Genomic DNA, 72,089 nt, shown 5'->3' with positions numbered 1-72,089 from the left:
GTGGAGGCCATTTGTGTCCAGTGACCTCATTGTCATGTTCAAGAAACCAGTCTGAGATGATTCCAGCTTTATGACATGGCGCATTATCCTGCTGAAAGTAGCCATCAGATGTTACAGGGTACATTGTGGTCATAAAGGGATGGACATGGGCAGCAACAATACTCAGGTAGGCTGTGGCGTTGTACCAAGGGGCCCAAAGAGTGCCAAGAAAATATTCCCCACACCATGACACCACCACCACCAGCCTGAGCCGCTGATACAAGGCAGGATGGATCCATGACACCACCACCACCAGCCTGACCCGCTGATACAAGGCAGGATGGATCCATGCTTTCATGTTGTTGACGCCAAATTCTGACCCTACCATCCGAAAGTCGCAGCAGAAATCGAGACTCATCAGACCAGGCAACGTTTTTCCAATCTTCTACTGTCCAATTTCGATGAGCTTGTGCAAATTGTAGCCTCAGTTTCCTGTTCTTAGCTGAAAGGAGTGGCACCCGGTGTGGTCTTCTGCTGCTGTAGCCCATTTGCCTCAAAGTTGGACGTACTGTGCGTTCAGAGATGCTCTTCTGCCTACCTTGGTTGTAACGGGTGGCGATTTGAGTCACTGTTGCCTTTCTATCAGCTCGAACCAGTCTGCCCATTCTCCTCTGACCTCTGGCATCAACAAGGCATTTCCGCCCACAGAACTGCCGCTCACTGGATGTTTTTTCTTTTTCGGACCATTCTCTGTAAACCCTAGAGATGGTTGTGCGTGAAAATCCCAGTATATCAGCAGTTTCTGAAATACTCAGACCAGCCCTTCTGGCACCAACAACCATGCCACGTTCAAAGGCCACAAATCACCTTTCTTCCCCATACTGATGCTCGGGAGAACTGCAGGAGATTGTCTTGACCATGTCTACATGCCTAAATGCACTGCCGCCATGTGATTGGCTGATTAGAAATTAAGTGTTAACGAGCAGTTGGACAGGTGCACCTAATAAAGTGGCCGGTGAGTGTATGTATAATAGTATGATATCCATTGTTGTTGGGATTATACATCATAGATGAAAAATAAGCCCGGGGACCTACTAGTAAGATTGTAGTAATATTACTTCAATGAAATAGACCCTAGTGGAGGCCAAAACTCAGTTGAGTTCTTCTGGACCTGTGGGCTTAGAGCCTGGGTCCACTTACACTAGGTGGTCCATTGTAAGGATTTCCTATGTATCCCTCTAATGGAGGGCTCGGATGTACCCCACTGTGTGCTCATATAGTCTTTGGCGGTGACCTACCAGCTGGCGGCTGTACAATGGAGAAGCCTGTGGGGCATGAGAACTTAATATCATCACTGGTCCTTCAACTAGCAGGATATGCAGATGTATTTCTGTATAGAAATAGATATACTATATCCTCCCAAGCAGCAGGACCTGGAATGATGTCATTCCAGGTCCCGCAGCACAATACTTTGTTCTTACTGCTCCCATGTGTTATCACCTTTATGGCAGATGCAGCCCTGGGTGTACAATGAAAATATCTAAAAATGTTGTGTGAATGTATCACAACATCTACCACCACGATGAAGGACTGTATGCAAATGAGCCTAAGGGGCTCCAGGCTCCATAGGTGTTAATGTAACCTGGAGCTACTTAGGCTCAGTTGCATACAGTTCTTCATCCTGGTGGTAGATGTCCTTTAACTACTCCTCAAAATGTTTCTTAAAAGCAAATACTGTATGTAACAGAACAGTACAAGGGACCTCATAATCATGATAGGCGGGGGTCCTGGAGGTCAGACACTGATCACTTTCACTGAATGAATTAGCGATGTTAGTGAGTAATATCTCCTTGATTGACCTAGATTCACTGTAATGGAGGTATAGTGTCAAAAGAATAAAACGTAGCTTTTATTTCTTCAAATTATAAAAGATAAAGAGACAGAGCTCTGAGTGCACATTAGTTTGTATGTCTAATCCACTGCTGAACCAATTGGATGCTGTGTGTGTATACTGTACTCCAAAAATGGTTAACAGCAGGGGAAAGGTGACATAACTAAAAGTGGGGTGTGATAATGGATTGGCTCACACCCCTGTTACTTTATAGTGAGGAGGTGTAGTCACTATCATTTAAGTGGTAGAGAAATGATAGTTTGTCAGGTAACTGCAGGTTCGTATCCTGCCTGTTCCAATCTGGCTTTATTTCTGTATAGATTGGATTTAGATACACTGACTTTAACTCAAGACTAATAGCAGCCAAAGTCAGTGTATCTAAATCCAATCTATACAGAAATAAAGCCAGATTGGAACAGGCAGGATACGAACCTGCAGTTACCTGACAAACTATCATTTCTCTACCACTTAAATGATAGTGACTACACCTCCTCACTATAAAGTAACAGGGGTGTGAGCCAATCCATTATCACACCCCACTTTTAGTTATGTCACCTTTCCCCTGCTGTTAACCATTTTTGGAGTACAGTATACACACACAGCATCCAATTGGTTCAGCAGTGGATTAGACATACAAACTAATGTGCACTCAGAGCTCTGTCTCTTTATCTTTTATAATTTGAAGAAATAAAAGCTACGTTTTATTCTTTTGACACTATACATCCATTACAGTGAATCCAGACACTGATCACCTAGGATGTAGGCAGGGGAACTGGGGGTCCAGGAGGTCAGACACTGATCACCTAGGATGTAGGCAGGGATGTAACGAAGAGGAGCGTGTCCAGGACTCACAGGCGTCTCCGCTGACACATGTAATGAGGAGGAGCGTGTCCAGGACTCACAGGCATCTCCGCTGACACACGTGCGCTCTGGAGAGAGCTCCGCATGTCTGACATGTTACTCAGATGTGACATTAAAAACACAACTAAAACACAAAGCGAGACAGCGGCTTAAAAAGGATTGAAAAATGGAAAAATGCTTCAGCTTAGAAAAACACCACCAGGCTAAAAGCTCTGCCCTGACCCATAGAAACAAGCCTTCAGCTGTGTGAGCAGGGCTAGACCCGGGGGAGGGGAGGATATTACAAATAGCCCACACAGTCTGAGCGCCTCTGTGTACATGTATATAGTCACCCGCTGTCACAGAACAGGATTTTACTGCTATTCTTTGTTTTTCCCTGATATTTACTGCAAAACGTTGTAACTACCGTACAAGAAAGGAAAGAGAAGAAATCAGATAAGAAAGCGATGAAATGGGACCGAAGTCGCCTGCAGGGCAAAGTCACATAAGCAGCATCAATCATTGACCACGTGCAGTACCGGCTGTCACCACAAGGCGCTCACTGAGGCAGACACATTTATTATTGTATAATGGGAAGTTTCTGGGATGAGGGGGGGGGGGGCACCGATATTGAGAAGTCCCTTGTCGGACTCTCGCTCCATTCACACAATCAAGTGGAACCTTGTACATTACAAAAAGTGTAACTTGGTTAACTAGCAAAATTTCGTAATGTCACGTGTGCCCTCCCCACCCGGTGCTGTACCCCGCTCACTCAGTGCTGTACCCCACTCACTCATGAAACCGTCCAACACTTTGGGGCTCATTTACTAAGGGTCCGAATTGCGCATTTTCGTTGGGTTTTCCCAAATATTTCCGATTTGCCCCAGGGTTTTGGCGCATGCTATCTGATTTTAGCGCATCGGTGCCGGCTTTCACGCGACAGAAATCGAGGGGCGTGGCCGTCGGATAACCCTACGGATTAGGAAAAGCCACGGAATTTAAAAAATAATTTGTGTCGCAAGATCAGCACTTACATGCACCGGCAAGAAGCAGGTGAACTCCGGCGGACCTCAGCGCAGCAGCGACACCTGGTGGACATCAGGCGCACGATCTTAGTGAATTGCACCGGACACAAATCCTTGTAGTAAATGTGCCCCATTATTGAAGAAGCAGAAGATGCAAGAAGAAGGCAAGATGCTCTGCAAAACATGACAAAATATTTTCAGGTTATGGATTTCATTATACTTGCTGTGATGTACAGGGGGTACGGAAAGTATTCAGAGCCCTTTAAAGTTTTCACTCTTTGTTTTATTGCAGCCAATTAGTAAGATCAAAAAAGTTATTTTTTTGCACTCTGGCCCCCAGTAATGTGGTCTCTGCCCCCCCCCCAGTAATGTGCCCTCTGCTCCCCCAGTAATATGCCCTCTGCTCCCCGAGTAATGTGCACTCTGCCCCCCCAGTAATGGGCACAGTGGGCACATTACTGGGGGGGCATAGGGCACATTACTGGGGGCACAGAGGGCACATTACTGGGGGAAGCAGAGGGCACATTACTGAGGGGCAGAGGGCACATTACTGGGGGAGCAGATGGCACATTACTGGGTGGGGGGGGGCAGAGAGCACATTACAGGGGGGCAGAGAGCACATTACAGGGGGGCAGAGGGCACATTACTGGGGGGGGGGCACATTGCTGGTGGGGTAGAGGGCACATTACTGGGGGGCATAGGGCATATTACTGAGGAGCTGAGGGCATATTACTGAGGAGCTGAGGGCACATAACTGAGGGGCAGAGGGCACATTACTTGGGGGGGCAGAGTGCACATTACTGTAGGCGGGCAGAGGGCACATTACTGAGGAGCTGAGGGTACATTACTGAGGGGCTGAGGGCACATTACTGGGAGGCAGAGGGCACATTACTGGGGGGGCAGAGGGCACATTACTGTAGGCAGGCAGAGGGCACATTACTGAGGAGCTGAGGGCACATAACTGAGGGGCAGAGGGCACATTACTTGGGGGGGCAGAGGGCACATTACTGTAGGCGGGCAGAGGGTACATTACTGAGGGGCAGAGGGCACATTACTGAGGGGCTGAGGGCACATTACTGGGAGGCAGAGGGCACATTACTGGGAGGCAGAGGGCACATTACTGGGGGTGCAGAGGGCACATTACTGAAGGGCAGAGGGCACATTACTGAGGGGCAGAGGGCTCATTATTGGGGGGAGGGCACATTACTGGGGGGCAGAGGGCACATTACTGGGGGGGAGAGGGCACATTACTGGGGGGGAGAGGGCACATTACTGGGGGGCAGAGGGCCCAATACTGAGGTGCTGAGGGCACATTATTGGGGGGCAGGCGGACATTACTGGGTGGGGGCAAAGGGCACATTACTGTGGAGGGGGCAGAGGGCACATTACTGGGGGCTGAGGGCACATTACTGGGGAAGCAGAGGGCACATTACTGGGGGGTTGAGGGCACATTACTGGGGGGTTGAGGGCACATTACTGGGGGGTTGAGGGCACATTACTTTGGGCAGAGGGCACATTACTGGGGGGACAGAATGCACATTGCTGGGGGGAAGATTGTACGTTACTGAGGGGGAAGAGTGCATATTACTGGGGGGCAAAGGGCACATTACTGGGGGGCAGAGGGCACACCACGGGGGGGAGCAGAGGGCACATTACGAGGAAAGAATCACTTTATTGATCTTACCAATTGGCTGCACGGAAACAAAGAGTGAAAATATAAAGGGATCTGATTGCTTTTTTTACCCACTGTACAAGCTATTTGGATCAAGAGCACAAGGTTGAATAGAATCAGAAGTATCCGGTCACGGTGGAACAAATCGCCTGGGCTTCAATCATTTGAGAAACGCACGGTTTGTAACGACTTCTCCTCGTAATCCAAGGTTCCTCTGTCTATGATTATTGAAGCAGCAGACGTAACAGTTTTCTGATTGTTTTATGTTTTTCTTATTGTAGTCATAGACCTTCTGCTGCCTTTATACTGGAGACTTTTTATTGATTTATAACATTTTCCGCAGGCTGTGACATGAGCACTAGATGGCGCTAGGCAACTAGAAGCCGAAACTGGACGCGGCTCCTGCGCTCTGTTACACCGTCAGAAGAGAAGATCAGTAAATAACCATGAAAATAATGTAGGCGATTATACAGGAAGAAAGAGCCAGAACCAGCCGGATGAGGTCAATGTCCTTAAAGGGAACCTGTCACCTAAACTACTACGTCCTCAGGTAGAGTCTGACATGAAGAAGGGTCCTACCTGCACTCACCTGTTTACATACAAAAAAATCTCCCTCTCTCCCAACTCTCAACTCTCCCTTTACTAATCCATCCTATGTACTATCCTATCTGTTATCGGGCAAACAGCAGATATATACCAAGCTCCAGGCTTCTCTGCAGTCTTTTTCACCTAGGACCCTGTAAATAAGATGGCGGCTGATGGCTGGTTCAAGCAGCAACATCGTTGTTTAGTAAATTATTTATTAAATTATTTTATATTGTTCCCTTATAAAGAATGGCTGGACCATTATACAACCTCTTGTGTCACCCCCTCATCCTCATAGTCTGTAAGCTCTTGTGAGCAGGGCCCTCACTCCTATTGTTCCATATGACTGTTTGTTCTTTGTAGTGTAATATAGTTGTATATGTCCCCTATGATTTGTAAAGCGCTACGTAATTTGATGGCGCTATATAAATAAAGATTATTATTATTATTATTATTATTATTATCTCCAAAGTCATGTGAAAAGGAGCAGAAAACAGTCATCTTTTAGAAGAGTCAGGCTCTTATGCTTGAAGTATGCGGCTCTGTAGATGCCAATATCTTGGTGATTATGGGCAGATTTACTTACCCCATAATAACTCGGGTCTTCCAGCGATTCACTAATGTCGTGCATCCGATGTCCACCAGGTGTCGCTGCGGCACCGAGGTCCGCCGGAGTTCACCATCCAATTCCTGGTGCATATAAGTGTGAGTCAAACAATACTTTTTTTTTTCTTTTTTTAATTTTTCCGAATCGTCGGGTTTTCCGACGGCCACGCCCACCGCTTTTCGTCGCATGCAAAACCCGGAATTCGGCGCAAAACAGTAAAATTTGGAGAACCCGGCGGAAAAATGCGATTCGGACCCTTAGTAAATGTGCCCCTATATCTGACATCAGATTAAAAGGTGAGAATTTTCTCTTTCAAACCACATCAGGCTTGTGGTTCTGTAAGCTACAGAACCAGAGATGTGGGCAATTGAATACACGGATCTTTATCTGGAGCCGGCATTCTCTGCGCCGCCGTGATTTCATTTATTCCCTCCTTCAGCCCCGCCTACAGTATTTGCAGGGAGCCAATGACGTTATTTGCAAACACTGTAGGCGGGACAAAACAAATCGCCGTGGTGTGGAGAGACGCCAAAGACTAATTTGAATACCAAATAAAATAGTTTTTCTGAAAAATGCATATCCTCTCCATCGCGGCGCATCTATGCCAGTCCGTGCCGTAGCCACGCGGCCATACGTCAGTGTGCATGGGGCCTAACTGTGGGGTCACTGTAATCAGGTTTTCAGGTATACACAGATACAATTGGATAGAATGGAGATACATTTGCTATGGGCCGTTACAGTTAATAATGTGAGTGTATACACGACGTGACCACAGTCAAACTTTGGAGAGGTCAAGTAGCAAAGGTCATGCAAATATTCTGAAGAGTATTCAGGGAAATCAGGTCACAGCAAGTGCAGAGGAGGATTTATACCTAACACTGCTACAGCGGGCAATAGCTCTAAGTTCTACTTATTCAGAAGTTCTTGCATCATATTTGATATAAAAGCAGGACTTCTGTCCTCTGCACAGTATGCAGTCCGTAGGACCCAGTCCACTTATTTCACACTATGAAGACAACTCCTATAATACAGGGGCCTGTAGGTGGTGACCACTGACCGTTCTCTGTTCTTATCCTTTTTCAGTTGTTGTTTTGGAAACTTTAACATTTTGTCATTGGCAGATAATAGGAGACATGACGGAGGAGGAGATACGAGGAGATAGGCCAGCACACCAGGAGACATGGAGGAGGAGATACCAGGAGACATGGAGGAGAAGATACCAGGAGACATGGAGGAGAAGATACCAGGAGATAGGCCAGTACACCAGGAGACATGGAGGAGAAGATACCAGGAGATAGGCCAGTACACCAGGAGACATGTGGAGGAGATACCAGGAGACAGGCCAGTGCACTAGGAGACATGGAGGAGGTGATACCAGGAGACAGGCCAGTACACCAGGAGACATGGAGGAGGAGATACCAGGTGACAGGCCACTACACCAGGAGACATGGAGGAGGTGATACCAGGAGACAGGCCAGTACACCAGGAGACATGGAGAAGATACCAGGAGATAGGCCAGTACACCAGGAGACATGGAGGAGAAGATACCAGGAGACAGGCCAGTACACCAGGAGACATGGAGGAGAAGATACCAGGAGATAGGCCAGTACACCAGGAGACATGTGGAGGAGATACCAGGAGACAGGCCAGTGCACTAGGAGACATGGAGGAGGTGATACCAGGAGACACGCCAGTACACCAGGAGACATGGAGGAGGTGATACCAGGTGACAGGCCACTACACCAGGAGACATGGAGGAGGTGATACCAGGAGACAGGCCAGTACACCAGGAGACATGGAGGAGGAGATACCAGGAGACAGGCCAGTACACCAGGAGACATGGAGGAGAAGATACCAGGAGACAGGCCAGTACACCAGGAGACATGGAGGAGAAGATACCAGGAGATAGGCCAGTACACCAGGAGACATGTGGAGGAGATACCAGGAGACAGGCCAGTGCACTAGGAGACATGGAGGAGGTGATACCAGGAGACACGCCAGTACACCAGGAGACATGGAGGAGGTGATACCAGGTGACAGGCCACTACACCAGGAGACATGGAGGAGGTGATACCAGGAGACAGGCCAGTACACCAGGAGACATGTGGAGGAGATACCAGGAGACAGGCCAGTGCACTAGGAGACATGGAGGAGGTGATACCAGGAGACACGCCAGTACACCAGGAGACATGGAGGAGGTGATACCAGGTGACAGGCCACTACACCAGGAGACATGGAGGAGGTGATACCAGGAGACAGGCCAGTACACCAGGAGACATGGAGGAGGAGATACCAGGAGACAGGCCAGTACACCAGGAGACATGGATGAGAAGATACCAGGAGACAGGCCAGTACACCAGGAGACATGGAGGAGGAGATACCAGGTGACAGGCCAGTACACCAGGAGACATGGAGGAGGAGATACCAGGAGACAGGCCAGTACACCAGGAGACATGGAGAAGATACCAGGAGACAGGCCAGTACACCAAGAGACATGAAGGAGGAGATACCAGGTGACAGGCCACTACACCAGGAGACATGGAGGAGGTGATACCAGGAGACAGGCCAGTACACCAGGAGACATGGAGGAGGTGATACCAGGAGACAGGCCAGTACACCAGGAGACATGGAGGAGGTGATACCAGGAGACAGGCCAGTACACCAGGAGACATGGAGGAGGAGATACCAGGAGACAGGCCAGTACACCAGGAGACATGGATGAGAAGATACCAGGAGACAGGCCAGTACACCAGGAGACATGGAGGAGGAGATACCAGGTGACAGGCCAGTACACCAGGAGACATGGAGGAGGAGATACCAGGAGACAGGCCAGTACACCAGGAGACATGGAGAAGATACCAGGAGACAGGCCAGTACACCAGGAGACATGAAGGAGGAGATACCAGGTGACAGGCCACTACACCAGGAGACATGGAGGAGGTGATACCAGGAGACAGGCCAGTACACCAGGAGACATGGAGGAGGTGATACCAGGAGACAGGCCAGTACACCAGGAGACATGGAGGAGGAGATACCAGGAGACAGGCCAGTACACCAGGAGACATGGGGAAGGAGCAGATACCAGGAGACAGTGTAGAGAGAAGTTTCCAGGACGTTCTCTATTTGATGGAGAAGCATTGGTAACAATAAGGAGACTACAGGTTGGACAGGACGACTGCAGACATAGAAGGAGACAGCGGCAGCCTAACAATACCTGATGCCTGTGCCTGAGTGCAGCCCAGATGTGCTGTACATGTAGTGCTGGTATATATTTATCTGTGGTTATTTACTGCTGATATATATATCTATGCTGCAGTACCGTATATAATATAAGCTGAAGTAACTAATTTTAACACAAATAACTAGGAAAACCTATTGAATTATTATTATGAATAGATGATTTTATGAGACAGATATACGATTGTTATGAGATAAGAGACATATAGAAGAGAGATAGGTGATGGACAGAGCCACAGACAGATGTGACCCTTCTTTTACCTCCATCTGACATTAGTCACGTTCAATACTTTCACATCACAAAAGGTTTCATTTTCCCTCCAAGCTTTTTCCTATTTACTTTGTAGAGGAGGATATAAAACCTGGCAAAAAAATCCCAAACACAACTCCCAATAGTCACGTAGAGGGATCAGAGCGCTATGTGCTGTTACACTGGCCTGGAATCCCCATGCGGTCTCGCAGGATGCAGATAATGATAGAGTATTCAGTGTAACCCGGAGAAGCACATGGAGCCTGGTGCACGGAAATCACATTCTCACTATGCTGTATGACCGTGTACACACACCATTACGGAACCAAGACATTGGGGGAAATCGCCGGCAGACCCGAATCAGCATCGGAGAAAGCGGCGCTGGATCGCGACAGGACCGGGTAAGTAAATCTGCCCTATTGTATCAGGCAGAACAGGAGAGAACATACTGAAGCTTTATACACAGTCTGTAATGATTAGGGCTGTGGATTTCGTCAGCCAAACTTCTGACTTCTCTAATTCTGACTCTAACTCCATGAAAATGGTCACCGGCTCCACGGACTTGTTTTTCCGATCACTCTAGTAGTTCTAACATGAGAGCAGGGTTTCCTTCCCACTGCAAGGAAAGGGGAGGATTTATTTATCTTTTTTGTCTGCTCTGGAGTCTCCAGTATTATTGTCTACTCTGGTGTCTCCAATATTACTGTCTGCTCTGAATGCAGTATTTGGCATCTGAAGTAATATTTACTGCTGTACTGTGGTATTTATAATCTCTTTGGGTGGTATTTTGTGCTGTACTGTGGTGCATCTAAGTTCCTGGCTACTGGTGTGGCTCCTGGAGCAGTATGACAACGTGGTCCTTGGACCAATAAATGTTGCTCACACTGACCCAAATCCTTTGATCAGGGTAGAACAGACATGTAAAATGGCATTTCACAATTTTTAGAATTTATTATCTATTTGTGGATTAGGAGCATTTTATCATAACTTTGAAATCCCCAAATTGGTCACCTACTCTGACTCCAGAGCCCCAGCAGCTACGAAGAACGGGACTGTTAAGGTGACGGCACTAAGTTATATTTTGGGTCAACAGGGTCAGATAGATTTTGAACATGTTGTTATTGTCACGGTTGCTCCTGTGTACCGGTGTGCCTCTGTGATGTAGTGCCTCGGCGCAGTGGTTGCAGTCTGACTCACGCGTCCATGCTCCAGCGATGCCGCCTATTGCCAGTGCTCGCGTCCCTGCACCCTAGGGTGTGCGTGTGTTGGCTCTGTGAAATTTAAAGATAATTGGCGCTGGCCGGCAGCTGCTCTGCTATATAGCCTGCCTCTTCCTATTGACTCCTGCCGGATCTTTGTGTCCAGCATGTTTTGAGACTATTGTGATCTATCCGTTGTGACCTCTGCTTCCTGACCTTGATTCTCTGCCGCCTGTCTTCTGGCCTTCTGTTACGTTCCCGACTCCGATCCTGTGCCGCCTGTCCTGTCCTGACCATGACTTTAATTCTGCTCACTGATTCTGTATCTCGCCTTGGCTACTACCGGGAGCAAGTTGCTCTTGTGGAGCAACCTGGTTGTATTCTGCCGCAACAAGTCCGTCCCGCTTTGCAGTGGGCCCTGGTGAATACTGTCATCGTTCGCAGTGGTTCAGTGGGTCCAGTGTCCACCACCTCCGATCCTGACAGTAATGAATGCACAGGCCAAGTACAAAAACACAGTCTCATGGTGAGGCATACGCTTGTGGTGAGGCACACTCCTGCGGTGAAGAATGTGCTGTTCTCCTCAGTTATATATATTGTTATGCAGCTGTTTATAATACTGCATTGTGTTCTGCTTCCATTCTTGTTGTATGTGACATATATTGGTGCTATGCTGCCATCTGCTGGTCAGGATGTACATGCCCTCCCTCTGCTTGTTTTGATAAAGTTTTTTCTAAGTGGGTGTGGTTTTGGAGTCTTGTTCCCTGGTTATTTCCTGTGACAGCCATTTTAGGTTGTCTGTAACTAGAAAACACACGTTTTGGGCTACTGAAGCATTAATTTCAGACCAGAAGCAAAAGGGTTCGTAGGCGCACCCGTGGCCCTCTCTGCTGCTCCGGTCTCCCGAAGGCTCACTTACCTTGCTGCGATCCAGCGCTTACTCCGTCAGTGCAGCGCGCAAGTCACCACCTCCTAGGGTGCGCACGCGCTGGCTTCCTGAAATTTAAAGGGCCAGCGCACCAATAATTAGTGCTGACCGGCCGCCTGTTCTATTTAAATTGCAGCCCCTTCCTGTTTCCCTTGCCGGACCTTCGTGCCTAGTGCATCGCAATTAGTTTTGGGTTGGTTTTAGGTGGTATTACTTATTTTAACAAGTGAAAGACATCAAAATAACAGGTGAATGAAATTTGTGTAACAGCTTTCTCCTTCAAAATCACCTGTGAAATTGACAAAACTGCACCTAAAACCACCTCAAAATTAATTGCAATGCAGTTTTAACTGTGACTGTGACTGCACCCCTAGAGTTTTCTTTCTCATCATATGGAACGTTTTAATGACAAATACTTGTTTAGTTGTACCCTGCGTCATTTTCCATTAATCCAAATATCTCTCTGAGGTTGGTCCTGGTCTCTTTCTATGGTTCCATTCACACAATGCAATTCCATTACATATTAAAGTGCATTGGGCAAAACACATGCAAATTTCAACAAAACACACGTTGTGAAAGAAGCAATTGTAACATAAATACCAATGATTAGCAAAGCAAAAACACCTGTTGTTACATTCAGGACCCAATAGTGTTCTGTGATGCATTCGCTCTGCACTTCAAAGCTTGCACCCTATTTTTGGATCTAAATCTGATTTCACAGTACCGCTTCATTTCTTAATTTTTCTCGAGGTAATACAGGCACATGGAGGCCTCACACAATACTGAGCCTTATCAGGAGCATGCCAAGGCATTTTACGGAGGTCATGAGGTCATACAAGCACCTGGAAGCTACATGCAATACTGAGCCTCATCAGAGAGTGCAGAGGCATTGCAGGGAGGACATACAGGCATGTGGAGGCCACACACACTACTGAACCTCATTAGGAGCATGCCGAGGCACTGTAGGGAGGTCATACAGGAATGTGGAGGCCACACACACTGCTGAACCTCATCAGGAGCATGCCTAGGCATTGTAGGGAGAACATACAGGCACATAGAGGCCACACACAATACTGAGCCTCATCAGGAGCATGCCTAGGCATTGTAGGGAGAACATACAGGCACATAGAGGCCACACACAATACTGAGCCTCATCAGGAGCATGCCTAGGCATTGTAGGGAGGACATACAGGCATGCGGAGGCAACACAAACTACTGAGCTTCATCAGGAGTATGTTCAGGCATTGTAGGGAGGTCATACAGGAATGTGGAGGCCACACACACTGAGCTTCATCAGGATAATTTCCCAGGCATCGTAGGGAGGTTCTGCAGGCACATAAAAGCTACACACACTACTGAGCCTCATCAGGATTATGTCCAGTCACTGTAGGGAGATCTCATGGAGGCCACAGCAGAAAGTCCTTTGCACAATCCTATCTGGACCAGAAAAGCTTCTGTGTGCATTTCTGGCACGTGTGAGATTTTGAAGCTTTCAGAGTTTAGCAGCCACTTGTCTCTTGCAGAGAGGGAGGAATGACTGCCAGCTGGACGATCCTTCCATCAACATCATCCTAATAACTTCAACCAAACAAAAACAGAGAGTAACTTCCAATGGCGTGAAAGATTAGTTCTGCATTAAAGGGGTTTTCCCACGAAAAAAGTTAGGCCCTATCCACAGAATATGGCTTAACATGCTGTTTAGTGGGGTTTGACGAGACTCCGACAGATTATGAGAACAGGGTTACAAAGTCCTCCTGTTGAACCCCCTGTAGAGCAATCTCGTCAGCTCCATAGAGGTGAACTGGGCAGCCCGGCCATGCGCAACCGGCTGCTTCACAAGGTATTTTAAAAAATCGTAATTCTGGCAGCAAGGCCCATATGTCAGGGAAAGTATCCCCAGGATTAGAGACACTGCCGAGCATCCACCATGCGTTATTACAGTAGATGCGAGGCTGCACAAAAGTTTGTACTAACTGCAGGCATTGTAACTTCTTGCTACTATATCTCCAGTCACATTTCTGTACGTGGCAGCCCCGAGCAGCGAGCTCACGGCCGCCATAGAGGTGCATTAGGCACAGACACAGTCAGCAAACTGTGTCTCACTGCACCACATCCAAACTGCAAAAGATACGTAAGGTCCAATTCCTGCCTACATTTGCAGTGCGGCTGCTCAGATCCCTATGGAGAGCGGAGGGTTGAGCAGCGCTTCCCCACCTGGCTTGCGGCTCATCTGCTCACACAGACATTTGAGTGAAGCCTGAGCCAATTCCTTCAACCACATAATCTTCAGTTTTGTCTGGGTTTAGCCGTCTGGAATTCATCTGCAACACCCCTGCCAATGCAAGGCAGAGGAGTTGTTGCGAATAAGCCCCTAATATGTGTGTGTTCCTCTAGTAGAGAGTCTGATCAGCTCCTCTGCAGGACACTATACATACACTCAGGTAATAATGCAGCGGTAGATACTGCCTGGATGGGCAAGGGTTAATATTATTTAATGTTATCATCCAATGATATGCCTCAATGGACTTAATTATGAACTGGAGCGTGATTGGGGAGTGAGCCACCACCTGACCAGGGATTAACTAAACCCTTAGTCAGGGGAGGAGTTAGGTCTCTTCAGGCCCGGCTCTTCTAGAGAGCAGACCTCTCTCTTAGGATCCAGCTTCTGACCGAGGAGCATCATCTCTTAGAGCACATGCTCTTACTACAGGCCTCCTAGGCCTCAGCTCTCACTACAGAGCTACAGGGTGTCAGTCCACCTTCAGGGCTGATACTGAACAGTGCCCAGGATTAAAGCTGCAGCTTCCAGCATTGGACACAGCTATATCCCAGCCTGCCCCTGCATCTAGGCTGGTGACACAACTCCTGAGGTTCCTCTCCAAGATCACTCCAGTAATCTGCCTTGTACAGAATCGTTTGGTATGTTGCTGCTGTTGGTTCGAATAAAGAACTGTAAGTTACTTTTATGCACAACATTGCCTCCGTCTGGTCCCTGCTACAGCTGTATCACCACCAAGGGCGCCCCATCCATCTACCAGGGACACACACTACAGACTGTAAGGGTTGCCCCAGGGAGAACCAATACTACAGCCTCTCCCTCTATATCATTTCTTGCACACACCACCTGCTGGAGAGCTGCCAGGCTGTGGGACAGCCCTCCGGTCCCCATACCAAGCACTGTGACACTAGCGTGCCTAGGCCGCAACCGCCAGCCACTCCGGTATTCTGGGCCCCGGCTGCCTCCAGGCCCCAAGAAAAGGCTAGGCCCCGGTGGGGGATGTTGCACATCTAATTCAGTAGGAATTAATTTATAGTATTGACACTATAGAATACGTATAATTTGTTATAATCTGCACAGCAGTGGGATGGTATACACTGAATATTATGAGGCTGTAGGATTTTCACCATAATGGTAGATAGCTACTGCCATATTGGCACGTGGCCTATTCCTGCAGCTACCAGTAGGCGGAGCTCCGTGTATAGAGATGTCTATAGCTTCCAGTGGTTTCAATGATTATGTATACAGGGTGTAACAAAGAGGTCGGGACAGTAGTATATCTGGTACACATACACATTGGATTGAAAAAATAAAATATACCTATAAAATATTTTTAAAAAATCTATCCAATGATACTCGGCCCTCTGAGGGTGGAGCGGGGGGGCAACTTAAAAATCTTTTATGGAAACCAAAATTGGAGATTCAGATTCCCCAGGAAAAATTACATTGATTGGCGCCAAAAATGTGTGCAAAAACGTAGCAAAAGGGAGTACCATATATACTCGAGTATAAGCCTAGTTTTTCAGCATAAAAAAATGTGCTGAAAACCCAAACTCGGCTTATACTTGAGTAAAAAAATATAGGTTTTACCAGGTTTTTGTGGTAAAATTAGGGGCCTCGGCTTATACTTGGGTGGGCTTATACTCGAGTATATATGGTATTTTGATAAATACACATCAGATCCAAAATCAAAAAATAGACAAATGAAATTTTTTACTAAAAGCTCCAATGTTACCAAATTCTAGCACTCAATGTTATTACTATTATTATTAATTTGTAGGCAAAAATCTCTATAATCAGAAGAAACGCCCCCGATGTGTGAGAGGCGGGGACCCACATTACACCAGCCCCTGATGTCTGAGAGGTGGGACTCACATTACACCAGCCCCCGATGTGTGAGAGGCGGGAAGTCACATTACACCAGCACCCGATGTGTGAGAGGCGGGGACTCACATTAAACCAGCCCCTAAAATGTGAGTGAAAGGGACTCACATTACACCAGCCCGTGATGTGCAAGAGGCGGGGACTCACATTACACCAGCCCCCGATGTGTGAGAGGCGGGGACTCACATTACACCAGCCCCCGATGTGTGAGAGGCGGGGACTCACATTACACCAGCCCCCGATGTGTGAGAGGCGGGGACTCACATTACACTAGCCCCCGATGTGTGAGAGGCGGGGACTCACACTACACCAGCCCCCGATGTGTGAGAGGCGGGGACTCACATTACACCAGCCTCTGATGTGTGAGAGGTGGGGACAAACATTTCACCAGCCCCCGATGTGAGAGAGGAGGGGATAAACATTACACCAGCCCCCGATGTTTGAGAGGTGGAGACTCACATTACACCAGTCCCCGATGTGTGAGAGGCAGGTACTCACATTACACCAGCCCCTGATGTGTGAGAGGTGAGGACTCACATTACACCAGCCCCCGATGTGTGAGAGGCGGGGTCTCACATTACACCAGCCCCTGATGTGTGAGAGGTGGGACTCACATTACACCAGCCCCCGATGTGTGAGAGGTGGGACTCACATTACACCAGCCCCCGATGTGTGAGAGGCGGGGTCTCACATTACACCAGCCCCTGATGTGTGAGAGGCGGGGTCTCACATTACACCAGCCCCTGATGTCTGAGAGGTGGGACTCACATTACACTAGCCCCCGATGTGTGAGAGGCGGGAAGTCACATTACACCAGCACCCGATGTGTGAGAGGCGGGGACTCACATTAAACCAGCCCCTAAAATGTGAGAGGAAGGGACTCACATTACACCAGCCCGTGATGTGCAAGAGACGGGACTCACATTACACCAGCCCCTGATGTGTGAGAGGCGGGGACACACATTACACCAGCCCCCGATGTGTGAGAGGCGGGGACTCATATTCACCAGCCCCCAATGTGTGAGAGGAGGAGACTCACATTACACCAGCCCCCGATGTGTGAGAGGCAGGGACTCACATTACACTAGCCCCCGATGTGTGAGAGGCGGGGACTCACACTACACCAGCCCCCGATGTGTGAGAGGAAGGGACTCACATTACACCAGCCGCCGATGTGTGAGAGGCGGGGACTCACATTACACCAGCCCCCAATGTGTGAGAGGAGGAGACTCACATTACACCAGCCCCCGATGTGTGAGAGGCAGGGACTCACATTACACTAGCCCCCGATGTGTGAGAGGCGGGGACTCACACTACACCAGCCCCCGATGTGTGAGAGGAAGGGACTCACATTACACCAGCCTCTGATGTGTGAGAGATGGGGACACACATTTCACCAGCCCCCGATGTGAGAGAGGAGGGGATAAACATTACACCAGCCCCCAATGTTTGAGAGGTGGAGACTCACATTACACCAGTACCCGATGTGTGAGAGGCGGAGACTCACATTACACCAGCCCCCGATGTGTGAGAGGCGGGGACTCACATTACACCAGCCCCCGATGTGTGAGAGGTGGAGACTCACATTACACCAGCCTCTGATGTGTGAGAGGTGGGGACACACATTTCACCAGACCCTGATGTGTGAGAGGCGGGGACTCACATTACACCAGCCCCGATGTGTGAGAGGCAGGTACTCACATTACACTAGCCCCTGATGTGTGAGAGGCAGGGACTCACATTACACCAGGCCCTGATGTGTGAGAGGCAGGGACTCACATTACACCAGCCCCCGATGTGTGAGAGGCGGGGACACACATTTCACCAGCCCCGATGTGTGAGAGGAGGGGACACACATTACACCAGCCCCCGATGTGTGAGAGGTGAGGACTCACATTAAACCAGCCCCTAAAATGTGAGAGGAAGGGACTCACATTACACCAGCCCGTGATGTGCAAGAGACGGGACTCACATTACACCAGCCCCTGATGTGTGAGAGGCGGGGACACACATTACACCAGCCCCCGATGTGTGAGAGGCGGGGACTCATATTCAACAGCCCCCAATGTGTGAGAGGAGGAGACTCACATTACACCAGCCCCCGATGTGTGAGAGGCAGGGACTCACATTACACTAGCCCCCGATGTGTGAGAGGCGGGGACTCACACTACACCAGCCCCCGATGTGTGAGAGGAAGGGACTCACATTACACCAGCCTCTGATGTGTGAGAGGTGGGGACACACATTTCACCAGCCCCCGATGTGAGAGAGGAGGGGATAAACATTACACCAGCCCCCGATGTTTGAGAGGTGGAGACTCACATTACACCAGTACCCGATGTGTGAGAGGCGGAGACTCACATTACACCAGCCCCCGATGTGAGAGAGGCGGGGACTCACATTACACCAGCCCCCGATGTGTGAGAGGTGGAGACTCACATTACACCAGCCTCTGATGTGTGAGAGGTGGGGACACACATTTCACCAGACCCTGATGTGTGAGAGGCGGGGACTCACATTACACCAGCCCCCGATGTGTGAGAGGCAGGTACTCACATTACACCAGCCCCTGATGTGTGAGAGGCAGGGACTCACATTACACCAGCCCCCGATGTGTGAGAGGAAGGGACTCACATTACACCAGCCTCTGATGTGTGAGAGGTGGGGACACACATTTCACCAGCCCCCGATGTGAGAGAGGAGGGGATAAACATTACACCAGCCCCCGATGTTTGAGAGGTGGAGACTCACATTACACCAGTACCCGATGTGTGAGAGGCGGAGACTCACATTACACCAGCCCCCGATGTGAGAGAGGCGGGGACTCACATTACACCAGCCCCCGATGTGTGAGAGGTGGAGACTCACATTACACCAGCCTCTGATGTGTGAGAGGTGGGGACACACATTTCACCAGACCCTGATGTGTGAGAGGCGGGGACTCACATTACACCAGCCCCCGATGTGTGAGAGGCAGGTACTCACATTACACCAGCCCCTGATGTGTGAGAGGCAGGGACTCACATTACACCAGGCCCTGATGTGTGAGAGGCAGGGACTCACATTACACCAGCCCCCGATGTGTGAGAGGAAGGGACTCACATTACACCAGCCTCTGATGTGTGAGAGGTGGGGACACACATTTCACCAGCCCCCGATGTGAGAGAGGAGGGGATAAACATTACACCAGCCCCCGATGTTTGAGAGGTGGAGACTCACATTACACCAGTACCCGATGTGTGAGAGGCGGAGACTCACATTACACCAGCCCCCGATGTGAGAGAGGCGGGGACTCACATTACACCAGCCCCCGATGTGTGAGAGGTGGAGACTCACATTACACCAGCCTCTGATGTGTGAGAGGTGGGGACACACATTTCACCAGACCCTGATGTGTGAGAGGCGGGGACTCACATTACACCAGCCCCCGATGTGTGAGAGGCAGGTACTCACATTACACCAGCCCCTGATGTGTGAGAGGCAGGGACTCACATTACACCAGGCCCTGATGTGTGAGAGGCAGGGACTCACATTACACCAGCCCCCGATGTGTGAGAGGCGGGGACACACATTTCACCAGCCCCGATGTGTGAGAGGAGGGGACACACATTACACCAGCCCCCGATGTGTGAGAGGTGAGGACTCACATTACACCAGCACCCGATGTGTGAGAGGCAGGTACTCACATTACACCAGCCCCCGATGTGTGAGAGGCGGGGACACACATTTCACCAGCCCCGATGTGTGAGAGGAGGGGACACACATTACACCAGCCCCTGATGTGTGAGAGGTGGAGACTCACATTACACCAGCCCCGATGTGTGAGAGGCGGGGTGACGCACATTACACCAGTCCCCGATGTGTGAGAGGTGGAGACTCACATTACACCAGCCCCCGATGTGTGAGAGGCGGGGACTCACATTACACCAGTCCCTGATGTGTGATTGGTGAGTACTCACATTACTCCAGCCCCCGATGTGTGAGAGGAGGGGACACACACTACACCAGCCCCCGATGTGTGAGAGGAAGGGACTCACATTACACCAGCCTCTGATGTGTGAGAGGTGGGGACACACATTTAACCAGCCCCCGATGTGAGAGAGGAGGGGATAAACATTACACCAGCCCCCGATGTTTGAGAGGCGGAGACTCACATTACACTAGCCCCCAATGTGTGAGAGGCGGGGACTCACATTACACCAGTCCCCGATGTGTGAGAGGCGGGGACTCACATTACACCAGCCCCCGATGTGTGAGAGGCGGGGACTCACATTACACCAGCCCCCGATGTGTGAGGCAGGTACTCACATTACACCAGCCCCTGATGTGTGAGAGGCGGGGACTCATATTACACCAGCCCCCGATGTGTGAGAGGCGGGGGCACACATTTCACCAGCCCTTGATGTGTGTTAGGCGGGGACTCACATTACACCAGCCCCCGATGTGTGAGAGGTGAGGACTCACATTACACCAGCCCCCGATGTGTGAGAGGCAGGTACTCACATTACACCAGCCCCCGATGTGTGAGAGGTGGGGACACACATTTCACCAGCCCCGATGTGTGAGAGGAGGGGACACACATTACACCAGCCCCTGATGTGTGAGAGGCGGGGACTCACATTACACCAGTCCCTGATGTGTGAGTGGTGAGTACTCACATTACTCCAGCCCCCGATGTGTGAGAGGAGGGGACACACATTACACCAGCCCCCGATGTGTGAGAGGTGGGGACACACATTACACCAGCCCCCGATGTGTGAGAGGAGGGGACACACATTACACCAGCCCCCGATGTGTGAGTGGTGAGTACTCACATTACACCAGCCAATGATGTGTGAGAGGAGGGGATACACATTACACCAGCCCCCGATGTGTGAGAGGCGGGGACACACATTACACCAGCCAATGATGTGTGAGAGGAGGGGACACACATTACACCATCCCCGGGGTGAAAATACAGGGTAAACTTTAGTATCATTGGATAGATTTTCAAGAAATATCTCTCAAGTATTTTTTTATTCTGATGTGTATTTCTAGAGATATTTTTTTACCCATTTTGATATTCAGCGATTACAGTGCCCTCTGAAAATGAGCTGAACCGTAGGTGGAATCAATGTCATTTTTGCTGAGGAATCTGAATTTGAAATAAAGAAAAATGGTGGCTCCCATATAAGATTTTAAAGTTGACCCCCCCCCCCCGATTGGTATCTTTAGATAAATTTTTGAACAATATTTTTAATTTTCTTTCATTAGATGTGTATTTGGTGAAATTTGCCCATTTCCACTTTCCCATTGAGCACCACATTTGTGAAGCACTTACTGGTAAATTATTAAGTACAGCATTGGGAATGATCCAACCTAAGGACAGAGACTTATCTTCATTTCACGCTTTCTCCTATCTAGACAATATTCACTCTCTAAATTAGTTGGAAAAACTTCAGGATGAATGGGATAACAGGTTATGACTGTAATGTTATTAATTTCTAGGATCCTGTGCAGGGACTTGTGATATTTCTTGATGATAGTCTGATACCACCATCTTCTAGTTTTCTCATAATTTGTCTCCCTCAGTGCTCAATCTGTGACTTTATACCCTTAACCTAGGCATTGGATGGTTGTTAGTATTTGCTTGATGCAGGACAATGAATAAGTTCCAGGTATGTGATGTTTAAATGGTCCGATCTTGTGTTATTCCTGCCGGTTCAGTTATTGGGGCACATATACTTACCAGGTCCTGCAAAGTTCACTTTCTTCTTCCTGGTGCATCTAAGTGGTCACTAAGATCGTGCGATTGATATCCTGCATGTGTCACTTCCCCGCTCAGGTCCCCGGAGTTCACCTTTTTCTTCCTGGTGCATGTAAGTGCATTGTCCGTGTATAATGCGCTGTGCGGGGAGTCACTAAGATCGTGCGATTGATATCTTGCATGTGTCACTTCCCCGCTCAGGTCCCCGGAGTTCACCTTCTTCTTCCCGGTGCATGTAAGTGCATTGTCCGTGTATAATGCGCTGTGCGGGGAGTCACTAAGATCGTGCGTCCGATATCCTGCATGTGTCACTTCCCCGCTCAGGTCCCCGAAGCTCACCTTCTTCTTCCTGGTGCATGTAAGTGCATTGTCCGTGTATAATGCGCTGTGCGGGGAGTCACTAAGATCCTGCACCCGATATCCTGCATGTGTCACTTCCCCGCTCAGGTCCCCGGAGTTCACCTTCTTCTTCCTGGTGCATGTAAGTGCATTGTCCGTGTATAATGCGCTGTGCGGGGAGTCACTAAGATCCTGCACCCGATATCCTGCATGTGTCACTTCCCCGCTCAGGTCCCCGGAGTTCACCTTCTTCTTCTTGGTGCATTGTCGGTGTATAATGCGCTGTGCGGGAAGTCACTAAGATCCTTTGCCCGATGTCCTGCATATGTCGCTTCCCCGTTCAGGTCCCCGGAGTTCACCTTCTTCTTCCTGGTGCATGTAAGTGCATTGTCCATGTATAATGCGCTGTGCGGGGAGTCACCAAGATCGTGCCCCGATATTCTGCATGTGTCACTTCCCCGCTCAGGTTCCCGGAGTTCACCTTCTTCCTGGTGCATGTAAGTGCATCGTCCGTGTATAATGCGCTGTGCGGGGAGTCACTAAGATCGTGCGCCCGATATCCTGCATGTGTCACTTCCCAGCTCAGGTCCCCAGAGTTCACCTTCTTCTTCCTGGTGCATGTAAGTGCATTGTCCGTGTATAATGCGCTGTGCGGGGAGTCACTAAGATCCTGCCCCCGACATCTTGCATGTGTCGCTTCCCCGCTCAGGTCCCCGGAGTTCACCTTCTTCTTCCTGGTGCATGTAAGTGCATTGTCCGTGTATAATGCGCTGTGCGGGGAGTCACTAAGATCCTGCCCCCGATATCTTGCATGTGTCGCTTCCCCGCTCAGGTCCCCAGAGTTCCCCTTCTTCCTCCTGGTGCATGTAAGTGCATTGTCCGTGTATAATGCGCTGTGCTGGGAGTCACTAAGATCCTGCGCCCGATATCCTGCATGTGTCACTTCCCAGCTCAGGTCCCCAGAGTTCACCTTCTTCTTCCTGGTGCATGTAAGTGCATTGTCCGTGTATAATGCGCTGTGCGGGGAGTCACTAAGATCCTGCCCCCGATATCTTGCATGTGTCGCTTCCCCGCTCAGGTCCCCGGAGTTCACCTTCTTCTTCCTGGTGCATGTAAGTGCATTGTCCGTGTATAATGCGCTGTGCGGGGAGTCACTAAGATCCTGCCCCCGATATCTTGCATGTGTCGCTTCCCCGCTCAGGTCCCTGGAGTTCACCTTCTTCTTCCTGGTGCATGTAAGTGCATTGTCCGTGTATAATGCGCTGTGCGGGGAGTCACTAAGATCGTGCGCCCGATATCCTGCATGTGTCGCTTCCCCGCTCAGGTCCCTGGAGTTCACCTTCTTCTTCCTGGTGCATGTAAGTGCATTGTCCGTGTATAATGCGCTGTGCGGGGAGTCACTAAGATCCTGCCCCCGATATCTTGCATGTGTCGCTTCCCCGCTCAGGTCCCCAGAGTTCACCTTCTTCTTCCTGGTGCATGTAAGTGCATTGTCCGTGTATAATGCGCTGTGCTGGGAGTCACTAAGATCCTGCGCCCGATATCCTGCATGTGTCACTTCCCAGCTCAGGTCCCCAGAGTTCACCTTCTTCTTCCTGGTGCATGTAAGTGCATTGTCCGTGTATAATGCGCTGTGCGGGGAGTCACTAAGATCCTGCCCCCGATATCTTGCATGTGTCGCTTCCCCGCTCAGGTCCCCGGAGTTCAACTTCTTCTTCCTGGTGCATGTAAGTGCATTGTCCGTGTATAATGCGCTGTGCGGGGAGTCACTAAGATCCTGCACCCGATATCCTGCATGTGTCACTTCCCAGCTCAGGTCCCCAGAGTTCACCTTCTTCTTCCTGGTGCATGTAAGTGCATTGTCCGTGTATAATGCGCTGTGCGGGGAGTCACTAAGATCCTGCGCCCGATATCCTGCATGTGTCGCTTCCCCGCTCAGGTCCCTGGAGTTCACCTTCTTCTTCCTGGTGCATGTAAGTGCATTGTCCGTGTATAATGCGCTGTGCGGGGAGTCACTAAGATCCTGCCCCCGATATCTTGCATGTGTCGCTTCCCCGCTCAGGTCCCCAGAGTTCACCTTCTTCTTCCTGGTGCATGTAAGTGCATTGTCCGTGTATAATGCGCTGTGCTGGGAGTCACTAAGATCCTGCGCCCGATATCCTGCATGTGTCACTTCCCAGCTCAGGTCCCCAGAGTTCACCTTCTTCTTCCTGGTGCATGTAAGTGCATTGTCCGTGTATAATGCGCTGTGCGGGGAGTCACTAAGATCCTGCCCCCGATATCTTGCATGTGTCGCTTCCCCGCTCAGGTCCCCGGAGTTCAACTTCTTCTTCCTGGTGCATGTAAGTGCATTGTCCGTGTATAATGCGCTGTGCGGGGAGTCACTAAGATCCTGCACCCGATATCCTGCATGTGTCACTTCCCAGCTCAGGTCCCCAGAGTTCACCTTCTTCTTCCTGGTGCATGTAAGTGCATTGTCCGTGTATAATGCGCTGTGCGGGGAGTCACTAAGATCCTGCCCCCGATATCTTGCATGTGTCGCTTCCCCACTCAGGTCCATTGGGTTCTATTCAGATGTCCAGTTTTCTAACCACTAATCATATGCTGTAGTCCAGAGATGTTCTGTAGAGTTTGTGTGATAAGAAGATGTATGTGAGGTCGTCATTATCAGTCGTCTATAAGTGTAGAAGAATACTTTGTACTTGAGTAATGAGGACACTGTGTTTCCTAACAATTCATGAACTGCTCGGTCAAGAAATAAAGGCTCTTCACCTCAATGAGGAAGTCATCACTATGTGAGTTATAAGAGATTCCCGAGAACTTATAAGTTTTTTGTTTTACAGTAAAAATTATGACACATCAAAAAAACTGAAGAAAAAGATAACATGAGAATTCACAATATACGTTGTAAATAATTTTAATGGCTTCAGTCACCATGACCCCACCCAAATATCTTTTTTTATAGGTTCAGAAAAATAGGTTGGAACTGAGTTGATACCTCTAGCTGTACAGGATGCCCCTGTCTATGGTGATGGTAGAACCTCCTCTCCTCTAGGTGTAGAAGATACCCCTGTCTATGGTAATGGTAGAACCTCCTCTCCTCTAGCTGTACAGGATGCCCCTGTCTATGGTGATGGTAGAACCTCCTCTCCTGTAGGTGTAGAGGATGCCCCTGTCTATGGTGATGGTAGAACCCCCTCTCCTCTAGCTGTACAGGATGCCCCTGTCTATGGTGATGGTAGAACCTCCTCTCCTCTAGGTGTAGAGGATGCCCCTGTCTATGGTGATGGTAGAACCTCCTCTCCTCTAGGTGTAGAGGATGCCCCTGTCTATGGTGATGGTAGAACCTCCTCTCCTCTAGGTATAGAGGATGCCCCCTGTCTATGGTGATGGTAGAACCTCCTCTCCTCTAGGTGTAGAGGATGCCCCCTGTCTATGGTGATGGTAGATCCTCCTCTCCTCTAGGTATAGAGGATGCCCCCTGTCTATGGTGATGGTAGAACCTCCTCTCCTCTAGGTGTAGAGGATGCCCCCTGTCTATGGTGATGGTAGAACCTCCTCTCCTCTAGATGTAGAGGATGCCCCTGTCTATGGTGATGGTAGAACCTCCTCTCCTCTAGGTGTAGAGGATGCCCCTGTCTATGGTGATGGTAGAACCTCCTCTCCTCTAGGTGTACAGGATGCCCCCTATCTATGGTGATGGTAGATCCTTCTCTCCTCTAGGTGTACAGGATGCCCCCTGTCTATGGTGATGGTAGAACCTCCTCTCCTCTAGGTGTAGAGGATGCCCCCGGTCTATGGTGATGGTAGAACCGCCTCTCCTCTAGGTGTAGAGGATGTCCCCTGTCTATGGCGATGGTGGAGCCTCCTCTCCTCTAGGTGTAGAGGATGCCCCCTGTCTATGGTGATGATAGAACCTCCTCCCCTCTAGGTGTAGAGGATACCCCATGTCTATGGTGATGGTAGAATCGCCTCTCCTCTAGACGTAGAGGATGCCCCCTGTCTATGGTGATGGTAGAACCTCCTCTCCTCCAGGTGTAGAGGATGCCCCCTTGTCTTGTCAACAAGCCTAGGTTTAAAACTTCCATTTTTAAAAATGCTCATGATGTTTATATGAAAATAGGATAATATTGGATATGTGTTACATCTATTGCTATAAGTACAGTAGGTGTCACCGAGCTAAGAGTCTTATTATGGACAAAACTGAAGTTAGACTCACAGGTCTGTACTTTCTGGTCACTCTTTGATCCTTCTTTGTATATTGGCAGCACATTTGCCAGTCCTGTGGGGCTGAATCATACGTGTTAAACCCACAATCGCCATATTGGCTTAGATCGTCGCTCCCTGTGACATTAGATGGTTGCTTTGACAGCCTTGGGTCATACCAAGACCTGTCTGAGGAGGTCTTGTTTTAACAAATTCATTACAATTTGCGATTTGCACGTTGTAATAAATTATGTGGTAAATCCGCATACACTGCTATATTGTGAGGGTCTGAAAAATAGTTAAAAAAATAAATAAAAAAGTTTAAAAAAATTAAATTTAAAAAAACTATGAATTGAAAGCTAAAAACCTGGAACTGATAGAAATATAACAGTAAAAATCATAAACATGTTAGCTATCGCCACATGCCAAAATAGGCGATCTATCAAAAATATAACAACTGTTATTCCCAATGTTTGACCCCGTAACGGAAAATAGCGCATTTAGTCGGAAATGCCACTTTTTTTCCTTTTTGAAAAATACTAAAAATTCTATAAAAAGTGATCAAAAGGTTGTACAGTCCTAAAAATGATAGCATTGAAAACATCATGAAAAGTTGAAAAAAAATGACACCACCAACAGTATGAAAAGTTATTAGTGCTAGAAGATGGCAAACATTATACAACCTATGTAAATGTGTTATCCCCGTGATCGCACCGACCCAAGGATTATAGAAGACATGTCATTTGGGGAGCACAGTGAAAGCCGTAAAATCCATGCCCACAAGAAAATGGCGCAAATGTGTTTTTTCACTAATTTCACTGCATTTGTAATTTTTTTCCTACTTTCCAGTACACGGCATGGAATATTAACAATATTAGCAGATTCCCTGAAGTATGGGCTAAGAGCATAAAAATGTAGAAACTGTATTCAAAGTAAATCTACACTACAAATCCAGCATAACCTTGTTATCTAATCCAGTGGAGACTTCATTCTGGAGATTGAGCCCATGAAACCATTGTTTTCATACTGCCAAAGTATGAGACTATCAAGATGGAATCTGTTTTTGGCCCTTATATAATGTATTCATCTGTATAAAATCCACAAAACTCGGAGCCAATAAAAGGATCACATAGAAATAGCGCACGTTTGTAAATGTCACATCCCCATGAATCCCGGCCTGCCTGTCTCCAAACGTTTGAGATCAGATCCTCTGCAACCTCTGGTCATTTACTAATTGTTATTACTTCCTGCAGTAAACACATCACTCGGAAGGAGAAGTATTTAGAGTTGGAAGAGAACCACGGGGCACAGACGCCACTATTGTCTGGAGAGGGACAGGAATAAGAAGGAGGACGGAGGATAGACAGAGCAAGACATGGCGGATGACATACAAACATCAAAAAGCAGGGAAAACAGCAATTATATTACTCTGCCTGATTTTCATCCATTGCCTGCACGATTTAATATGTTGAATCCCTATTGTCTGTGTGTTAATATGATTTATTAATTTGATTTGTTAATCCTTTGAATACCAAGTAAAATAAATGTACATTCTACTAGTTCCCTTCCAGTCTATATGTATGATGGTACCTCCTACCCCTGCACTGGTGGATGTGCAGTTAACACCTTAATTTATAAACAAAAGAACACTTGCAACACCCCTGCCAATGCATAGGCAGACTGGTAATTGTGAATAGTGTTGTCTCCAGGTCAGGAGCTGTTAGGGGGAGTCGCAAACCCTCTATGAAGGTTCTAGAACCTGGTCATTGTGTAATAGCAGTTGTAGATTCTCCGGTGGCCTGGCGCACGCTTACCTGCCTCCTAGGACACGCATGTGATGGCTTCCAGAGGTTTAAAGGGTCAGCGTGCCAATAATTGGTGCTGGCTGGTTGCCTTTTCTGTTAAATGTCCTGATCCTGTGATCCTTGACCTTCTGCCTGTCGCCGACCAAACTCCTGCCTCACGACCTTGGCCACCACCACAGACAAAGTCCCGCTTGTGGAGCGACCTGGTGGTACCATGCCAGAGCTAGTCGCGCCTGTGGAGCTACCTGATGGTTTCACGTCGCAGCATGTCCAACCCGCTTTGCGGCAGGCTCTGGTGAAAACCAGGTACCATTTAGACTCCGCTCCCACGTGTCAGCTTGTGTCCACGGTGGTACAGTGGGTCCACTACCCCTGGTTCTTGACAGTAAGATCCGGCCACAGATTCTGCCAAGGTTCCACTACCTGACCTGGCTAATCCTACCACCAACGTGGCTCAACAGTCTCAATATATTGCTGTTAAAGGTCAGCAACTTCAACAAGTCACTGCCATGTTGCAGGAGTTGTTGTCTGCCCAGCACCAGCGTCCAGTAGCTGCGGTACCTCCAGTTACCACGGCTGCTTATTTCCATGCCCACCAAGTATGACATAGAGGCCAAGTTATGCAGGGGCTTCATTACCCACTTCTCCTGGCATATTAAACTAATGCCTTCACAGTTCGCCACAGAACGGGCTAAAGTGCCTTTTGTGATCAGTTTTCTTTCTGGGAAAGCCCTGGCGTGGGTTACCTCCTCTGGGACAGGAATGATCCAGTCACAGCTACTCTCACCACGTTCCTCGCTGAATTCCAGCCCTCCGTCTTTGAGGAACCTGCTCGGGCGTCTTCTGCTTAGACCATACTGCTGAACTTGTGTCAAGAGGACTCATCTGTCGGTGACTATACGGTACAGTTCCATACCCTGGCTTCTGAGCTAGCCTGGAATGATGCCACCATGGTCACATCCTTTAAAAAAGGACTTTCAGGACAGATTAAAGACAAACTGTCTGCACGTAACTTGCCGTCCATGCTGAGTGGTCTAATCTCTCTGGCCATTCAGATTGACATCCTCCATTGTGCCAACCCAGAGCAATTTCTTCAGACTTGTCAAGTCCGTCCACAATGTCCGGGAAGCGCACACACCTATGATTCTTGGGAGAATCAAACCTTCTCTACTCCGGCTCTGTAGGAAACTTCGTGGATGCTGCCCTGGTCTCCCATCATCATCTTCCTATGGTCCGTCTCGAGAAGCCACTGGTCATCTCCTCTGTCAGTGGCCAAATCCTCTCTGATCCGGTACCGCACTAAGCCTCTGTTTCTGCAAGTCGGTGCATTGCACAAGGAAAGACTGTCTTTTTATGTGCTACCCGGGTCCATGTCTTTCATCCTGTTGGGCCTTCCGTGGTTGCAACGCCAACCACCGGTGCTCAACTGGCAGGCGAGCGAGGTTCTTCACTGGGGACCGAAAATGCCAGTCACACTGTTTGCCACTCATCCTGTGTCCATCTTGGTCTCTTGGAGGAGCCATTGGAGGGTCTCCCAGCTTCATAAAAAGTCTTTGCGGATGTCTTTTCAGAAAGACAAGCGGAGACCCTGCCACCACACCGACCCTATGAATGCCCAATAAACTTGATGCCACATCTCCATGGGGTCGAGTTTATCCCCTATCTGTTCCAGAAACCGTGTCTATGTTGAAGCAGAACCTGCAGAAGGGCTTTATATGCAAGTCTTCTTATCCTACCAGTGTGGTATTCTTCTTTGTGGCCAAGGAGAATGGTTCTCTCTGTCCGTCCATCAATTACTGTGGTCTCAATAAAGTCACATTGAAAAACTGCTACTTACTACCCCTGATCACGGAACTGTTTGATCGTCTACGTGGTGCCAAGGTTTTCACCAAGTTGGATCTGCGGGGTGGATATAACAATGAATGAAAGACCACCTTCAATACTCGAGATGGGCGTCAGTACCTTGTTATGCCCTTTGGACTTTGGTTCCAGGAGTTTGTCAAGGACAGTTTCAGAAACTTACTTTATACCTGTGTCGTGGTCTATCTAGACAATATCCTGGTGTTCCTGCTGAGTCCTATCAGGTCCATGTACGGCAAGTTCTCAGGCGCCTAAGGGCAAATTGCCTATATGCCAAGTTTGAGAAGTGCCAATTCCATCAGAAGAGTCTCCCATTCCTAGGATATATTATCTCTAACAAGGCACTTAAGGAGATGGATTTGAGATGGAGTTGGGCTATGTAGAGGTTCCTGGGCTTCACCAATTACTACCGGCAGTTTATTCCGCATTTCTCCTCCTTGGTATCTCCCATTGTGGTGCTGACCAAGAAGAACGCCAATCCTAAACTCTGGCCACCGGTGGCTGGAGGAGCTTTCTCTAAGCTGAAGTCTGCCTTTTCATCTGCTTCCGTTCTCACCCGTCTCAGCCTAATACTGTGAAACCGTCCCTGCTAGAGGTTGACGCCTCAAACGTTGGTGTTAGAGCTATTCTCACTCAGAAGGGGCCCAAAGGCCGAACTCTAACCTGTGGGTTCTTCTCCAAGACCTTTTCAGCTGCAGGAACTACTCTATTGGTGATTGGGAGCTTCTGGCCATTAAACTTGCTTCAGAACAGTGGCGTTAACTTCAAGAGGGAGCTCATCATCCAGTCAGTGTCTATATTGATCACAAAAATCCCCTGTACCTCCAGACTGCCCAGCATCTCAATCCAAGACAGGCTCGTTGGTCTCTCTTCTTATCCTGCTTCAACTTCCTGATACATTTCCAGCTGGCATCTCATGCCCAGCATCTCATGCATCGGATGTTGTTGGGGAAGATCCTGCTCTATCTTTTCCTCGTGTGTGGCACCGTACCGCCGCTGGGTTGCCATAGCTGTCCAAGAGGGAATATATCCGTCCATGATATATGTCCCCACAACAGTCGTATGAATGTGGCCCAAAGAGAAACTCATCTTTCAAATCATGATTGTGTGAGCTAACGAGCAGTAGATACAGGCAGTTAAAGTAAAATGCGGGAATTGGATCTTTATCAGTAGCTCACATTCCCAACAATGAATTTATTTTCCTATATCCACTAGCCTTATGTTTGTAAAGATAAAATGGCCTTCTTTAATCTGATATTAGCTGCTGTAGAGCATGCAGTAATGTCTTAATTGATGCTCACCCTCTGAGCCTGAATATTCTATGACAGAATATGATCATTTTCATGACATACAGGCGGGCTTCCACATAGAACAGGTAATTCTAGAAATCACATTTCATACCCTACCTGGGGGTGCTGATAGCTTGGTATAAATGGAGGTGACGCTTTAATGAGAATTAGCCATTAAAGACCACCTTTGCATGCATAAAAGCCATGCCATCAGCACAGTGTAGGGATGGGAGGTTGGCTAGTTTCCTACACTGTGCTGATGAGATGTAAAACCGTAGAACCAGCGCTTTCCACAGCTGGGAGTCTTTACTGTCTCACTCATGTCACTAGGTTTTTTGAAAGTCAAGTTTGATGATCATGTTTCACGATAGCACCTAGTCATATTTTTCCCAATCTGGAAAACATATTTCCTTTACAATATATTTGTGATGTCTTTAAGCAACCACCTGACATCTAATTCACCTGAAATACATAACATTAAGAAGCTGCCATCTCCATACATATATCTGCCCCAATCTCCAGGTACCACGCATAACCCTTTCATATTTTCTGCTCCTGACATTCTTGCTTCCCCACCAAAATATTTCTTATAATATGAGGTTATCAAATAGACTTAACACTTCGCCTGTGGTGGCTGTAACCTGCTTCGGCCACAGAATCGCTACACTGGATTTGGGATCTTGCTTGCCGGTGCTTTAGAACCTTTCTTGTAACTTAGTACCTTGGAGTTTTGGGTGAATTTTCAGGCACAGACATTCAGAAAAACAGAGTCCCTATCTGGGTTTATAGCATAGAATTGCACTGTTAACTAGTGACGGAACACCTTGAACCATCGAAGGCTATAGTGAGTGCGCAGGTTCAGAACGACTCCCAATGGCCGCGTCCCACCCCAAAAGCTTGGTATGGCGGTGGCATTAGAGGAGTAACAGACACAATTCCTGGGCTAGTGCTCAAGCTTTCAGGTGAACAAGCCCTGATACATGTTCCCATTTGTCTCTCACTACAACTAATACCAACTGCACTACTGTATTTAGCAGACTGATTTCTATATGATTTATTTAACTACAACTCCAATTTCTTTTGAAGGATCTAGGAAACTTTTCAGCTTCAAGTTGTTTCTCAGCCATTATTAATACTTTAGAGTTAAAAGAACAGTGCAAGTAATGCAAACAAGTGCAAAACGCATGAAACAGGAAGCATGTTCAACGTCCAAACAATATTATTTTCCATGGACAAGCGTGCTGGTGGAGACTGCATACAAGCTCCTTTAGTATCATAAATAAGCTATACCGTGTGCTTGACAAGTGCTATATATTGTGATCTGTAATTTTTAGGACAGACCTTTAGCTGAGCTATCTTTGACTAACATTTACTATGATTGACTACTGACATGTGCAGCTGCGGCTTAGAAAAACTCATTTGTATCCTTGATCTCACCTCCTCATTCTGCCTGCACTGTCCTGGCTCATGGGCACATCGATTCATGAAGCAATGTCATCCAATGTTGTATGGGTCTCGCTGAACATGTCACTTGTGCTCTCAGCTCTTACAGACCATCAGAATTTTTTCTGTTGGAGTGGACAGTCCTAGAGAAGAAGAACCACCCAGGACATCAGAACCATAAGGAGAAGCATTGCCGCTGCCTTCTGACTTATCTGGTAAATCTTTGGAACCTTGGGATTGTTCATTTCTTCAAGTTCTTTACTTGGATACAATGCATTTCAATAAATAATTTCATGTCCAGTCTAACTGTCCGGGAAGAACATTAGGGTTTGCTGTGCCTTTCAGAGAACCTCCTGGGTGACCAAGCTCACAGATTCCCACTCTTCCATTGAGTCCTAAGATTGGATGCAGAGTACCCATCTCTAACAGGTCCATAACGGGTTATTCTTATGATGGAGAAGCTCTCCTACACATTCTCTCTGATCTCCAGAACATACTTTCTTCATTTCTCTTGTTCTCGATATTCTAAACTCCCAATTTGTGGAAGTAAAACACACAAAATATTTGTTATACACACAGGCTCTGAAATTAACCTAACACCAACTGTTTATAAAGGGTAAAACTTACCGTAACCTGAGCCATGGATGTGATTCTCCTGCCTCGGTGTATATCGCAAGCTCCTATGGATAAGTGTCTATCCTTCTTTATCTTTATCTGTCCGTCTGTTGTGTATTCTGTGTATAATAATGAGTTCTACACTCTCTCAGAAGTGTGACTAGAGAATTGCTTGTAGGGCACAGAGGGAGATATATCTGTTACTGCATGAACTCCGACATCCTCATAGTCAACGATCGCTGTAGGATGCACAGCTCCTATGTACTTTCTCACAAAGGATGCATTTTGTAATACAGTATAGGTTCCCCATTCCTCTTCTGCTTTCTATGATATCCCTAATGAGTGATAACTTAGTACATAAGACTGTAGGTAACATAACAATCTATAATGTCTGCGTATGAGTGTATATATAGACCGATAAGTCTCACGGGGGAGCTGACGTGATGACTTCTGCATTGCCTACTTCCTTCTGGATAGTCAGTTTTTTCTTTGTTCAGGAAATCCTCCCTTACAGACACATATATAAATTGGGAAAAGGACTCTAAATCACATCCCCTCTGCACCTTTCTCCCAGTTCCATCTGCTGGTGAAATATTAACCGTGGCTGTCTGTCCTGCACGCTACATTCCCCCCCTGAAAGCCAGGAACGTGCACCATCAGAAGAACCTCTCAAGTGGTATCAGAACATATTTACTGGAGTTAAATAAATTGGCGACGTGAAGGAGATACTTACCCTCCGTGGATGTTTATAATAAGGATCATCTTGGATTTATTTTGTTTGAAGGTTACTCACCATCTATTGAGATGGAAAATGCGGACCCCCTACATGTGAAGATTTGGATATGGGTGTGACTGGTAGGTAATTATTACAGTATGATTGTGCAAAGCTTTGGCATGGGTCAGGTAAATAAAACACAAGTATTAAAGCCTCCAAGCACTGGCTGACAGAATGGGCTGGCGGTGCCTAACCAACCCGTGCTATGAGAGGCAGATGACGGGGTAATAATATACATCCATGTGAGTGATGAGATCACCTGTGTCCTGCACCATAATGACTGATATGACTCCTTAGAACATATCATTGTGCTGTGGTATGATTACAGAGTACTGTGATCATTATCAGTGTATATCAGTATTATAGTCATGTGATTATTATCAGTGTATATCAGTATTATAGTCATGTGATTATTATCAGTGTATATCAGTATTATAGTCATGTGATTATTATCAGTGTATATCAGTATTATAGTCATGTGATTATTATCAGTGTATATCAGTATTATAGTCATGTGATTACTATCAGTGTATATCAGTATTATAGTCATGTGATTATTATCAGTGTATATCAGTATTATAGTCATGTGATTATTATCAGTGTATATCAGTATTATAGTCATGTGATTATTATCAGTATATATCAGTATTATAGTCATGTGATTATTATCAGTGTATATCAGTATTATAGTCATGTGATTATTATCAGTGTATATAAGTATTATAGTCATGTGATTATTATCAGTATATATCAGTATTATAGTCATGTGATTATTATCAGTGTATATCAGTATTATAGTCATGTGATTATTATCAGTATATATCAGTATTATAGTCATGTGATTATTATCAGTATATATCAGTATTATAATCATGTGATTGTTATCAGTATATATCAGTATTATAGTCATGTGATTATCAGTGTATATCAGTATTATAGTCATGTGATTATTATCAGTATATATCAGTATTATAGTCATGTGATTATCAGTGTATATCAGTATTATAGTCATGTGATTATTATCAGTGTATATCAGTATTATAGTCATGTGATTATTATCAGTATATGTCAGTATTATAGTCATGTGCTTGTTGTCAGTATTATAGTCATGTGATTATTATCAGTGTATATCAGTATTATAGTCATGTGATTATTATCAGTATATATCAGTATTATAGTCATGTGATTATTATCAGTGTATATCAGTATTACAGTCATGTGGTTATTATCAGTGTATATCAGTATTATAGTCATGTGATTATTATCAGTGTATATCAGTATTATGGTCATGTGATTATTATCAGTATACATCAGTATTATAGTCATGTGATTATTATCAGTGTATATCAGTATTATAGTCATGTGATTATTATCAGTGTATATCAGTATTATAGTCATGTGATTATTATCAGTGTATATCAGTATTATAGTCATGTGATTATTATCAGTGTATATCAGTATTATAGTCATGTGATTATTATCAGTATATATCAGTATTATAGTCATGTGATTATTATCAGTGTATATCAGTATTATAGTCATGTGATTATTATCAGCATATATCAGTATTATAGTCATGTGATTATTATCAGTATTATAGTCATGTGACTATTATCAGAATATATCAGTATTATAGTCATGTGACTATTATCAGAATGTATAAGTATTATAGTCACGTGCTTGTTATCAGTGTACACTCACCAGCCACTTTATTAGGTGCACCTGTCCAACTGCTCGTTAACACTTAATTTCTAATCAGCCAATCACATGGCGGCAGTGCATTTAGGCATGTAGACATGGTCAAGACAATCTCCTGCAGTTCTCCCGAGCATCAGTATGGGGAAGAAAGGTGATTTTTGGCCTTTGAACGTGGCATGGTTGTTGGTGCCAGAAGGGCTGGTCTGAGTATTTCAGAAACTGCTGATCTACTGGGATTTTCACGCACAACCATCTCTAGGGTTTACAGAGAATGGTCCAAAAAAAAAAAAACATCCAGTGAGCGGCAGTTCTGTGGGCGGAAATGCCTTGTTGATGCCAGAGGTCAGAGGAGAATGGGCAGACTGGTTCGAGCTGATAGAAAGGCAACAGTGGGGGTCATTTATTAAGGGCCCGATTCGCGTTTTCCCGACGTGTTACCCGAATATTTCCGTTTTGCGCCGCTTGTACTTAAATTGCCCCGGGATTTTGGCGCACGCGATCGGATTGTGGCGCATCGGCGCTGGCATGCGCGCGACGGAAATCGGGGGGCGTGGCCGAACGAAAACCCGACGTATTCGGAAAAACCGCCGCATTTAAAAACCGAAAATGTGTCGCATAAGGACCGCTTACCTTCACCTGGTCCAGCTCGGTGCATTCCGGCGCGATGAGTTTACTTTCAGCGCAGCAGCGCCACCTGGTGGACGGCGGAAGAACTACCTTATTAAATCCCGGCCGGACCCGAATCCAGAGCGGAGAAGCCGCCGCTGGAACGCGAATGGACCGGGTAAGTAAATTTGCCCCAGTGACTCAAAACGCCACCCGTTACAACCAAGGTAGGCAGAAGAGCATCTCTGAACGCACAGTACGTCGAACTTTGAGGCAGATGGGCTACAGCAGCAGAAGACCACACCGGGTGCCACTCCTTTCAGCTAAGAACAGGAAACTGAGGCTACAATTTGCACAAGTCATCGAAATTGGACAGTAGAAGATTGGAAAAACGTTGCCTGGTCTGATGAGTCTCGATTTCTGCTGCGACATTCGGATGGTAGGGTCAGAATTTGGCGTCAACAACATGAAAGCATGGATCCATCCTGCCTTGTATCAGCGGGTCAGGCTGGTGGTGGTGGTGTCATGGATCCATCCTGCCTTGTATCAGCGGGTCAGGCTGGTGGTGGTGGTGTCATGGATCCATCCTGCCTTGTATCAGCGGGTCAGGCTGGTGGTGGTGGTGTCATGGATCCATCCTGCCTTGTATCAGCGGCTCAGGCTGGTGGTGGTGGTGTCATGGATCCATCCTGCCTTGTATCAGCGGGTCAGGCTGGTGGTGGTGGTGTCATGGATCCATCCTGCCTTGTATCAGCGGCTCAGGCTGGTGGTGGTGGTGTCATGGATCCATCCTGCCTTGTATCAGCGGCTCAGGCTGGTGGTGCTGGTGTCATGGATCCATCCTGCCTTGTATCAGCGGGTCAGGCTGGTGGTGGTGTCATGGATCCATCCTGCCTTGTATCAGCGGCTCAGGCTGGGGGTGTCATGGATCCATCCTGCCTTGTATCAGCGGCTCAGGCTGGTGGTGCTGGTGTCATGGATCCATCCTGCCTTGTATCAGCGGGTCAGGCTGGTGCTGGTGGTGTCATGGATCTATCCTGCCTTGTATCAGCGGCTCAGGCTGGTGGTGCTGGTGTCATGGATCCATCCTGCCTTGTATCAGCGGCTCAGGCTGGTGGTGCTGGTGTCATGGATCCATCCTGCCTTGTATCAGCGGCTCAGGCTGGTGGTGGTGGTGGTGGTGTCATGGTGTTGTTGCTGCCCATGTCCATCCCTTTATGAGCACAATGTACCCTGTAACATCTGATGGCTACTTTCAGCAGGATAATGCGCCATGTCATAAAGCTGGAATCATCTCAGACTGGTTTCTTGAACATGACAATGAGGTCACTGGACACAAATGGCCTCCACAGTCACCAGATCTCAATCCAATAGAGCATCTTTGGGATGTGGTGGAACGGGAGATTCGCATCATGGATGTGCAGCCGACAAATCTGCGGCAACTGTGTGATGCCATCATGTCACTATGGAGCAAAATCTCTGAGGAGCTTCCAGCACCTTGTTGTATCTATGCCACAAAGAATTAAGGGAAGTTCTGAAGGCAAAAGGGGTCCAACCCGTTACTAGCATGGGGTACCTAATAAAGTGGCCGGTGAGTGTATATAGATATCAGACTTATTATAATTCTGTCTGTGTTGCCTATTGAGATCCAAACTATGGAAAGCAATGTCCTGTTTTTGGGGCAACCCCCTTCATCCCCCACCCAGCCAAAGAACAACTTCAGCGTCCTGTAAAAACAGCTCAGCATCATATGTCCATGTGCTCATCAGTAATGATAACGTGACTGAGCGTTATTGGAAAGGGAACAGAATCTCTCTTTGTCATACTTTGACTCACACTGACTGAAATTAAGAAAGTTGTACAGAATAGAGAAACTATGACAGTGCTACTTTTGCAGATCTCTCAAAAAAGTTAAAGTAAAATTTACTGCAGTGCAACTTTGTAAAATTTCAGACTGTGCTTGAAAAGGGTCTTTGGTAAGATTTCGGTCCTGTTTGGGACATGGAGTCTCAGTTACCCTTTTGTTTAGTGCCGGCTCAGCGGAGTAGTCCATAGATTGATAGATGGATGTTGTATTAATGTGCTGTTTCTGTTATTTCACATAATGTAACATTTGTTTGTAACATTAGTCCATGTCAGAGATTAAATGTTTGGGTCCCCAAACACAAACTTCAGCTAAAAGTTTAGGTTCAGAAAGCTGTAGATGTACTGCTGAACTTGTCAAACCCAAACCCCATCCCTAATGAGGACCTTAGTGCACTCCAAATTCACAACTCCCCCTTGGAGCCCAGGCAGCCGTATATGTGATTCTACTCCCTGCATTTCACAGCCTCAAGCCCTCGGATACAACACTTGTTCTGCCTTTTTATTAGTTGCAGTAAATTTCTGTGTGGTAATATCTATCTCTAGTATAAAAAATGTCGGGAGGTTCTAAAGTATGCTCTGTGAGCTGGTAGTATGTATCATTTCCACATAGTACAGATAGTACTTAATGTTATGTAGATTATTATATGAATACAGGGAGTGCAGAAGTGGTAATAATGTGTGATATGGCAGCATAGTTTATGTTCTCCACAGGGCTGATGATTACACAAGGTGTTCTGGTATTGTTATCCATCTCTGCCAGGATGCAATCTGACTCTGTTGACCTGTCTTTCTACATTAGCTGTTCTGATGTTCTGACCATACCCTGAGGATACAGCAAAGCAATGGTCCTCAGCTCTGATTATGCAGTTTCTAAAGGGTTCATCTAGAACCAAATATGTTTATGCTAGTTGCCTCATTTATTTGCCGAAAGCTAAGTGTACAGTTCACAGAGCAGTTTCTGATACGGTTTTGTTCCTGTGGACCTTGCTCTAAGCCAACGTGTTCCAACTCTTTCTGTTCCAAGTCATTGCATATATTTGTAGTACTACATGACTACTGGTTATTGCTGGCTACACTCCTGATATAATCCAAGGTTTCTCACTTTGGATCCCTAACTGCTCTTCTGCTGATGTTCTAGTCCAGTTATGTTCTTGTCCAGAATCTCATAGAAACACAATATAGTAACACTAGGGGGCACATTTACTTTCCCGGGATATGGAGTGTCCTACGATCATGCACTCCGACGCAAATTCACAAAGATCGTGCGTCCGATATCCTGCATGTGTCGCTTCCCCACTCAGGTCCCTGGGTTCACCTTCTTCTTCCTGGTGCATGTAAGGGCATTGGTTGCGACACAATTTTAAAGTTAAATCCTGCGGTTTGTCCGAATCAGTCAGATCTTCCGACGGCCCGCCCCCTTGATCGCGTGCAGCACAATCCCCTTCTAAATACCTGTCACAGGGGCGCAAATCCGAAAACGTCGGAATATCCAACAAACGTGTGATCCGCAGGACCCTTAGTAAATAAGCCCCCATACGTCTATTAAATTACTTGTCCAATTGGTTAATAGTTGAAGAGGCTTTCTATCTAGCCCAGTCCAGCTTTGTATTCCATGTTCCTCTTATGTTGCACTTTGTCCTCTTCTATACTTCATGGCCACGTGTTGCCACTTGATTGCTGTGACATTTGCATTTTTGTTGCTTATTGGCAGTAGAATTTGTGAGCAATGAGATATAGTAGTATCGTTACATGGAAATTTGTGCACTGTATGATGGTAGAATTAACTTTGATATGTTGCTTTTAGTTACTGGCTGCTGAGAACTGTACTGTTTTATTATCTATGACTATTAGTTTATTTATGACCTGGAGGTGTTGCTGTATGCAGGTACACATACAGTATACAGTTAAAAAAAAGTTGCACGCCAGACATTGCAACTTTTTTCGGGTTCCGACTCACCTGCCACTTTCTCAGAAAATGGGCTTGAAGGGGCGGTCTGGTGAGCCGTATTTACTATAGTCTCCCGAAGAGAACCTACAGTTTAAACACCGGATATACTAAGAGATCTACTGGTGTGAAGTACACTGAGGGAAAGACTCACGCTCAAAATGCCAAACTGTATAATCTCCCCCATTGCATGGTGGCATGATGTACAGCAGGGTGCTGCTTTTAGAATGGCATCACCATCATTCATGCAGTATAAGTGCAAGTATCTTTGCTGCCCCCCTTTTACCCGGTTTCTTGCGGTTAGTTCTTACAGAGTTTGATTAGGAAGCTTATTCCTGCTGACACTTCTAAAATTTGCAATGAGACGGATTGCAATGGTCGACTTCTCTAAGTAACTTTCTGCTATATCATCACAAGTTCAATGGTATTGACCTCTGGCAACTGTCCAGGCCACTGGAATGAAGAGTTTTTCCCAGCACGGATATCCACATATGCTATAAATGACTGGTGTGGTGTCCGTGTCTCCCAGGATGCAACTTCAATGACCCAACTTTCATTCATATGCCATAAATATTTTTTTGGGCATCGGAAATCTCTCTTATACTTTGCACACATTCCCCTGTGGACATGCCCTCTAAGCAGGTGGCTTCTTGCCATCCATCATTAGTCTTTATCTCCGGTGCTTGTGCTGCTTGTTAAATGTGTTTCCAGATGGCTGTCCCCAGTTCCTTGGAAAAAAATGCAGAGATATTACACCAAGTGTGACACGTGTGGATCTTTCCTTCTTGCTGAGTAATTGTTTCGAACGTGTTCGTTTGACTTCCTCTTTCTGACCCTTTCACCCTGTCCCAGAGAACATCCTATGCGTGCCTTATGAATACCACGTTTCCTCAGCTTTCACAGTCATTGCCACAATCTATACTTATACCGGGCACATTAAGGGACCACAAAACCTCACAACCCAGTTCACACAATTCCCGTTGTCAGTTTGCGTCGCAACAGGTTTAGATCAATGTTTAGAGTTGCATTTATTTTACTGACTTGAAAGCCTTAAGCAAACGCATGTGCACTGTCTGTGAAATACATAATGGGGCACAATTACTAAGGGCCCGCAGCCGCGAATCCGTCGGGTTTTTCCCGAATATTTCCTCTTTGCGCTGTATTTCACGGGATTGTGGCGCACGCGATCGTTTTTTGGCGCAATCGCGCCGACTTTCGCGCGACAGAAATCGGGGGCGTGGCCACCGGACAACCCGAAGGATTCGGAAAAACCGCAGAATTTAAAAAGCCATTTGTGTCGCAAGATCAAGCACTCACATACACCAGAAAAAAGCAGGTGAACTCCAGCGGACCTTGGCGCAGCAGCGACACCTGGTGAATATCGGCGCACGGACCTTAGTGAATCCCGGCAGAACCCGAATCAGCGTCGGAGAACCCGCCGCTGGATCGCGACTGGACCGGGTAAGTAAATGTGCCCCAATGTGTGGTAGCCTCATTTCACACACTATAACAATGTGCGCAGAATGAAGTCCAAGCCTTATAGTTATTTATGATGCAAGTAGCAGCAGAATAACCTCATGTTTTATCCACATCAGAGCATGCAGGATGTTCTATACATTCATGGATATAGCTTCAATATTTCACCCGTCTTTTCTGGAGAGGGCTCCCCCGTCATGCATGGAGAGAGCTCACCCGTCATGTATGGAGAGGGCTCACCCGTCATGTATGGAGAGGGCTCACCCGTCATGCATGGAGAGGACTCCCCCGTCATGCATGGAGAGGACTCCCCCGTCATGCATGGAGAGGACTCCCCCGTCATGCATGGAGAGGGCTCCCCCGTCATGCATGGAGAGGGCTCCCCCGTCATGTCTGGAGAGTGCTCACCCGTTATGTATGGAAAGGGTTCAGTCTGTTAAAGACAGTAACAGTTCAGTGCGTGTTGACACTTCCATTTAAATTAAGCATAATATACCAGGGACAGGTTGATTTTAGAAGGAGGGAGGCCACGGATAACAGTGCCTGGATCTATGAGCAAGTGTTCCTGGTTTATCTGGATGGATTGTGATGGTAGATTTCCTTTAAGGGGTTACGTGTAACATTTCAAAAGTCACAAAATAACAATGTGGAAAATGCACATGTGAAAAAACGACTCCCAGAGTAGATGGTAAGAGGTGAGGCCAAGTGATTTTACCAGCTGTCAAATTTGGCGAGAAGATTAGCACTGCAACATTATACTTCCCATCAAAGCATCTGACACCACAATTTACCCCTAACAGAGAGAACATGGGGTCTCTGGAACAAAGAGGGGGGGGGGTGATTTTTGTAATGCTATCTGAAGGGCTAAAGGTAAAAATCAGGAACATGTAACAAGAAACAAGCTTTCCCTATATGTGGCTGACACTTTTATAGATACATCTGTGGCTGGAATATACTGATGTGGGGGTAACTATGATTGGCAACATATTGTTACTTACTTACACCTATTACTGTCACATGGTGCCAGACTCTGGCCCACATTTACTAAGCTACAGTTTTCTGTCGTTCTTTGCACGTTCATATCAGTGCTAACTGCTTGCACAGGTATTTAAGAAGTGTCCTCGGCACATTTGTGTCGCGGTTGCACGATTCTTTATACAACATAAATATCTGCACTAAAATGATGCACCACATTTATCATGCAAAGTCCAACAGAAATGTTTTGCACACCCCACGTTAAAGGTGCACCAAAAAAAACGTGGTGCACTCTGTTGAGGCAGTGGAGGGGGCGCCAGATTCATGAATAACGTGCACCAGAAATCCTGAATCTGGTGCTCCTTGCAAACTACACATAGTACAGACTGCACTGTTATTAGTAAATGTGGGGCACCATGTACAGGTTCTCCCCGACTTATAACACCCGACTCTCTCTGCCCATTGTGACACTCTCTGGATGCTCTTGTGATGCTCTCTTATGGTGATCTACAGAACTGGTCGTTTAGTGGGTGGGGAACAGGTTCCCTTTAAGAATAAACCTATAGAACTAATCTTGTCTGTAGCCCTGTGGCGGCCTGAACGAGTCTTGTATTTGTGGATAACATGGCAGCACACAGTGTAAAGGATGGAGGGTACCCCTGACTAATTAAGGAAGGTGCCCTGGGACTGGAGGCTGGGGGTAGTTTTGGGTGAATAAGAGTGTATATTGGCTGTTCTCACCTTAATGTGATGGATGGGGGAGGCGGGCTTGTTTTGGGGTACCATCCATCCCCCTTTGTCTAGCTCACCATGTTCCCACGCCTTGTTTACGTGGGGTATTATAAGCCCCTGTTTCCCTATCATCTACCTCTTGGGCAAAGTCGGCACCGAAGCGGCCTACCCTCCTCCCTGTGTTATATTTCTTGTTGTTTTATGTTAATTTACGAAGTTTTCTTGTTTATCTCTTAAGTCGCAGCTGGCGGAAAGTGAGAAATGTGTTGGAGAAGGCTTGGCTGGCCGACTTGTTAGCTGGGAGTCAAGCTCGCATACAGCGCCCGAGCACGTGGAGACAAATATAAAATTCAAGTGCCTTAAGCCTTTGTTGTACGGAGATAATAAAGCTGCAAGCTTTTTGCACGAAGCAAGAGTTGTGATCTGTTTTATTCATAAGTTGGTTGATAAGAGGTTTTAGCGCGGCATTAAGGTGCCAATGTGTTTTACTTAAAGATACGGGTAGTTCATGCCTTCAGTCTAGGTTGCGGAGCACTTATTGGCACACTGATAGCACTTATACTGGTCCTGCTGGGGACATTTGTGTGTGTATCCTCTGAGGGAATGCCATGTACTCTCTAGATTACACGTACCGCAGATAGTGATCGCCAGTCTAACCGTGAAAACGCTCACAGCTCCTAACACATGAATTCAGCAAGTGCATTCATTTTCAGGTAAATTCAGCAGAAAGCACAAGTAAGCAGCACATTCCCTCAGTGATCAGTCACCTCATAAGTGTCTTCCCCTTTTTTCGCTGACAAGTATCAAGGACTAAAGTTTTCAGTTTAGAGAAGAGCAGTCAGACCCCAGGCACACTGCCAGCAGATGTAAAATGCCTGGAGATTAAAAATAGCAAAACTATTCATGGCCTGCGCTCATGCCAACTGGAACATGTCCAACGGATGACTGTACAACACAATATAAGCATATTATACACAGAACAATACATACAGCATACAGGGCGAGTAGTATCAGTCAGAACATATCCAGTATAGAGCAAGCACGAGTCATCAGCATAAAGCAAGGGCTTGTACCCAAGACTGGGACACCGTACAAAATCCACCAATAGTCTATTGTACTAGACGAGGAAGGATCATCTCCACAATGCTTCAGCAGTCCCACACATCCCATATGGCACAAAGCAGTCAGGATTGTGCATATATTTCAGTTTATATGTACGTAAATCACCTTATATTAACTGGACTTAATGTGGGGGTTTCCCATTTTATAGAATCGTCTTTTAGGCATTTACGGTTGCCTTTAATATACCCCTACCTTGCCCCTAATTTCAAGGAAGCAATCACTGGTTAGCCCCAACATGAATCTCCAAACACAAAGATGGGACAACCATGTATTTGTACATCATTTGTATGTGCTTACTTTTATATGTGTTACGTGTACAGGACTCACTAGTAGCCGTCATTAGGACCAAGCTCACAGGAGTTTATGAATTGGTCACTTAAGCCACTTGGGGTCTGATGACCATATTTCTCCATGTGAAGCTCTGCCCCTCCCTCAGATAGTCGAGGTACAAGAACTTTACTGTAAAATTATCTATTATTATTTTCTAGTATGGTGTAGAAATGAGCACAATAAGATTTTTTGTGGAACTTCTAGGAAAAAGTTTTGACCTTAGTCGATAAGTTAAGGACAAGTTTGGGAGAGGTCTATGCAGTATTCCCCAGGAGAATATCTGGCTACTTGACATGCACACAGTCCTATTATCTCGCAGTGTAACATACAAGACATGCTTATACAGATTGGTGTCTATCTCATGGACATGCACTATGACTGTACATTCAGAGCAATGAGATCCGTATCTGCAGGACGGCCTTGAGCCTCTGCAGGTTTCATCACCTCGCTCAGAGCTCACCAAGCTTTGTTGTCTTATCTTCCTTCAGAAAACTGCAAACTCGCATTTTTCTAGGAATTACCAGTGTTACAGCATTGGGTAACTAATATTAGGGGTTAAACATACTACATCTATGTCATATGCCTTTAATCTCATTGGTTTGTCTGGAAATAGCCAGGACTTCAGGGAAACATTCCTCATCTAGGCCAGGCAACACGTGTCGTGGATAAAGAAGTTGTACGGAGATTACTTTTTTACTGCTTGCTTTAACTTTAGCTTTCAGTCTCTCATTGCTCTATACACAATCTATATAGAGGGGAGATGGAGACATGAGGTGAGGTCACAATCTATATGGAGGGTAGATGGAGACACCAGGTGAGGACACAATCTATATGGGGGGTAGATGGAGACACGAGGTGAGGACACAATCTATATGGAGGGGAGATGGAGACACGAGGTGAGGACACAATCTATATGGAGGGTAGATGGAGACACGAGGTGAGGACACAATCTATATGGAGGGTAGATGGAGACACGAGGTGAGGACACAATCTATATGGAGGGGAGATGGAGACACGAGGTGAGGACACAATCTATATGGAGGGTAGATGGAGACACGAGGTGAGGACACAATCTATATGGAGGGGAGATGGAGACACGAGGTGAGGACACAATCTATATGGGGGGTAGATGGAGACACGAGGTGAGGACACAATCTATATGGAGGGGAGATGGAGACACGAGGTGAGGACACAATCTATATGGAGGGTAGATGGAGACACGAGGTGAGGACACAATCTATATGGAGGGTAGATGGAGACACGAGGTGAGGACACAATCTATATGGAGGGGAGATGGAGACACGAGGTGAGGTCACAATCTATATGGAGGGTAGATGGAGACACGAGGTGAGGTCACAATCTATATGGAGGGGAGATGGAGACACGAGGTGAGGACACAATCTATATGGAGGGTAGATGGAGACACGAGGTGAGGTCACAATCTATATGGAGGGGAGATGGAGACACGAGGTGAGGACACAATCTATATGGAGGGGAGATGGAGACACGAGGTGAGGACACAATCTATATGGAGGGTAGATGGAGACACGAGGTGAGGACACAATCTATATGGAGGGAAGATGGAGGCACGAGGTGAGGACACAATCTATATGGAGGGTAGATGGAGATACGAGGTGAGGACACAATCTATATGGAGGGTAGATGGAGACACGAGGTGAGGACACAATCTATATGGAGGGGAGATGGAGACACGAGGTGAGGACACAATCTATATGGAGGGTAGATGGAGACACGAGGTGAGGACACAATCTATATGGAGGGTAGATGGAGACACGAGGTGAGGACACAATCTATATGGAGGGTAGATGGAGACAGGAGGTGAGGACACAATCTATATGGAGGGGAGATGGAGACACGAGGTGAGGACACAATCTATATGGAGGGGGGTAGATGGAGACAAGAGGTGAGGACACAATCTATATGGAGGGTAGATGGAGACACGAGGTGAGGACACAATCTATATGGAGGGTAGATGGAGACAGGAGGTGAGGACACAATCTATATGGAGGGTAGATGGAGACAGGAGGTGAGGACACAATCTATATGGAGGGGAGATGGAGACACGAGGTGAGGACACAATCTATATGGAGGGGGGTAGATGGAGACACGAGGTGAGGACACAATCTATATGGAGGGTAGATGGAGACACGAGGTGAGGACACAATCTATATGGAGGGGAGATGGAGACACGAGGTGAGGACACAATCTATATGGAGGGTAGATGGAGACACGAGGTGAGGACACAATCTATATGGAGGGGGGATGGGGACACGAGGTGAGGACACAATCTATATGGAGGGGAGATGGAGACACGAGGTGAGGACACAATCTATATGGAGGGTAGATGGAGACACGAGGTGAGGACACAATCTATATGGAGGGAAGATGGAGACACCAGGTGAGGACACAATCTATATGGAGGGGAGATGGAGACACGAGGTGAGGACACAATCTATATGGAGGAGAGATGGAGACACGAGGTGAGGACACAATCTATATGGAGGGAAGATGGAGACACGAGGTGAGGACACAATCTATATGGAGGGGAGATGGAGACACGAGGTGAGGACACAATCTATATGGAGGGGAGATGGAGACACGAGGTGAGGACACAATCTATATGGATGGTAGATGGAGATAGGAGGTGAGGACACAATCTATATGGAGGGAGGATGGAGACACAAGGTGAGGACACAATCTATATGGAGGGGAGATGGAGACACGAGCTGATGACACAATCTATATGGAGGGGAGATGGAGACACGAGGTGAGGACACAATCTATATGGAGGGGGGTAGATGGAGACAAGAGGTGAGGACACAATCTATATGGAGGGTAGATGGAGACACGAGGTGAGGACACAATCTATATGGAGGGAAGATGGAGACACGAGGTGAGGACACAATCTATATGGAGGGTAGATGGAGACACGAGGTGAGGACACAATTTATATGGAGGGGAGATGGAGACACGAGGTGAGGACACAATCTATATGGAGGGTAGATGGAGACACGAGGTGAGGACACAATCTATATGGAGGGAAGATGGAGACACCAGGTGAGGACACAATCTATATGGAGGGGAGATGGAGACACGAGGTGAGGACACAATCTATATGGAGGAGAGATGGAGACACGAGGTGAGGACACAATCTATATGGAGGGAAGATGGAGACACGAGGTGAGGACACAATCTATATGGATGGGAGATGGAGACACGAGGTGAGGACACAATCTATATGGAGGGGAGATGGAGACACGAGGTGAGGACACAATCTATATGGATGGTAGATGGAGATAGGAGGTGAGGACACAATCTATATGGAGGGAGGATGGAGACACAAGGTGAGGACACAATCTATATGGAGGGGAGATGGAGACACGAGCTGATGACACAATCTATATGGAGGGGAGATGGAGACACGAGGTGAGGACACAATCTATATGGAGGGGGGTAGATGGAGACAAGAGGTGAGGACACAATCTATATGGAGGGTAGATGGAGACACGAGGTGAGGACACAATCTATATGGAGGGAAGATGGAGACACGAGGTGAGGACACAATCTATATGGAGGGTAGATGGAGACACGAGGTGAGGACACAATTTATATGGAGGGGAGATGGAGACACGAGGTGAGGGCTCACAATCTATATGGAGGGTAGATGAAGACACGAGGTGAGGTCACAACCTATATGGAGGGGAGATGAAGAAACAAAGTGGAAACACAATGTATGTGGGAGGTAGATGGGGACACGAGGTGAGGGGGCATAGTTCTTTCCAGGTTGTAGATGATCCTAAACAGATGGGTTTCTAGGTTACCTTTGAAGGTTTGGAAGGTGGGGGACAGTCTGACACATTTTGGTAGGATGATACTCTTAGGAGGTCACCCTTTGAGTCAGCCTGGGGCTTTTATTATTGTGCCACTAGTTTGCTGACAGGAGCTATCTATGTCCTGCAGGCCAAGTCAGAGTGTTCTGTTGGACATGCTGCTGAAGGACTGTCCGCTGCTGGATTTATTGCTCCTGGATGCCAGAGGGATTGTTACTGGAAAGCTGCAGGACTCTTGGTGAGTGCTTTAGGGATAGCTGAGCTGATTTACCACCCCAGATGTTCTAAACAAACCCATCCTATAGAAGCCCATATACAGCACACAACCATCTGACTGTCATTGAGATTTTGTCAGATGTTTGGATGTGTGCCCCACACATACATGTTCATGCCTTATGTATCCAAGCCTTTACACAAATGTTCCCAGTGATAAGGTGACACAGTGCATGTCTTGGTCGTAGTTAAGTTCTTTCCAGACACTTTCATGCACCATCCTGCTGAGTAGGCGTGGCAGATACTCCTATATCTGGGGTATACAGATATGACCTTGAGCCTCATTGATGAACACCTGCATTTTGTGACTGTTGTTGTTAGGGTTGGGTAACACAGAAGACAGGGGATAGTGTGCCCTGAGCTTGTCCCAACCTCTGTCCCTTCCTATAGCCCCCCCCCACTCTAAACCATGGGGCGACTACTTGAAGACTCGAAATACACTGGATAAGTGTGGGAAGGGAAACACAAACAGACTGACAAACATAAAACACAAAAGAATGGTAAACTAGCCGGAGTCACGAGAGGGAACGTCAAGAGCAAAATCAGTAAGCAAAGAGTCAATGTCAAAAACTAGCCGAGGTCACAACAACACAGATACAGAGCAATACAACCTAATGCAGCATGCGAGTGATGAAGGGATTTCAAACACTGGCACAGGTGACTAGTGAAGCTGCAATTTATGCAACCAGAACTCCACCTCTAGAGCCTGATAGGAGCTGGACAGCTTCTGGGAATTAGCACCTCATGGTGCAGAACAACCAGGCATCATGCAGAGGTACACAAGTCCCAGCAGTTCCGAACACAACTCCTAGACAGCGTGAGATCTTAGCAGCCGCTGCCCGGGACGAGAGGTGGAGTTAGCGCGGATACGCGCCGGGGGTCGGAGAACGCTGCTGGCACCAGCAGAAGAACCAGAAGTCCCAGCATTCTCCCTAGCGACCCTGACAGTTGTCTTACAATAAGTCCTATAAATCAATCCAAAAGTCCTGTTTAATCTTTTCACCAGAACTCCTTATACAGCTTGCAATTTTACCACCATGTAAACACTTTAAACTATTTCGCTCAATGAGAAATGACATTTCTATGCATGGCACATTTACCAAAATTAGTCTAGGATACTGATTAGTGAGCCCATGAGCCCTCTCCATGCACCAGGACAATATGCGCACCTTACTATTACGGCGCACATAAGGAAGGGCTTAAGAGCACATCTGAAACTTTGGAGGGTGGGTATTTGTCTGATAGTCCGGGGAAGGGCATTCCAGAGAATTGGTGCGAATCGATAGAAGTCCTGGATACGTGCATGGGAGGTTCGAATTAAGGTGGAGAATAATATAATCTCACTGGCAGATGGAAGAGCACGGGAAGGGCGATAGACAGATGAGAGATAGGGAGGTGCAGCATTATTCAGAGCTTTGTGGATGAGGGTTATTAAAGTGAATACGGAAGGAGACGGGCAGCCAGTGCAGTGATTGGCACAAACTGGAGGCATCCGTGTAGCGTTTGGTCTTAAAGACGAGCCTGGCTGCTGCGTTAAGAATAGATTGTAGAGGAGAGAATTTAGTGAGCGGAAGGGAGTTACAGTAGTCTGGTCGAGAGTGAATAAATGCAACAATTAGCATTTTAGAGAATAATTAACATTAGAGAATAATTTATTTTAGCTTGGTCAAAAGTTTTTATACTTTAAAGTTGTTCTCTAACCCCTTAACGACCAGGCCTTTTTTTGTGTTTTTTTTATTACTATTTTTCACTTCCCACCTTCAAAAATCTATAACTTTTTTATTTTTACACGTAAAGAGCTGTGTGATGGCTTGTTTTCTGCGTAACAAATTGCACTTCAATATTCCGTGCAGTGTACTGGAAAGCGGGAAAAAAATTCCAAATGCAATGACGGTTTCATTGCTATCGTTTTTAGGACTGTACGACCTTTTGATCATTTTTTATTGATTTTTTTTATATTTTTCAAAATGGCAAAAAAGTGCATTCTTCGACTTTGATTGCTATTTTCCGTTACAGGGTTAAAGGCAGTGAAAAACCTTTATTATATTGTGATAGATTGGGTATTTTAGGATGCGGCGATATCGAATGTGTTTGATTTTTACTGTATATCTGTTTATTTATTGTTTTAGGGAAAGGGGGTGATTTTAGTTTTTGGGATTTTTTAATTATATTTTTTTTAACTTTTTTTTATTTTTACTATTTTTCAGACGCCCTGGGGTACTTTAACCCTGGGTTGTCTGATCGATCCTACCATATACTGCCATACTACAGTAGCACATTGTAATGATAGGGTTAAAACGAGTCAGCCTCGGTCCTTTTGGCGACAGGAAGCGATGATCCACGGCAAGATGGCGGCGCCCATGTGATCGTCGGGAAAACACCTGCGATCGGTGTTAGCATCGATCGAGGGTGCTGCCAGTAGGTTTTTTCTGCAATATGCAGCAAAGACTTACCGGCTACTGCACCGGGACCCCACGCACGCCATACTATTACGGTACGCGTCAGTATGGGGTTAAGCAGTAATTTATCACTCCCTACTCTGTTACAGCTTTCAATCCTATCAGCATCCTGAGGACACCAATACAGTAGAAAGGAAGTGGAGAGAAGTGATGCATTATTGTAGCTTCCTTTCAGGGTTCCTTAAAAAGGAATAACATTCAATGGTAATCCAGTCTTATCCACACCTAGTCCCTCCTCCAGAGATATCAGGCAGCCCAGGATGTGTGCTTGAAAATAGAAGAGAGCATGGCATGTACTGGGCTTCTATGATGGCAGCAGGGGGTCTTGTGTCCTGTTTGGAGAATTCTGTGCTAGGGTGACAGCCTGGATGCCCACAGAGAGGGCTCAGAGTGCCACCACTGGATAGGAGGTGTTTGAAGTGTATTTATAGGCCTCCACATTATTGTTAGTTACACCGTATGAGCTTAGAGCAGACAGTCTGGGAATGTGCCAAAATTATCTTAGGGTTTTGGTGTAGTATTACACGTCTAAACATTAGTTGGAAGTGAGTTATACTTCACAGTTTTGGAGCAATTAACCAAAACTCAGATGCAGTTGATCCATAACTACATGCACCAAAAGCTCCAGATGCATCAATCTACTCCACGGTGGAATAATGTACTTGCACTTTTCTTTCCCGTGGAAGCTCAATGCCCAATGTAACTTTATTGCAATAAGAAAAGCACATGGATACATTTTTGCCTTACTAATCCCTTGATGTATCTACAATGGTTCTTCCAGATCCCTCAATTGTTTTTACTTTGCTGCAGCAATGAATATGTTGAAACTACTGAGGTCAATGGTTAGAGACTGGCAGAGATACAGAAGGAAATTCATTTTGGAATTGGGTTCATGAGAACCCAGAAGGCATTGGCATGGATATAGTAAAATGAGTATTACCGGTACTTCAAATGATTGACAACTCATTATATGTCCTGTCAACACCTCTCAAAGCTTGGTCACAGACTTGTTCTTTCTTTTATACTTAAAAGGGGAGTGAACTGTGCTGTGAATGCAGATCCTTTCACTTGTTTGGACCCAGAATATGTTTCAGTTTCAGTTCACCTTAGACATTTAGAATTGGAATCCAGGCAAGGAGTCCATTTCCATAGATGCAAGCTGCATCAGTTGTCTCCCATGTCTCCAAGTAACAGGAAATACTGTGACGCCTTTTTGAGAACCTCTGTTAGGACTTCCGGGTCTCTATGATTTGACCTCTAACTTGAAGACTGAAATAAGATATAGTTGTCCTTCACAAATAGATTGCAGAGAGTGTGACAAGTGCTTGGAGCATGTGGAGTCATCGCTGCCTCACATTCATCTTGTTTCACCTCTCCTTGGCTGTACTATTTGGAGGTTCTGATATTGGATTGGAGAACCTCTGTAAATATCAATTACTGTTTCCCAATGAAATGTAGATGAGGTTTATTAGCAGATCTATTCTAATAATTCACTTCTTGCAGATCTTCTTGAATTAAACTTCAGAGTCCATTGTACATTCTGCTTATCGAGAATACTTTCATTTTTATGGTAAAATCTGACGTCTCCCTGGCAAGAAACAACAATAAACACAACTTCACAGCCGCCGTGTATTATGCTGACTCAGCAGCTCACTCCGTAGAGAAGCTGGCATGCATTTCTCTCTGGACATACAATATGCCACAGCTTCCCGCTTCCTAGGATTTGATTACTAGTCATTTGGCACAGCTGCTTATGATGAAAGAAATCTAGCTTTACTGCAGCACTCTTATGCTTCCCATATTCACTAATCTTGGCAAAGATTTAGAAAGCACCAACTCAGTCCTTATATTGTTTCACATGAATAATATTAGAGCAACATTAGACCGTCTAGTCAAAATGGTGACACAATTTTGTTATATAGTGTCGCAGCTTCAGCCAAACACCTAGGGTGGTAACTAGGAGAGGCATGTCCCCATAGACACACTTCAGACTGGAGGCATTGGTGCAAAGACTGGAGACCTTGGTGCAGAGACTGGAGGCATTGGTGCAGAGACTGGAGGCATTGGTGAAGAGACTGGAGGCATTGGTGCAGAGACTGGAGGCATTGGTGCAGAGACTGCTGCACTGATACCTACAGTCAGTGGCAAACAGCACAGTCTGGAAGCATTGGTGCAGAGACTGGCACAGACTGGAGGCAATGGTGCAGACTGGAGGCAATGGTGCAGAGACTGGCCCAGACTGGAGGCAATGGTGCAGACTGGAGGCAATGGTGCAGAGTCTGGCACAGACTGGAGGCAATGGTGCAGAGACTGGCACAGACTGGAGGCAATGGTGCAGAGACTGGAGGCAATGGTTCAGAGACTGGAGGCAATGGTTCAGAGACTGGCACAGACTGGAGGCAATGGTGCAGAGACTGGTCCAGAGACTGGCACAGACTGAAGGCAATAGTTCAGAGACTGGCACAGACTAGAGGCAATGGTGCAGAGACTGGCACGGGCTAGAGGCAATGATGCAGAGACTGGTCCAGAGACTGGCACGGATTGTAGACAATAGTTTAGAGACTGCCACAGACTGGAGGCAGTGGTGGAGAGACTGGCAGAGACTGGAGGCAATGGTTCAGAGACTGGCACAGACTGTAGGCAGTGGTGCAGAGACTGGCAGAGACTAGCACAGACTGAAAGCAATGGTTCAGAGTCTGGCACAGACTGGAGACAATAGTTCAGAGACTGACATGGACTGCAGGCAATAGTTCAGAAACTGGCACAGACTGGAGGCTATGGTACAGAGATTGGCACAGACTGGAGGCAATGGTACAGAGACTGGCACAGACTGGAGGCAATGGTGCAGAGACTGGCACAGACTGGAGGCAATGGTGCAGAGACTGGAGGCAATGGTGCAGAGACTGGCACAGACTGGAGGCAATGGTGCAGAGACTGGAGGCAATGGTGCAGAGACTGGCACAGACTGGAGGCAATGGTGCAGAGACTGGCACAGACTGGAGGCAATGGTGCAGAGACTGGCACAGACTGGAGGCAATGGTGCAGAGACTGGCACAGACTGGAGGAAATGGTGAAGAGACTGGCACAGACTGGAGGCAATGGTGCAGAGACTGGCACAGACTGGAGGCAATGGTACAGAGACTGGCACATACTGGAGGAACTGGTGCAATCAACTTAATTAGTGGCACTAGCGGAGAAGCATCATTGTAGAGTTTGGCTTGATGAGCCTGCTACATTTAGGACAGATTGTAGAGGACAGCGTTTTGTGAGTAAAAGACTGGTTAGAGGCAGCTACATGAACTGAATAGAGTCAATGGCCAAGATTTATTAAAGCCCCTGCACCAGTTTTCTGTCGAACTTTGCACATTCTTTTCGGTGCAAACTGCTTCCACATGTATTTAAGAAGTCCCCAAGACTGGAGGCATTGGTGCAGAGACTGGAGGCATTGGTGCAGAGACTGGAGGCATTGGTGCAGAGACTGGAGGCATTGGTGCAGAGACTGCTGCACTGATACCTACAGTCAGTGGCAAACAGCACAGTCTGGAAGCATTGGTGCAGAGACTGGCACAGACTGGAGGCAATGGTGCAGACTGGAGGCAGTGGTCAGAGACTGGCACAGACTGGAGGCAATGGTGCAGAGATTGGCACAGACTGGAGGAAATGGTGCAGAGACTGGCACAGACTGGAGGCAATGGTGCAGAGACTGGCACAGACTGGAGGCAATGGTGCAGAGACTGGAGGCAATGGTTCAGAGACTGGAGGCAATGGTGCAGAGACTGGCACAGACTGGAGGCAATGGTACAGAGACTGGCACATACTGGAGGAACTGGTGCAATCAACTTAATTAGTGGCACTAGCGGAGAAGCATCATTGTAGAGTTTGGCTTGATGAGCCTGCTACATTTAGGACAGATTGTAGAGGACAGCGTTTTGTGAGTAAAAGACTGGTTAGAGGCAGCTACATGAACTGAATAGAGTCAATGGCCAAGATTTATTAAAGCCCCTGCACCAGTTTTCTGTCGAACTTTGCACATTCTTTTCGGTGCAAACTGCTTCCACATGTATTTAAGAAGTCCCCAAGACTGGAGGCATTGGTGCAGAGACTGCTGCACTGATACCTACAGTCAGTGGCAAACAGCACAGTCTGGAAGCATTGGTGCAGAGACTGGCACAGACTGGAGGCAATGGTGCAGACTGGAGGCAGTGGTCAGAGACTGGCACAGACTGGAGGCAATGGTGCAGAGACTGGCACAGACTGGAGGAAATGGTGCAGAGACTGGCACAGACTGGAGGCAATGGTGCAGAGACTGGCACAGACTGGAGGCAATGGTGCAGAGACTGGAGGCAATGGTTCAGAGACTGGAGGCAATGGTTCAGAGACTGGCACAGACTGGAGGCAATGGTGCAGAGACTGGTCCAGAGACTGGCACAGACTGGAGGCAATAGTTCAGAGACTGGCACAGACTAGAGGCAATGGTGCAGAGACTGACACAGGCTAGAGGCAATGATGCAGAGACTGGTCCAGAGACTGGCACGGATTGTAGGCAATAGTTTAGAGACTGCCACAGACTGGAGGCAGTGGTGGAGAGACTGGCAGAGACTGGAGGCAATGGTTCAGAGACTGGCACAGACTGGAGGCAGTGGTGCAGAGACTGGCAGAGACTAGCACAGACTGAAAGCAATGGTTCAGAGTCTGGCACAGACTGGAGACAATGGTTCAGAGACTGACACGGACTGCAGGCAATAGTTCAGAAACTGGCACAGACTGGAGGCAATGGTACAGAGACTGGCACAGACTGGAGGCAATAGTGCAGAGACTGGCACAGACTGGAGGCAATGGTGCAGAGACTGGCACAGACTGGAGGCAATGGTGCAGAGACTGGCACAGACTGGAGGCAATGGTGCAGAGACTGGCACAGACTGGAGGCAATGGTGCAGAGACTGGAGGCAATGGTGCAGAGACTGGAGGCAATGGTGCAGAGACTGGCACTGACTGGAGGTAATGGTGCAGAGACTGGCACAGACTGGAGGCAATGGTGCAGAGACTGGCACAGACTGGAGGCAATGGTACAGAGACTGGCACATACTGGAGGAACTGGTGCAATCAACTTAATTAGTGGCACTAGCGGAGAAGCATCATTGTAGAGTTTGGCTTGATGAGCCTGCTACATTTAGGACAGATTGTAGAGGACAGCGTTTTGTGAGTAAAAGACTGGTTAGAGGCAGCTACATGAACTGAATAGTCAATAGCCCAGATTTATTAAAGCCCCTGCACCAGTTTTCTGTCGGACTTTGCACATTCTTTTCGGTGCAAACTGCTTCCACATGTATTTAAGAAGTCCCCAAGACGCATTTTGTCGCACAGAACACATTTGTGTCGCAGCTGAACTATACTGCACTGAAATGGCCGTTCTGGTGCTCAGTCGGACCGTGCACCACATTTATCATGCAAAGTCCAACAGAAGTGCATTGCACGCCCCCATGTTAAAGGTGCACCAAAAAAAATTAATGAGGAACATTAAGAATGTGCATCAGAAATCCTGAATCTGGCGCCCCCTGCACACTACATAGGACACTGCACATAGTAGAGACTGCCCTGTTTTGATAAATGTGGGCCAACTAGTTCTCCAAAAGATGATCGATGTTTCCATGGTGAGGAAAGTGCAGATTCCTGAAATGTTTTTGAGGTGCAGGTGACAGAAGTATTTTATATATTTGACTATAAGGATGAAGGAAAGGTCAAAGTCTGCCTCAGAGTACGGTTACATTCACACGTATTTATTCTCACCTGCAAATTTGTGGCCGCAGATGGAAATGAAGATGTCAGGTTCAGGTCGGTTGGTAGATGATGGAGAGAAGACATGACAGAGAAAGAAGACCGATAATAAAAGACGGGGATACAGATAAAATGTATCATATGTCATTGTGTGATGTTGCTGCTGTGTTGCACTATCCTGTATAGTCCTATTCTGTTTGTGTCTTTATAAACAATGAGAATTACTTAATTCCTGTGGACTGACCACACTTTATACTACACAACTGCAATTCTTATATGGGAGTTGGTGTAACTTACTCAAAACATAAATAAGTTTCCGTGTGTCACAACAAGGCAAAGTCTTTTCTGATAGTTCCATGGGAGTCTTGCAGTTTCCACATCATCTCACAAGTAAATCCAGCATTACGTAGAGCACTTTATCAGCTTCGCAGGTATACCCTTCCTGTTTCCCAGCAGTCTATCAATCCTATTGTATATGTATTTTTATGCAAATTAGCTTCACAATACAAAGTGGGTGGGTTTTCATTCTTTCTATTCTTCCTATCACTACACTATTACTACTACTACACTAGTACTACAGCAGCGTTGTCAATGCTTTTACATGGGAGCCGGTATAATAAGCTTGTTATGCTCTGTAAGCAGCGTCCAGAAATGACCGATGTTTCCTCTTTGCTGTTTTCCAGGTTTACTTATCCTGCTACAGATGTTACTTATTGATGTGAGGCTTGTTACTTCCCTGCCATTTTGCGACAAATCGGTTCTAGACCATTTCATCAAATCCATCACTGAACAACAGAAAGCAATGGTGAGCCGAGGGCATGTGGTGCACGACACTTTTGTTGTTAAGAGAATTAATTGAATAATCACCTAATCCTGATTTATGGCTTTAAATACTTTCCTAACGATTGGAGAGAACTGGTTTACATTTTCAAGTAATATGGCAATGCCTCATGGGTCAAGGTAGTACCCTGGAAGTACCCTGAACACGGAGTCTATGAGGATGAGGAGGTGACACAAGAGCTTACAGTCTATGAGGATGAGTGGGTGACACAAGAGCTTACAGTCTATGAGGATGAGGGGAGAACACAAGAGCTTACAGTCTATGAGGATGAGAGGAGAACACAAGAGCTTACAGTCTATGAGGATGAGGGGGTGACACAAGAGCTTACAGTCTATGAGGATGAGGGGAGAACACAAGAGCTTACAGTCTATGAGGATGAGGGGAGAACACAAGAGCTTACAGTCTATGAGGATGAGGGGAGAACACAAGAGCTTACAGTCTATGAGGATGAGGGGAGAACACAAGAGCTTACAGTCCATGAGGATGAGGGGGGGACACAAGAGCTTATAGTCTATGAGGATGAGGAGGACACAAGAGCTTACAGTCTATGAGGATGAGGGGGTGACACAAGAGCTTACAGTCTATGAGGATGAGGGGGGACACAAGAGCTTACAGTCTATGAGGATGAGTGGGTGACACAAGAGCTTACAGTCTATGAGGATGAGGGGAGAACACAAGAGCTTACAGTCTATGAGGATGAGGGGGGACACAAGAGCTTACAGTCTATGAGGATGAGGGGGTGACACAAGAGCTTACAGTCTATGAGGATGAGGGGGACACAAGAGCTTACAGTCTATGAGGATGAGGACACAAGAGCTTACAGTCTATGAGGATGAGGGGGTGACACAAGAGCTTACAGTCTATGAGGATGAGTGGGTGACACAAGAGCTTACAGTCTATGAGGATGAGTGGGTGACACAAGAGCTTACAGTCTATGAGGATGAGGGGAGAACACAAGAGCTTACAGTCTATGAGGATGAGGGGGGACACAAGAGCTTACAGTCTATGAGGATGAGGGGGTGACACAAGAGCTTACAGTCTATGAGGATGAGGGGGACACAAGAGCTTACAGTCTATGAGGATGAGGGGGTGACACAAGAGCTTACAGTCTATGAGGATGAGTGGGTGACACAAGAGATTACAGTCTATGAGGATGAGGGGAGAACACAAGAGCTTACAGTCTATGAGGATGAGGGGGGACACAAGAGCTTACAGTCTATGAGGAGGGGGTGACACAAGAGCTTACAGTCTATGAGGATGAGGGGGTGACACAAGAGCTTACAGTCTATGAGGATGAGGGGAGGACACAAGAGCTTACAGTGTATGAGGATGAGGGGGACACAAGAGCTTACAGTCTATGAGGATGAGGGGTGACACAAGAGCTTACAGTCTATGAGGATGAGGGGGGACACAAGAGCTTACAGTCTATGAGGATGAGGGGGGGGGTGACACAAGAGCTTACAGTCTATGAGGATGAGGGGGGACACAAGAGCTTACAGTCTATGAGGATGAGGACACAAGAGCTTACAGTCTATGAGGATGAGGGGGTGACACAAGAGCTTACAGTCTATGAGGATGAGTGGGTGACACAAGAGCTTACAGTCTATGAGGATGAGGGGGTGACACAAGAGCTTACAGTCTATGAGGATGAGGGGAGAACACAAGAGCTTACAGTCTATGAGGATGAGGGGGGACACAAGAGCTTACAGTCTATGAGGATGAGGGGGTGACACAAGAGCTTACAGTCTATGAGGATGAGGGGGACACAAGAGCTTACAGTCTATGAGGATGAGGGGGTGACACAAGAGCTTACAGTCTATGAGGATGAGTGGGTGACACAAGAGATTACAGTCTATGAGGATGAGGGGAGAACACAAGAGCTTACAGTCTATGAGGATGAGGGGGGACACAAGAGCTTACAGTCTATGAGGAGGGGGTGACACAAGAGCTTACAGTCTATGAGGATGAGGGGGTGACACAAGAGCTTACAGTCTATGAGGATGAGGGGAGGACACAAGAGCTTACAGTGTATGAGGATGAGGGGGACACAAGAGCTTACAGTCTATGAGGATGAGGGGTGACACAAGAGCTTACAGTCTATGAGGATGAGGGGGGACACAAGAGCTTACAGTCTATGAGGATGAGGGGGGGGGTGACACAAGAGCTTACAGTCTATGAGGATGAGGGGGGACACAAGAGCTTACAGTCTATGAGGATGAGGGGGGGGGGGGGACACAAGAGCTTACAGTGTATGAGGATGAAGGGTTGACACAGAAGGTAACGGTCTAGCCATTCCTTAAAAAATGATTCAAAAAGATGAGATCTTTATCTTTAATATGACAACGGCAGCGTGTTTCTAGGCGCTACATAACAGAAGCTACATGCTCCTGAAGTGACACTTCACCTGCAAGCACTAAACTTGAAAATTGGATGAGAAGAGTCACATTTTTCTGACTAGCAGCGATTTTTCACAGATAAACAATAAAAGTTAGATTTATTAGGAAGAATTCAGGAGGTTCTTAGAATAGGGAATCTTACCACCCTCTTAAATAATAAGGTGAAAACGTTTGACAAAATATGTGTGGGATGGGATGATTACTAGAGGAAAACCAAGTCGCACTCTAGAATTGCCACACCTTCCCTTTTGTTGGTGTTGTATCTATGGTCTAGCCCCTTCACTGTTTTCTTTCCTGTATAAGTATCCTATGCTGAGATATGCTTTCTTACTCTTTTCTCTTACCAATACTCATTATGTTATTTTATTACCAATTATCTTTTTCCTTACCTTAAAAATCCCAAAATACGGAAGTTTTATGGTTATGGGATACGGCCTCTGTGCCAGATGTAACATTTGTATGTTTAGACCTTTATGATTTACACTGTATGGTATGTACCCTTCTCCGCCAATAATAATGACAGTTATAACCATCACTACACAAACAGCAGAACTGAGACGTCTCGAGTTGTCTATGTAAAATGTACATCAGAATAACATGACAACTATAAAATAAAGGCTCCAGCAGACTGAGTTGTTGATGCTCCCGATGTCTATCCCAGTGCATATGATGAGGTGTTGGTTATGAGGACTGTGCAAAACACGGGGATCAGCTCCATGGTCCTGCCTTATTGTTACTTTATTTAAATATATATTTAAATTCACTGTTATAGGCTCCTCCTTATTCTCCTATATAGAATGCTCCATGTCTGTTCTCGGAGAACATCACCCTCCCACAACCAAGCCTGAATGCAGAATGGACCAGGCTCCAGGTAGGAGACAAAAACATTTGTACTTTGCTTTTGTGTTAACCCTTTCCCGCCTTTGCACATCATGGTCTTATGGGCTCTGGTTTTACGTCTTTCACCAAGATCAAGGAGATATCACATGTATGCAGATTTTACTAAATTTGAAAACTCTAAGTCTTTTTGCACAAAATTCTGAAGCGATAACTTCATACTAGGTGTGTAAAGTGTAATTTTCTATTGGATGAGCCGACAGTCCCAGCATTTTGGGAACTGTACCACCTTTTGATCACTTTTTATAAAACATTTATGTGTTTTATGCGAAATGGTGACAAAATGGAGTCAAACATTTGGATATTACTGGGAGAGGGAGCGTGAACTTTAAGGGTTTATCTTACTTTTTTTAAACATATTTTAGAGGTTTTTTTAGGTCCCCTAGGGAACTTGAACCCTGAGTGCCTGATCACTTTACAATGCAGCATATGCTAATTAACTCTTCACTTGTAACAGTCTGATTTCGACAATCCCAGGGCATGGGCACCGCCATATTGCTTCTGATATTGGAGACTCTCATAGGCTCCCAGGCCAGTCATATTTATTACACCCTGCCTCACTTATCAAAATGTTTTAATTATCCCATACCGTAAATTCTGTAGTTTACGGTTTCCCAAATGCTATCAATGAAAACATCAGCTTGTCCCGCCCAGGGACAGGGAACCCAGGCTTTTAAAGCACAGTACCTTCTCCTGCACCTGAGTGTGTTTTGAGAGAGACTGCACAAGACTTATAAGATCATGGTTAATTAAACCCCAGTCCCTCATAGCACCAAGCAAATGAAGAATCACCACATGCAGAAAGAAAGATTTGAGGAAGGAGGGAGGAAAGTAAGAGGTGCTGTCATGGTTCAGGGGGAAAAAATTACCAATGAGTAATTACCGATTACCCCCTCACCATGACAGCACCACCGGAGATAGCACTGCTTAGGGTGGAACAACAGAGAATAGAACTCTACGACCAAAGGAAAGCTCCTGAGCACCTGTCACATCCAAACTATAAAGGTATGGGGAGAGGAACCTGATGCTGCTTGACAAATTTGATTTATGGAGACTTCCCTAAATTCAGCCCAAGTGGTTGCTACTGATCTAGTGCAATGGGCTTTTGGTCCCACGGGTAAGGGCAAATCTTCTGTAGAATAAGCTGAAGCTATGGCCAGTCTTATCTATCTGACTATGGTACAAAGAGGATATTCCATTTTCTCCATGAGGCGGTTCTCTGTAGATATTCTCGTAGAGCACGCCTAACATCTTAGCAGTGAAATTCTCTTTCCCTGTCTGTGGAAGGATTAGCACAGAAGGAAGGAAGGATTATTTCCTGAGTCTGATGAAACCGGGGGGAAAGCAGGGCTAGTAAGAAGAATCACAGTATCATCTGAGATTTTTGTGTAGGGGGGTTAACAGGATAGAGCAGATAACTCTCCAACTCACCCGGCTGTTGTAACAGTGACCAATCACACTACCTTCAGGGTCAGGTTCCTAAGACAAATACTATTGATAGGTTCAAAAGAGTGTTGGGATAAGGACCTTAGGCCACAGATAGATCCCAGGGAGGGACTGTACATCTCCTAAAGGCCTTATGCAGGAGGCTTCCTTAATAAACTTAACTATCCAAGAATGGGAAGCCAAGGATCTGTGGAAGAGTGAACCAAGGACGGAAACCTGTACCTGGAGTAGAGCAGGCTTCAACCCTTTGTCCAGGCAATTCTGCAAAAAAATCTTTGGTGATCTATATCTAAATTTGGATCCTTAATTTAAGAAGGCTTTCCAAGTCCAAAAAAATATCTTTGAGGTCATAACTTTCCTGCTCTTTTGTAACGTGGAAATGACTGTCAGAAAGACCTTTCTCGAAAGAATCAACCTCTCAAGAGCCAGACTGTCAGGTGTAATCTGTTGATCTTGGGATAGCAGACTGGGCCCTGCAATAGGAGATCCAGGATGTTGGGCAGAATCCAGGGATTAGAGATGGATAATTCGGCCAGAAAGGAGAACAGAATAATCCTTACTCGGTCCTGCCTGATTTTATTCAAGACTCTTGGAAGTAGGGTTGCACGATGGATCGAAATATCCGGTACATGTGCGATACTATCAAAGTCAGAACTGTTCAATACTGCGTTTCTGTTACTTGAGGTACTGAAAGTTTGCTACTACTCCACTGACTACTTATATGTGTCTGCAGAGGATTCCCATAGAGCAGACAATATGTGTTGGGTTATCAGGGAAATATCAGAACTGTTCATATATGATGTCTTTACATCTCCCAGGGCAACATGGCTGCATTTATGGAAAATTATCCTCACACAGGAACACTTTTTTTAATAACATCTAATTAAAGAAATGTTTATTAATGGCAGATTAATCAAACTGAATGTGAGTTTCCAGACGAGAATACCCCTTTAATTATACCATTTAGTATACTATTTTATATTAACATTACTAGGACAACTAGTCCCATTAAGCACTAAAGCTTCTCCACGCAAATCACTGGTGACCATTACTGACTGCATGTGTTTCAATGGAAATGCATATGTCATTGGGCCGAGCCCCATCCACAAACGTTTGCATTGCATTTCTAAATGCAATGTAATTGCCCCATGTGTGTAAACGCACCCTAAACATTCAGATAATACTTTTTTCTATTCTATCGAGTACGGTGACACTTTGTTGGGTATCGTATCGCCCACAAAATTCTAGTATCCGTGCAACCCTACTTGGAAGAAGCACCAATGGAGGAAAGGCATAAGCTAGCCTGGATTCTAACTTCACTGAAAGAGTAGCCAATCTCCGGGGGCTGTCCTGAGGATCCCAGGAGCAGAATGTCTAGACTTCTTTCGGGTGGCGAATAAGTTTACTTCTGGAATCCCCAAGAGCTTGGTAATCAATAGAAGGATCTCCCTTTTGAGGCACCATTCTCCTTGTCTTAGATTAGTCCTGCTCAGGAAGTCCACCACCGTGTTCTCCGGATCTTCTATATGAACTGCAGACAGAGAAGTTAGATATTGTTCTGCCAGGGAAAAAATGTTGAAGGCCAGGAGCATCAATGCTAGACATTGGGTGCCACCCTGGCGGTTCAGGAAGGCCAATGCAGGAGTGTTTGATAATATTTTCACGCCGTGTTCCGAATAATAAGAAGGGCTGTTCTCAGTGCTTCCCGGATAGCACCTAGCTCCCTGAAATTCGAGGACCTTCTCAGAATGCTGTTGGTTCAAGGTTCTTGGAACAGTTGACTCCACAGGTGAGAACCCCAACCTCAGGAGCTTGTGTCCATAGTTAAAGTTACGGGATTCTCCTGCTTCCAAGGAAGTCCACATGTTAGATCTGGGGTTATTAACCACTACTCAAGGGATCACAGTATTTCTGTGGGGAGAAGAATTTTCTCATCCGAGCTTGATTTTTCCCCATCCCACATCCTTAACATGTGCAGTTGCAGGCGTCGACCATGGATGTAGGCATTGTGCCCACGGAACAGCTGGAATGGCAGCTGTAAAGAGGCCTAGAATGGACATAACTGTCCTTATTGAGGGGAAGTGCCTCCGAACTGCCTCCTGAATTTTTTGGACTTTGCCTGGTGGTAGAAAAGATTTCTGACATCAAGAATCTAAACAGATTCCTAAAAAGTCTTGGACCTTGATGAATGGGAGAAGATTTTTTTACATTTATAATCCAACCTAACTGATCTAGAATCTTCCGAACCCTAAGAATTGGAAAGGATACTGCCTCTTCTGAATCAGTCCGGATAAGGAAATCGTCCAGATAAGGGAAAAACATTCCCTGACATATAAAGGATGCCATTTCGGATACTATCTTTGTGAATACCCTCGGGGCTATTGCAATTAAAAAGAGCATTGACCTGAACTGCAAGTGAGTTAGAATTCCCTTTAATAATACAGCTACCCTGCAATATTTCTGGAAGGAAGAATGTATTGGGACGTGATGGTAAGCGTCGGATAAATTGACTGACACCATAAAACAATCCGGGAGCAGTAAATTTATTGTCGATTTTAGAGTTTCCATTTTGAATTTTTCAATTAACAAAAATTTGCTTAGAGGTTTTAAATTTTCATTATGATTATGGTGCGAAGTGACCCGTCTGGTTTCTTGACATGAAAAAGGGTTAAGTAAAAACCCAACCCTCTTTCATGAATAGGTACTTCCACTAAGCCAGATTTCAATAATAGAGTGTTAACTTCCGATTCAAGTGTCATCTGTGCAATGAGGCTTGACATAACCGTGGTCTCGAACAGTAGGGGGGGATAGAAACGGTAGCTTCAGACCCTCAAAAATGATACCCAGCACCCACTTTCTGTTGGAAATTTTCTTTCATTCTGGATAAAAACAGAACCTCTGGCGTCATTGTTGTCCGATCTTTTAGAGGAATCCAAGGGATGGTTAAACATGAAGCGTTTTTCTTTGAGGACTTCCTTCTTGTCCCGGGGCTTCTGTTTGAAAGCAAATCTCTTTTGAGAACAAAAGGATCTATTCCAAAACCCCTGCTTGCATGGGAATCCCTTTTTTCTATCAGAAGCTCTGTCACAAATTTTGTCCAGGGTGGAACCGAATAAGTACCTCACATGGGAAGACACACTGGCAACTCTTAGATGATGCCACATCCCCATTCCTACTCTGTAAGCAGGTGGCTTTCCTGGCCGAATTAGAAAGAACAGAAGATCTTGCTGAAAGTCTAAGGCAGTGGTGGCGAACCTATGGCACTGGTGCCAGAGGTGGCACTCAGAGCCCTTTCCGTGGGCACCCGGGCCATGGCCCCAGCCCACCAGACAGGACTCAAAGAATCTTCCTGCAGTTCCAAGCAACTTAAAAGATGCTGCTTTCAGTCATATTTTAATACTTACTTCTCTACTTGGGACTGTAGGAAGAGGGAGAATGAGTAGACAGGGCTGAATTATCTTTGGAGGACCTCCTGCGCGCCCCACAATTTTCTCTGTGTACAGAGGGACACTGTAAAGAAGCTAGAATGATGGAAATTTTCCATCTTTCTACTGTGTTGCTGTCCTCATGAGGCCAATATGATTGAAAGTTGTTGAACAGGGAGCAATAAGTTAATGCTTTAATTTTTAGTTGGCACCTCGCGATAAATAAGGGGGGTTTTGGGTTGCAGTTTGGGCACTTGGCCGCTAAAAGGTACGCCATCACTGGTCTAAGGGCATCTACAGATGCATCTTCAAGGAAGGCTGATGCTTTCTGGACAGAGGTAATGTCCGTCAGAAAGGAAAAACACTTTTTTCCTCCAACTGAGACAGCCACATAAGGGGCGACCTTGGCACACATGTGGAGGCTATATTTGGCTTAAAGGCTACTGATGAAGCCTTCTAGGATCTCTTTAAGAGGCAGTTAGCCTTCTTATCCATCAGCTCTTCCAGAGAAATAGCATCATCAAAAGGCAAAGCAGATTTCTTTGAAATTTCAGTTATTGGGTTGGTCTTTTTCGGGTAACCTGTTCCAAATTTCCGAATCCTTAACAGCAAAGGGATACTTTTTCTTTACCGGACAGGAAATAAATCCTTTTCTCTTCCACTCTGTCCTAATAAGTGACAAGATATTTTAATGCAGAAGGAAAATATGCTTTTGTTTCTCTCCTAGACCTTGGAATATCACATCTTGCATGGAACGATGTTCTCCATTTTCCTCACTTTCCATTGTTGACCTCTCTGATTTAATTAGATGGTCATTATCCTCCACCGGGAATAGAAGCATCCCAATATCCTCTTTAGATTTTGATTTAAAAAAATCATTTGTACCTTTGTGATCTTACTGACCAAAATAATATAGGGGGGGTGGGGTATATGTCACTTACATCGCACAGTGAAAGCCATAAAAACAAAGCTAGTATGAAAACGCAACTGAGGTCTTTTTGCCATCACATTTGTTATTTTTTTACAGCTTCCCTGTATAGAATATTAAGTGGTGCTGCTAGAATTTTTCTTGCAAAAAAACTGCCTATTCTGCTATATAAATTGAGAAATAAGTTATGGTCTCTATAGGTTTAGGAGATGGAGTTGAGGTTTCAGATCTGAGGGACAATGAAGTCAATAGATAAGCGTTGTCTTAGGCGCCCATCACTCAATATCCACAACTAAAACTCCAGCACATAAGATTGGATCAAAACGTATGCTTTTTTTCATTGCAAACCAACGCGTTTTGTCCAATTAGGACTTAATCATTGTTAAACATTGTTATCTTCCGTGGATGCGCTCAAGTTCTTGTTGTGGATATCGTGTTGCAAGGCTTCTGAGGGTTCTCCCTGTACAGAGGAAGTTTGTTAACGGAGTGGTGAGCTGGCGTCTATCCTGTTTTGTTACATCACATGAGGACATTTATTCTAAATGATTGGATAGGACAGCCGCAGCACAAGTCTTACTTCATTTGACATTATACATTGGTACCTGTGTAAGTAGACATTTATACAATAACTAGGTCCTTGAATATTAAACAGATCAAGATGACTGAAATGACGTTCAATATTATGGGATAATTGGACAAGAGTCATTACACTGCTAGAAACCATATGTTGCTGATAATGGCAGTGGGTTAATTACCAGCATGGAGTCACTTCCTCTGATGACAGCGACATGGTGACAGGAAGGGCTCTGACGTAGTCCACGGTGGCACAAACAGAGCATCACAATAAAACTATGCAGGATATAGTTCTTACATAACAATGCAGGTGCCTAGAGAGGCATCTGCAAAACTTCAAAATATAGAGGCCTAGGGGGAATCGGCATCACCCCACTACATTTGTCTCCGAATCTCTAGTCTAGGAATTTCTGACTGCTAATAACAAGCAAAGCAAAAACCATAATATCTGAAGAAATATCTAACAAAGATGTTCATGTTTCCTTGCAGACATCTCAGCAGGAAGCAGAGATTCATCGTGGATTTCAACTGTTTCTCGATTCTGTCCCAAAAGTCACAACATTTGTCTCACGATGCAAGTTAGAAGTTTCCTTACAGAGGTTTTCAAGCAACATACGGACAATGACCAACATCCTAAAGAGAGTTACTCAGAAGGTGAAGCAACTTTTTGCTTTTTTAAAGGTTTCCTCAATATTATGGACATACAGTTATTGCCTATCTTTTGGTTCTCTGCTTCCAAAAATAGGGTCCTGCTTAGCCAATGTGAATGGAGTTGCAGGTCGTGCAGGTGGGTCACATTGAACTACTGGTATTGCTGGTGATAGTGATACAGTGATTGGCTATCTTTGCACGGCCTGTGACTTATACAAAGAAGATGAAACCCCATTCACCAAGCTTTTTTCAGTGACTATATTGGTGCTGGATTATTTAAAGGGTTCTCTCATGACAGACATTTATGGTTTTGTCACTTGTAGGGCCCTATCCAGCCGCAGGAGAGGTGGTTGTCCATATCCGACTCTCTACTTTCTAAGGAGTTTCTGAGTACAATAGTTAGGCTGGTGGGTATACCATGAATGTATGACAATGTAGGATCTGCAGAAGGTTCCAGCATATTCTAGAAAGTGAAGTTTTACAAATATGTAAATGAGCTTCAGGCGTCTGTATCACCGGCGCGTCTCTAGGATCCGCAGGCTATTAATTTATTCACACCCCACTCTGTTCATTGTTCGCGGACAGATGGTGACCGCTGCGACCGGGCAATAATGAACAGTGGAAGTGTGAATAAAATAATAGCTGTCGGAGCCAAGAGGTGCTCTGGTGATGTAGCCCTGAGCACCATCGTCTCATTTACATATTATTAAAACATCTAATTCTAGAATATGTGGCTTTTCCAGGATATAAGACCAGGTACAGGCACAGAATGACAAAACGAGAAGGTCAGTAATCTTGTCCACAGAGTCGACGAAGGCTCTACTAATACTTCTCCCTTTATTTACCTTTAGACTGAAACACAAAACTTGGAGTATGAAGAACGGACTCTTTCTATATCAACCCTACAACAATTCTACACTGTTTACAAGAACTTTCTAATAGGAAAATATAAAACTGTTATAATATCTTTATGCAAAGATCTTCAACGCAGGTGATGCTCTGTGTCCTGGACAGAGGTCACCTCCACACCACTCCACATAACAGGGACTGCTAATGGATGCAAGTGTTTGAAATAATGGACGAGTGTAAAGTGTTTGTAGCGTTTGTGTATACCACAAGTGGACTAAGGTCACAAGGTATGAAGAAAGTTTATATTTGATATTAAGTTAAATTGTAAATAGACCAATACATATTTATCTTTGGCTTAAATAAATATATTTTATTGTGCTCAGGTGGTATTATTGATGGTGGTGTGTGGATGACACTGCTCATTATGCATGTATTCTATGAAGCTCGTGTTGCACTGGTTTTAATGTTTCATCTGAACTGCACCTGCTACCAGATGTAGACACATTGGGGCACATTTACTTACCCGGTCCAGTCGCGATCCAGCAGTGTGTCCTCCGACGCTGATTCGGGTCTGCAGGGATTCACTAAGGTCCGTGCGCCCGATGTCCACCAGGTGTCGCTGCTGTAAGTGCTGATCTTGCAACACAAATTATTTTTTAAATTCCACAGTTTTTCCAAAACCGTCGGGTTGTCCGACGACCACGTCCCCCGATTACTGACGCGTGAAAGCTGGCGCCGGTGCCCCAAAATCCTATCGCGTGCGCCAAAATCCCAGGGCAATTTAGGCTAAATCAGAAATCGCTGAGAAACCCGATGAAAGTGCACGATTCGGACCCTTAGAAAATGAGCCCCATGATGTATTACTGATTTGAGCCAAAAAAGCTGCAGAAAATGTGCAAAAACACTCCAATCCTCACCAGAAATAGGCAACTGTTCTGTATAAATTTCACCAGCAATAACAATTTCTGAAATTTTACGCAAAAAAAAGAATACGATTTAAGTAAAAGAAAACAACCCAGAGATAAATAAATTCGCAAGACTAAAGACATCTGCCCCATAGTTTATGGTGAAAAACAAAACAAAAGGAATTGACAAACAGACTGAATGTCGTCTTGGTAAAGACTTCCCAGCCATTCCTTGGCTCCATCGCAGACTAGAGCGATGACGCTGCTCTTTACTAAGACACTTCCTTTTGTGACAGATCTTTCCTGCTATCATAATGATTGGCAATTGGCCGTCTCTTATCATCCGACTACTATTTCCTCGTAAACTATAACAACTGTGGAATAACAGAAGGACTCCTAATTACATCACCACAACCGCACAGACTAATCAGCAGCTGCTAACATTGGGACGAGATCTCAGATCTTCTCATAAACGTCATTGGCCAGTGATCGCATTACCCAGACCGAGGACACATCCTGGTTCATGATCCGGAGTTCAGAGCTGCCAGGGAAGAGCAAATAGAAGGTTTCCTTTCATCACCCATAGCTCTCAACCTAATGTTAGCCTACTTATTGTATGGAGAAGGCAGTAATGGTTTATATCTCACCATTCACATAATTAAACTTATCTTTGAGACCTTTCAATATCTACCAGACATCCATGACCTGAGACCACATCTGAACAAAATGATGTAGCTATCAAGAACTGAATATTTCCACTACAGCTCCCACTTCAAGTTAGATCCATCATGGTTAAAAATATATTACACACAAAGTAAGTCAGCTCCTATTCTGTCAAAATCAATTTTTTTTCAGAAATCACCGCCTACCAGGTCCACAAAAGTAACTTTTAAATTCATACACACTGCCACCTTCATGCAACTTTGCAGCGAACATTAATAAAATGTAAAAATTGAATGAAAAATTTCCTCTAAAATATGTACAAATCCAGATACTTGTACAGGCAGTCCCCGGGTTACATACAAGATAGGGTCCGGAGGTTTGTTCTTAAGTTGAATTTGTATGTAAGTCGAAACTGTATATTTGTAGATCCGGACAAAAAAATTTTGGCCCCAGTGACAATTGGATTTTAAACATTTTTTGCTGTAATGGGACCAAGGATTATCAGTAAAGCTTCATTACAGACACCTTACAGCTGATCATTGCAGTCTGGGACTATAGTAACATCCAGAAAGGTCATCAGAGGTCAGAGGGGTCTGTCTGTAACTATGGGTTGTCTGTAAGTTGAGTGTCCTTAAGTAGGGGACCGCCTGTATAAAGAAAATATACTTTCCAAAAACAGTAAGATGTGAGGAGTTCATACAGACCCCACATGTGTATATTCTCAAGAATATGCAGCAAAGGGAAAGTTACATCAATAGGGGGCGCCAAAAGTTTTTGCAGAAAATTGCACTGAGCTTTAACAGATATATTATTGTATGCTCCCTTACACAAAGGTAACCCACATAAAAACCTATATATCCATAAGCCAAGCTAATGAGATAACAAAATTCCCTTTTAGATGTGCGCCATTGTATTAGCCACGCAATAACGTAACGGAATTTGAGCAAGAATGCC

The 72,089-nt window shown here is 46.1% G+C and overlaps 1 protein-coding gene across 2 annotated transcripts; it reads left to right on the top strand.

The window, feature by feature from the left end:
* The first annotated feature begins 33,105 nt into the window (after positions 1–33,105).
* Positions 33,106–69,945, top strand: LOC140125827 (erythropoietin-like). 2 transcript variants are annotated; one of them, XM_072144698.1, is made up of 5 exons: positions 33,106–34,533; positions 58,245–58,366; positions 61,595–61,669; positions 68,557–68,721; positions 69,570–69,945. In XM_072144698.1, the coding sequence occupies exons 1-5, from the start codon at positions 34,521–34,523 to the stop codon at positions 69,711–69,713; spliced, it is 519 nt and encodes a 172-aa protein (XP_072000799.1). In that variant the 5' UTR covers positions 33,106–34,520; the 3' UTR covers positions 69,714–69,945. The 2 variants fall into 2 exon arrangements, with proteins under 2 accessions (XP_072000799.1, XP_072000798.1); XM_072144697.1 differs by lacking the exon at positions 33,106–34,533 and adding an exon at positions 49,161–49,292.
* Positions 69,946–72,089: the final 2,144 nt, after the last annotated feature.

Source organism: Engystomops pustulosus, chromosome 4 (assembly GCF_040894005.1).
Source record: "Engystomops pustulosus chromosome 4, aEngPut4.maternal, whole genome shotgun sequence".
NCBI classification, from domain to species: Eukaryota; Metazoa; Chordata; class Amphibia; order Anura; family Leptodactylidae; genus Engystomops; species Engystomops pustulosus.
Note: the sequence above shows the minus strand (reverse complement) of the source record. Positions and strands in the feature narration are given on the sequence as shown.

Excerpts from the sequence above, each read along its gene's own strand:
- LOC140125827 (XM_072144697.1), top strand. The coding sequence starts at position 49,253 with ATGCCAGAGGGATTGTTACTGGAAAGCTGCAGGACTCTTG. Across the intron at positions 49,293-58,244 it reads GGAAAGCTGCAGGACTCTTG|GTTTACTTATCCTGCTACAG; the intron begins GTGAGTGCTTTA and ends GCTGTTTTCCAG. Across the intron at positions 61,670-68,556 it reads CAGAATGGACCAGGCTCCAG|ACATCTCAGCAGGAAGCAGA; the intron begins GTAGGAGACAAA and ends GTTTCCTTGCAG.